The sequence below is a fragment of the Myodes glareolus genome, chromosome 3 (assembly GCF_982192425.1).
Source record: "Myodes glareolus chromosome 3, mMyoGla1.1, whole genome shotgun sequence".
Lineage (NCBI taxonomy): Eukaryota > Metazoa > Chordata > Mammalia > Rodentia > Cricetidae > Myodes > Myodes glareolus.
Window position 1 is genome coordinate 19644899 of NC_142028.1, and position 72089 is coordinate 19716987.

At 37.5% G+C, this 72089-nt stretch overlaps 5 protein-coding genes across 5 annotated transcripts in view; 4 read left to right on the forward strand and 1 right to left on the reverse strand.

Annotated features, from left to right (window-relative positions):
• Positions 1-693: 693 nt before the first annotated feature.
• On the forward strand, positions 694-4373 carry LOC125399413 (taste receptor type 2 member 124-like). The gene is made up of 2 exons (XM_048432848.3): positions 694-723; positions 3420-4373. The coding sequence occupies exons 1-2, from the start codon at positions 715-717 to the stop codon at positions 4371-4373; spliced, it is 963 nt and encodes a 320-aa protein (XP_048288805.3). The 5' UTR covers positions 694-714.
• A 10479-nt stretch (positions 4374-14852) lies between these two features.
• On the forward strand, positions 14853-37847 carry LOC125399412 (taste receptor type 2 member 102-like). Its single transcript, XM_087903919.1, is given in 2 exon segments — positions 14853-15831; positions 37741-37847. Coding segments are annotated over 2 exon segments (1080 nt in total). The 5' UTR covers positions 14853-14858.
• Positions 37848-43331: 5484 nt separating this feature from the next.
• Positions 43332-44255, reverse strand: LOC125399317 (taste receptor type 2 member 117-like). Its single transcript, XM_048432790.3, has one exon. The coding sequence runs from the start codon at positions 44253-44255 to the stop codon at positions 43332-43334; it is 924 nt and encodes a 307-aa protein (XP_048288747.3).
• Positions 44256-54382: 10127 nt separating this feature from the next.
• On the forward strand, positions 54383-55414 carry LOC148122556 (taste receptor type 2 member 136-like). Its single transcript, XM_087903920.1, is given in 3 exon segments — positions 54383-54468; positions 54500-54936; positions 54939-55414. Coding segments are annotated over 3 exon segments (999 nt in total).
• Positions 55415-71387: 15973 nt separating this feature from the next.
• The window catches only part of LOC148122557 (taste receptor type 2 member 124-like), a 930-nt gene continuing 228 nt past the window's right edge, over positions 71388-72089 (forward strand). Inside the window, exon 1 of the mRNA XM_087903855.1 lies at positions 71388-72089. This exon is cut by the window's right edge and continues 228 nt beyond it. Within this exon, the coding sequence (XP_087759981.1) occupies positions 71388-72089 (702 nt within the window).

Below are 72089 nucleotides of genomic sequence, written 5' to 3' on the forward strand. Positions count from 1 at the left end.
GCCTAACTGAGATTTTCCCATCAGGCAGAAGAAAGTCAGCCAGGGTCTCTGGACCCAGGTTGGAAGGAAGGCAGCCAGGGACCTGCATTGCACCTAAGAGGGCAGGTCATGTGGGCCTCCTCATTTTAAGTAAACAGTGAACAGAGGATTGAGAGAGTTAGAGAAGCAGAATGGTTCATATGTCATGGAAAGACACATAAAGGAATAAAGGTAGATGTAGAAGATTGGGCAGATGCTGCATGCCAGCTTGTCACCTGACTCCATGGTGATGGTGGTGAGTACTAGGCTAAGGAGGGAGGTCTTCTTGCCATCTTGGATCACGTTAATGTCTGGATAAGATATCTATCTACCAAGGGCCATGTGTGGACCTCCAGGCTTACAGTAGCTAGGGTCTGTTTATAACCATGATTCCTGTTGCTGTTGAGTGCCATGCTGACACCAGGGGCCTGGGCTGCCTCCTGGGGCTGAGATGAGGTTCAGAGCCATGCTGACACTGGGACTATACTAATCTGTGTGGCTTTTGCTGTCACTTAGGGCAAGAGTAACATCCGGGCCTAGGCTGCTGCAGGGGACCATGTCTATGCCTGTAGACCTAGTACAGCTGAGGTCTATATAGACACCTATGACCTCAAAGTATTACCAAAGGTCATATGAAGCCTGAGATCTGGGCCATATCCTGAAACATTGTTGATGTCCAGAGGCCGTGCTACCATCATGGGTGCCGTAGCTACCACTCAGACCAAGAATGTTGACCAGGCCAAACTGCTGCCTGAGGCCATGTCTGGGTCCATGATTCAGTGGCAGTTGGTGTTTGCATTGAACTCTGTGGTGCAGTTTATCACTAGGGCCCATAAGAATGTCCATGATATGGGCATGATTCTAAATCACAGCAGGGGTCACACAGATTGGTGGACTGTGCTACCACCCAGGAACAGGTTGCCATTCAGGCCCAGGCTGCTGCTGAGAACCATATCTGGATCTGGGGCCCTGTAATGGCCATACTCCGCATAGACATACTTGGCTCTAGTTGCCCCTAAGTGTCATGAAGTACCCCGGGGTCAAACTCTCATTTGCTCCTAGAATCAAAAGATATAAAGTAGTGTTTTTTCAGACCTGTGAGATTAAAATTAAAAACTCCAATGTAGTATATCTAATTATTCAGACATTATAAATACATAAAGCTAAAAAATGTTACTGTAGAATATTTATTTTGCCTGAGTGAATATAGAGCTATCATGAGGAGGATGTTGGGTTGAGAAGAGACAAAGGAAGGAGATATCCAAGCTCTCTGCTTTGCAGATACCACAGGAAATATGAATACCAATACAATAACATTCTCTGCCAGGAGTGGCATGGGTGGTTGATCCAGAGTTTACAAATGTCACTTGTAGGGAGCTACATTATATGCCTCCTATGCCTCTACAAAGTTTGTGACCTTCTGTAAGGAAAGATCCTGATTTAAAGAGGAACTCTTATTTTACAATCTAAAACAAACTGTTCTAATGCAAAAGGGAAGAGAAGACACAGCTGAAGATGAGATTAGGAAATGGTAAAAGTAATTGTCCTTTTTAATGAGATATGTGCTTATGAACCTAAACGGCTTCACACTTAGATGACTGGCTCAAAGGGTTCTACTGCAGTGCCTTCTTGCTTCCTCCTTTCTACACCAGAAGCAAGAAGATTACTAAAAAAGTAGACAACCACCTTGGTTTTTAGGTCAGGGAACCTAAGGTTAGGCGGAACTACATCTAGAACACCTTCCCCCAAAATGTGGTGGGGACAAGCAACAAAAATTAAATAAAAATAAGTAAAATTAAATTAATAAAGAGAAAATACATGTAGAAGATTCAACATGTGCCCAGCAGAAAGAACAACAAAAACATCTGTATTCTGCAACTGCCAATGTTTTCATTGAGGTGAGAATAAAGACTATGTATTCTGCTCTGGGGTGTGAGCCTAGCATGTAGAAACTTCTGTATCATTTCAGTCCAGTCAAGGAAACAAATAACGGACAGTTTTCCACAGCCGTCATTCTTGAGTGATGATCAGCTAAAGTCTGTTCCATTTTGGCTCAAATTTAAGCTTGCTTGAGATAGGAGACAGTTACCCCTGTTCACTACCACAACTTTTCATTTTAACTCTTGATAACTTGGCATACAAAAGGCATAAGAAGCGGAATTTATTGTCTTCATTTTGCTTATTAGGTTTTAGGATAGTTTATTGAATCCAAACACTCACCCAGTACTGTTTGGATTAAGTATTTGCAATCATTTTGAGGATTGCTTTTTGAAATGATAGCACCTGACACTTGCAGATATCGTTGAGAATCCCAGTTACTCCACTCACTGCCTAGATTATTTTCTGATGCCCTCTCTTTCCATCCCCTGCAGGTTATGGTTACTGACATCTGAAGCTTGCCTACTCAGCTAATCGAGTAACCACTTTCCTTTTCCAATCATTCCCTTTTGCGTCAGACTTTGAACTTCCTTGATAATGATATATAAGACTGAGAATGTGGAAAAGGAACTGTAAATGCTGGCATTGGGAACAATACAACTTCTTTAAGTTGTAAGTCAAATTTAAAAATTAATTGTAAATTTCCAAGTGTTCTGTATACCTCCTGAAAAAAATTGAGTGATTAATAAAATGCAAAGCTTTTCAATTCATAAATTGCTAATTTACTACATATTTTTTATCAGGTGGAATAACAATATTTTATATTAGTCAAGGTTAAGACAATGTTTAAAGTATTTTATTAACATGAATCTCAAATTAATCATCTTAGTCTATATTTTGAAATTCTGATTTCTTCTTTTCTTCTGGCAGAGAGATGTTGACTCCTTAAAACCATCCTCTCTTTCATTGTTTGAAGCAAGTTTCTGTTCTCAGATTGGAAAAAAATGGAGCTTGAGTTCCATTGGATCTGAAGTTTTATGAAAAAAAAAAACACATACCTGTCACCACAAGTCTTTTGGGTCTTCAGTGGCTTAAAAGAGGCTTGAGTACAAAACTTCTTTTCAACTTCATATTTCTTAAATCAGACTTTTGGAACTTTCGTACTTCAGAACTCAAGTTGGAACAACCAAATTTCGTAAATCAGAAAAAGACCAAAGATGCAAAAGAGGAGGAAAGAGTATTTCTTAATTTGCATATCAGCAAATGTGAGCTTGATTTTCACATCATCTGCTAAATATTATAGCCCACGGCAAATATATAAAAACATTAGTTAGGACTCATCAGAGAACTTCAGAAAAATACTTAACAAGAATATGTTCAAATTCAATGCCAAATGGAAGATGGCTGTCTTGCTTTAAAATAGGAGAATGGAGAATGAGCAGGACAAAGAGGAAGAAGAATTTAGCTGCACATTGAACCATTTGCGAGACATTTAAACAGCACATGACGAGCGGTGCTATTAGACTTTGAGTTTTCTGTATTTCAACATGGAACCTGTCCTGTACAGCATCTCCACTACAGTAGTAACTGCAGAGTTCATTTTGGGGAATTTGAGCAATGGATTGATAATGGTGAAAAACTGCATTGACTGGGTCAATAAAGGAGAGCTTTCTCCAATTGATCAAATCCTCATTATCTTGGCCATTTCCAGAATTACTCTCATCTGGGAAGTACTATTTATTTGGGTTAAAACTCGATCAATTTCATTTATTACCAAAGAAGAATTAAAAATAGTTATGTTCTGCTCTATACTATCTGGCCACTTCAATCTCTGGCTTGCCACAGCCCTTAGCATCTTTTATTTACTCAAAATAGCTAATTTCTCCTGGCAGATCTTTCTCTACTTGAAAAGGAGACTTAAACAACTGATTGTGGGGATACTGCTGGGAAGCTTGACCTTCTTGCTTGCAAATCTGATGCAAATGAGCATCACTCTTGAAGAAAGATTCCATCAATATGGAGGAAACACAACTGTGAATTCCACGGAGACAGAGTTTGTACTATTTTCAGAGCTGTTCTTATTCAACTCGGCTATGTTTTCTGTAACACCATTTTCATTGGCTTTGATCTCTTTTCTCTTGCTAATCCTCTCTTTGTGGAAACATTGCCAGAAAATGCAGCTCAATGCCAGAGGACACAGAGACCCCAATACAAAGGCACATACAAGTGCCATGAAAATTATAATCTCCTTCCTCCTGCTCTATGCTACTTACATTCTGTCCCTTCTGACATCATGGATTGCCGAGAAACATCATAGTGAACTGGTTCAAATTATTTGCATGATAACTGGGCTCATGTATCCTTCAGTCCATTCATTAATCCTCATTCTAGGAAATGCTAAATTAAAGCAGACTTCTCTTTTGATACTGAGGCATCTGGGATGTAGGCTGAAAGAACAGAAAATCCCAACTACATGAAGCATGTTGTACAGAAAAAAAAAAAATCTATGAGCAAGTAGTTCAAGAACTTTTTTCCTTTGCCATAAAATTTATTATTGTAAGCATATATTATTAACTCAGAAACAGAAAACATAGTTATTTTAATGCTTAATTTCAATTAAATCAAATCAGAAGTAATAGTGTGCTATTTTGCCCAGAACTCCTTTAATCCCAGCACTCAGAAGGAAGGTAGATCTCTGAGTTCAATGTCAGTATGGTCTGCAAGGTGGTTTTCAGGACAACAGTGGCTGCAAATTCAGTTCAACATGTTCAAATTGTGCAAGATCTTCTTTCATAAAATTATTTGAATTATATTTGAGAAATCATGGGCCAAGAGTCACTGGAATTTTATGCAAATCAAAAGGGCTCCACTATAACCATTCCACCTAGAGACAAATATATACTAAAAGGAAGTGAGTATTAATGGTAAGCAACTAAATCGGCTTGATGATAATACTGGGTAACAGGTATCTGTGAATCTACATTATGTATTCTTGATTCTGGTTGCTATAAATGCATCTTATTTTAAAGCCTGTAGCCCCTATTCAGCAAGTATATAGTCTGTAAAAGGATGTATGCAATACTCAAAATAGTAGAATTTGTTTATTTACCCATTTTACTTACTTTTCCTGTTGCTGTAATGAAATTTCTTAATTAAAATTAATTTATGAAAAAAGTGTTATTTCAGCCCACAGTTCAAAGTATTTTATTCCTTTTTTTCTAGAACCATGAAGATCACTGCAGTCTTTTCTCAAAGTATATATACAATTTAATCTTACCTAAAAATGTTAAATATTTATGATGAACATTTTTGTATTATATACAATTTGGAACCTTTTAGACAAAATTATGAATAGCTACTCTTACTATTTAGAAACAACTACAATTAGTTATTAATATTCTATTTTTGAACATCAAACCTGTTGGCTGCAAGTGACCCATTTTATATTATACATTGGGGAGGTACTTGATGTAATTATTTTATTAGATCATGAAACTATGTTTACTTGAATTAAGGATTTTGATTGAAGTTATTTAGTACTGAAATAGAGAAGTTTTGCTTATTACCTTTGCTCATAATTACAGTATATAAAATGATGTAAAAGTATGGAAATACTGTGTTAAAGTTAAACCTTTTCATTGATCAATCTTACCTCAGGGTTTTTAAATTATAGTAGTTACTTTACTGACCCTAATTCTTTGATCCAGATTAGCCCTGCAAATTGCAAACATGGCAATCATGGAGCCTATATGGGTCTGTGGAAATATGTTTTGGTTGTTGTTTCATGTTTTTGTAGAACTCCTAATAGTAGGAGAGGAGGTATCTCTGACCCGTTTGCTTGCTCTTGGTACTTTTTTCCTTCAACTGGGTTGTATCATCCAGAACTGATATAAGGGTTTGTGTCTAGGCTTATTGTAGCTTGTGATGCTTTGTTAAGCTGATATCTGTGGGAGGCCTGCTCTTTTCTGAAGGGAAACAGAGCAGAAGTGAATATGGGGGAAAGGGGACATGTATGTGGGAGTAGGTATTGGGAGGAATGGAGGGAGAGGAAACAGTAGTTGGATATTGTATGAGAGAAGAATTTAAAAAAACTTAAAAACGCTTATCCATATGTTACTTCCATCATTTATTGTGGCTATTTGTTTTTCCCACAGTTGCTTTCAACATGTTGGCTGCTTTCAGCAAATGTAAAAAGACTAACATAATTAATAATAATATAATAATACAAAACTATGGCCTTTCTATTGAACTATATTGTACATATGCATAAATGTGTAATTTAAACCAAGAACTTTAAAATGAGTATCATTAGCATACAAGGACTATAACAAAACAAAAAATTTTCTATAATTATATTATTGTGGTTCCTGGTTGGTCCTGGTAAGTAGTATTCCAGAACTGAAATGAATAGTACATTGTAGATAAGTCACTTTGCCTTCTGATGACCTATTCCAATCATTGGCTGTTATACATAAAACTTGTTGTTATTAACTGTCGTAGGTCAGATATTCTTCAGGTCTAATCTTCATTTTAATTTATTTAACATACATAAAGGAGTTATTTTTGCTGCTATTTCTTTCCTGAAGTGTCAATCTTTAAGAAGTGCATTGTGTTCATTTGATTCCGTCTAACTTCGCATGCCAATAGGCAAATAACTATCCTTGATATTGGCTAAAATCACTTATACGTGAATCTTTATCTATAAATTTAATTCAAACATTCTCAATATGGAATTGCTAGTTACATTATGGAGCTGATTCTTTCAATTTGGCTAAGTTTTAACTTAGTTCAGATAATCAAACACTATTTGATTTAGAGATATAAGCCCTTCCAATCCAAAAGAACTCTATGTTTCTAGAATCTCTGATAATTTTCCTAAACATACAGTTTCCTGATTCATTATTTTCTCAACCTAATTAAAAATAAATGCAATCAAAATACTACTAATATCATCCAAATGTAATATTTTCCTATGGTATGAGAAAATTCTTAAATATGTGGTATTCCTTGTGACAGTTTAGTAACTGTTTACTCTTCTTATTTTGTTTATTTTAAGTATTTTTTGGTTGCTGTTAAAGAAGGATTCAAATATTAATTCAATGTTTTATTAATATGTTATAATTATTTTATATTATCACTATCATACATTTTATTTAATTATATATTACAATTATTATGTATTTTATCTATAGGGCCAATAATTTATAGTTATTAATTCAATGTTTCAGCACCACATAGAGTAAACACTGAACAAAATGCTGATCAAATTAGTATATTAGACACTTGCTTCTAAATCAAAACCTCACACTCTTATTTTTCTTAAAGCATCGTGCTATTTCTGCTAATATAGTTTGCTGAAGAGTTCTGCTGAAATTACCGGGTGCGAGCCAGAATAGATCACAAAACACACAACAAAATCCAATTGAAGAATTTATTAAAGAGGAAGACATGTACACACAGGCCTGAGAAAGTTGGAGCAGGGAGAGTGTGGAGTGGACGTGTCCAGCTTTTAAAGGCCTAGTGTATGTACACAGGGACTTACATAGCTGGGTCATGCATAGGTGATGTGGCCATGTTGCATTCATGTCACATAGGGCCTGAGGATCCTGGGTGGCTATGTAATTTGCCTGAATGCTTGTTGGCACATACATGGCCCTGGAACTTGAAAGTGCCCATCCACACCACTGTGTGATTGGAAACATAAAACCTGTCATCACAGAAGGGTATATGTTCATGAAAAGTTTTTACATCTCAGTACCTCTCTACCGATGCAATAATCCAAATCAGACCAAATCAAACTGATTTTTTTTTAAAGAAAAAGCCCAGGTTTAATGCATGCCAGCACTCCTGGGTACCCTTTCAGACCCTCATTGAGGAGATGGGGAAGGATGACCAGAAACCTACATGTTTGTTCTCTGGGGAGCAGTTTAAATACCCTGTGGGAATGGTCTTGAATACCACTGAGGAGGGGCCACCTTTTGGTGGGCTTCTCGGGGGTGAAGGCTGAACTGAGGCAACTCCCAGGGGAGGAACTTGTGATGGGACTTTCCACCCAAACATTCCAGACTTTTTGGATATATGGATGCCAGAGGCTAAGGTGAAGCCTTAACCCAAACATTCCATACTCTTTGAGCATATGCATGTTGGCAGCTGGGGTGATGCTTTCAACCAAACATCCCATACTCTGTGGGTATAGGGGTGCCAGTTCAACTCTGGCTACTTTTTGCAGACATGGGGTGACATGGGAGAAGGGAGATGTGGGAGTTGGTGGGCTCATGCTTAGCAGGATGTATAGGTGGAGAGGCATCCTATTAACTGTCATCCTGGAGACCTCAGGCATGTTTCTTGAGGGAGATGAGAAGGCACATTGCTAGGAGAAAAAATATAGTTATTATCAGCCCGATGAATGGGGCTAGCCATTTGAAGGGTTTTTAACTGCCAGAAAGAATGGGACAGAGAAGTGCCCTAGTTGTACAGTAGAGGCATGGGTGAATAAGTGAGATACAAGAGCAGATATGCCCTTTTAAGCCAGATTTTGGGTGTTAGGTAAGTGTACATTTGAGCCAGCAGAGGTGGCACCCATAGTGAAGTTTCAAGAGCTAGTACAGGTGCTGGCATTGTCTAGAAGGCCCAATGTAAGTTGGTCTTGGCCTAGCAAGCAGGGGTGACCTTTAAAATATGCTTTATAATGGGTTGGGTTAAAATAGGCTCTGGAGACTCTAAGCTTTCACCAAACCAGATTTTTTGATAAAGCAGCAGAACTTTCCCCAGGAACCTGTAGGCTTCTGCAAGACAACTGGAACACATTTACATTGTGTTGTCATAGCAAAAGGCTATGACTTTAGGTTGAAAACGAATGAACATTTTAAAAGACAGTTAAAGGGAAATGGAAACTCTGAACCTCTGAAGATATACTTGAAACCTGTTAATCCCAGACTATGAAGCCTGCGAAAGAGGTACACCTGTCTGTATTTTTAGCAGGAAACTTAACAAATGAAGTAATGAATTACCAGTACCTTAAGCCATCAAATGCCAACAGGCAGATATGAGAGGGATAAATGAGGAGAAATGAGACAGCACTTTTAGGAACAAAGGCAATCCCCAGTCTCTCCATAGTCTTTGGTGAACACCAGTTTCAGAAATGGCACTTGCCTTTAGGTGCTGAGCCCAGAAGGCCTGAAGATTTCATGGGGAAGGGGTGGGGTTCAGTCTACTTGTCTTGGCAGGATGAGATGATTGATCTCCTGGTGTACAGTCCACAAAACTGATGTGGTAGAAGGCTACTTTTTTGCTGTGTGAATGGTTTTGCCATATCCAAAGGCAAGGCTCCAGGTAGAAGATCTTTCGCAACCATGCATCTTCTTGGAGGAGCTATAGGATGCTGCAAAATTTGGCATGACTCTCTGTCATAAGAAGCTCTTTTGTTAAATGTCATACTCTTAGATCTGTAAAAGCACTTGAGAGTCAGTGTACCATTATCTGATTGGTATATCTAAATTGGACATAAGTTAAATTTAGATATATAGTTTATCCAATTCGATGCAGCTTACCAATGCTAGTAGAAACAAGAAGATTAGAAGTAATAGAAACAAGAAGATTAGAAGGAATATTTCAGTAAGTTAAAGAATTTTGGAGATTGAATGTCTCCTTTTTAGAATCAGCCCACATGGGTACTCTTACCAAAGATAATATTGTGGTCAAAAATGGCAGCTACATATATGTTTGTATTTTTCCAAAAGTGTAGTAATCTGGAGTTACAAGTTTTTACAGATTTTAAAACAAGCACACATGCACACAGATGCATAAGTCAAGCATACTTTGGAAACCTACACACACACGCACACACACACAGACATAAAACAAGGGTATTGTGGCCACATCATTTCACTTTAACTACCTTTTTTTTTTGGAACCTGTGTCAGATAACCAACTTAAAATGCTGGTGTAGGCTGCAGAATCCAGGAAACCACAAAGGTGATTCATTAAAGATGAGATTGGCAGATGTTATAAGGGAGAACAGAAACATAAGGTCAGAACACCTATGCAGTTTTAGAGTGGAAGGACAGGGGAAATGGATCCATTGTAGAGAGAATCCCAGCATGGCCTGATTTATGCCAGGAATCAGGAATGCAGACAAACAGTAAACAGCTAGAGAAAGAGAGTCCGGGTTTGGGGAGGAAGATCAGGAGGGAGATTGGGAAAGGGAGCATAGGATCCAGAAACCATGGACATATGAGGGCATTGTTTACATGCTGACAAAATTTAGTTTAGGCATTAAGGGATGTAAAGTGTCAGATAGCCCCAATTAAAAAAAATTATACAAGGAAGCCCAATGGTGTTTTTTTAGCTGTTTTCAAGACAAAATTTTTCACAAAGAAGAGGTGTACAAAGTCATTAGACATTTAATTATTCGGGAAATTCACACAGGAAATGCTTTCAATAATCCTCTGTGGTCTTTAGTGGTTCCAGTTTTATTTAAATAAGTACAACAATTCACAATGAAAGGATATCTCATGGAAGTCAAGAATGTGGAAAAGCATTAAGTTGTTCCAATAACTTAGAGCAAATGAAAGGGGTTACTTTCGCAGGAAATTCTGTGATGAACCTCCTCTGAAAGTCATTTCAAAATCTTGCATGTGCATGAAAGATTTCACATAAAAATGAAAGATCTGTACAAATGTGGTCAATGCTGGAAAGTATTTATGTGTTACAACATCTTTAAATTTATGAAAGAATTCAGGAATCTTACTTTACAAATTTTTGAAAACCTCTATTCATATACTTTTCTAGAACACATGATGATAAATAGTAGTATAAAAACAAAGAGACATGTTAAACACAGAGAATATCAGTGCCTTTTATTGTCCCTACATTAATTTCAAGCCAGAAAAAAATCACAATAGAGATTATAAAAGCAGGGGGATATGAAAAATATGCCAAGGACTCTACAATAACTTGTTAGAGTACACAGAGAGTGATGTTGGTGCAGTTCCATGGTGGAGAGTTTACACAGCAGGCACAAGGTCGATGACTGAAGCTCTAACAAAGAAACAAAATCAATATACTGGAGTAGGAGTTTAGAAGTTAAAAGTACTTGCTGCCCTTGCAGAGGATCCAGGTTCAATTCTCTGTTCCACATTGTGGATCCATTGACCGCTTTTGACTGCTTTCGGCAACAGGAATGTATGTGGCACACATACATACATTCAGGCAAAACTTTCATACCCATAAATTAAAATAAGTAAATCTAAACAATTTTAACTACACAACACTGTACATGTCAAAACCAATTTTATAGAATTTTTTTTACTTTATTTTCATTTATTTATTTAAAACGTTTATTTTTGAAAGTGTCATATATTTATTCTATGTATACCAATCATATTAGTCCACACTATTTCCCTCCAAATTTCATATTCTAATCATACAATTTTGTTATTAATAATTTCCAATACCCAATTAGTGGTACCCATATCCAAATGAATAGACTGTAGTCTGATAAGGCATGGATAATCTTCTAAAGCCCATGTCTTCAAAGGAAACTGACTCTACCTACTTGGATGGGCATCAACTTTCAAAACTCTTTCAGTATAGATGGGACTTCAGGTTGCTCTCCCACCTCTGCTGAGATTTTTTTTTTTGAAAGTAATTTTATTAAATTATAAAAGTTTCCATTTCTGCCCCTCTTTCCAACCCCCTCCCACTCCCCCCACTCCCTCTCCTCCTCCCTCTTTGTCACTTAGGGTAGTCAGGGTTTCCTGCCCTGTGGGAAGTTCAAGTTCCTCCCCCCTCCCTCCAGGTCCAGGAAGGTGAGTATCCAAACAGACTGGATCCCCAAAATACAGTATATGCAGAGGAAACAAGTCCCAGTGTCATAGTCAATGACTTTTCAGAAAGACTTCGGGCCAGCCACATTCAGAGAATCCGGCCAAATTCCGAGAATCTGGTTAGATCACGTCCTCGTTCAGTCCCAGTCCAGCTGGCCTTGGTAAACTCTCATTAGATCCGTCCCCTTGTATCAGTGGGTGATAGCATCCCTCGCAGTCCTTATTTCCTTTTTCATTTTCTTCGTCCTTCTGCTCCTCATTTGAACCTTGGGGTGCTCAGTCCGGTGCTCCAATGTGGGTCTCCGTCTGTATCGCCATCCATCGCCAGATGAAGGATCTATGGTGATAAGCAAAATATTCATCAGTATGGTTATGGGCCAAGGCAGGTTCAGGCACCCTCTCCTCTGTCCAGAGAACAATCTGGGGATCTCTCCTTGGACCTGGGATCCCATATATAATCAAGTCTCCTGTAAACCCTAAAATGACTCCCTTAGTTGAAATATATTCTTCCCTGATACCATATTCATCCTTCCTCCCTCCCCCCTATCCCGGTCCACAAAGCTTTTCCCATTCCTCCCCTTCTCTCTAACCCTCTCCCCTTCCAACAACCCTCCCACAACCCCCCCCCCATGCACCCAAGGTTACCTGGGACTCTTGTCTCTTTCCTACCTCCTGGCGGATAGGTAAATAATCTTTATCAGGTTCATCTTCTTATTTAGCTTCTCTAGGATCACGAATAATAGGCTCAAAGACCTTTAATTATGGTTAGAATCCATTTATGAGTGAATACATACCGTGTTCCTCTTTTTGGGTCTGGCTTACCTCACTCAGTAAAGCGTTTTCTATTTCCATCCATTTGCATGCAAAATTCAAGATGTCATTGTTTTTTTACCGCTGAGTAAAACTCTAATGTGTATGTTCCACACCTTTTTTAACCATTCTTCTATTGAGGGGCACCTAGGCTGTTTCCAGGTTCTGGCTATTACAAATAGTGCTGCTATGAACATAGTTGAACAAATGCTTTTGTAGTATGTTCGGGAATCTCCAGGGTATATTTCCAAGAGAGGAATTGCTGGGTCCTGAGGGAGGTTGACTCCCAGTTTCCTGAGAAACCGCCACACTGATTTCCACAGTGGTTGCACAAGTTTGCATTCCCACCAACAATGGATGAGTGTTCCCCTCATTCCACATCCTCTCCAGCATAGGCTATCATTGGTGTTTTTGACTTTAGCTATTCTGACAGGTGTAAGATAGTATCTCAAAGTGGTTTTGATTTGCATTTCCCTGATCGCTAAGGAGGTTGAGCATGACCTTAAGTGTCTTCTGGCCATTCGAAGTTCATCTGTTGTGAATTCTCTGTTCAGATCAGTACCCCATTTTTTAATTGGGTTAATTAGAGTTTTAGTGTCTAGTTTCTTGAGTTCTTTGTATATTCTGGAGATCAAACCTTTGTCTGATGAGGGGTGGGTGAAGATCTTCTCCCAGTCAGAAGGCAGCCTTTTTGTCTTACTGACAGTGTCCTTTGCTTTACAGAAGCTTCTCAGTTTCAGCAGGTCCCATTTATTCATTGTTTCTCTTATTGTCTGTGCTACTGGGGTCCTACTTAGGAAGTGGCCTCCTGTGCCTATATCTTGTAGACTACTTCCCACTTTCTCTTCTATCAGTTTCAAAGTGGACAGATTGATGTTGATGTCTTTAATCCATTTGGACTTGAGTTTTGTGCATGGTAATAGATATGGATCTATTTTCATTCTTCTACAGGTTGACATCCAGTTATGCTAGCACCATTTGTTAAAGACGCTTTCCTTCTTCCATTGTATACCTTTAGCTCCCTTGTCAAAAATTAGGTGTTCATAGGTTTGAGGGTTAGTATCTGGGTCTTCTATTCGATTCCATAGGTCAACTTCTCTGTTCTTATGCCAATACCAAGCTGTTTTCAATACTGTAGCTCTGCAATAGAGTTTGAAGTCAGGGATAGTAATGCCTCCAGCAGTTCCTTTAATGTATAAGATTGTTTTGGCTATCCTGGGTTTTTGATCATGCACAGATCTGGTACAGGCCACTATAGCTACTGTGACTTGATGCCTACACCATCCGTATCATGTCGAGATATTGCCATCTCACAGTTTTCTCCTCATCCATCCCTCTCTAATGAAGTTTCTGGAGCTTTGAGTAGTAGGAGGTTGATATTTATGACCCATTTAGAGATGTATAATCATTCTACCCAGCTACTCAGAATATCTTTTCTATCTCCCCAACTGCAAATAACTAGTTCTGTGTATGAATTTTAAATTCCTTGATGTATATGAATAAAACCATGGAAAAGAGATAGCAAAGATGATGTAATTTTAGTAGTGGTAAATATCTTCATGCTCTGAAAATCACCTGATCAACTGTATATGACTAATAAAATACAAGACCTTTTAAAATCACAAATCATGTATTTATGAGATAAAATATTTTTCTCATAAAACAGTAAAGGTATACTTATTTGTAGTCAAAATAAAGTAGTATTGCAAGTATTTTGTTGACACAAATATCAAATTAGTCATTTTCCTAAGTCTGTACATTTTCTGCATTTTGCTGCTGAGAGAGAGAGAGAGAGAGAGAGAGAGAGAGGACAGAGTTGTAATGATTTTTCACATGAATCTTTCTTTGTTTTGTTTCCATCTTCTACTCTCAGTGTTAGAAGGATAAAGCCTGAACTCTGGGGAAAACTGAATTCTTATGCAAACTCATCTCTGTGTTACCCCTAAGTCTACTGTGGCAATTTAACTCATGACGTTAGAACTTAAGGAGCCCAACCAAATTCCCTTAATTTTAAATATGATGAAAATGCAAAACAGAATATATCTTGATTTGCATATCAGCAAATGTGAATTTGTTTTCTTTTCTAAATCATCCGCTGAACATTTCAGCCCATGTGTGAACAAACATGTTAGCAAGGACTGTAGCAAGAATTGCTGAAAAAAATTAACAAGAAAATGTGCAGATTAAATGTCAATCAGGAAATGTTCAGCTTGCTGTATGGAAAGTGAAGACAGAAGGATCTGGAACAAAGGGAAGAAAGAATTTAATCTCACATATGGACCACCCATGGGGCACATGGCCAGCACATGATAACTTTCTCTGATCATGGAACCTTTTCTGCATAGCTTTGCCACTATAATAATAGTTGCAGAGCTCATTTTTGGGAATCTGAGCAATGGGTTCATAGTGCTGTCAAACTTCTTGGACTGCATCACTAAACAAAAGCTTTCTTTAATGGATAAAATCCTTCTTACATTGGCGATTTCAAGAATTACTCTCATCTGGGAAATGTATATTTGGTTCAACACTATATGTGATCCAGCATTATTTGTGATTGGAACAGAAGTACAGATTCTTTATTTTAGCTGGATGCTTTCTAGCCACTTCAATCTCTGGCTTGCCACAGCCCTTAGCATCTTTTATTTACTCAGAATAGCTAATTTCTCCTGGAAGATCTTTCTCTACTTAAAATGGAGACTTAAACAACTGATTGTGGGGGTACTGCTGGGAAGCTTGGCCTTCTTGCTTGCAAATCTGATAAAAACGAGCATCACTCTTGAAGAGAAGATCCATCAATATGGAAGAAATAGCACTGTGAATTCCATGGGTATGGGACTTTCCTTGTTTTCAGAGCTGATGTTATTCAACATGAATATGTTCTCTGTAACACCATTTTCACTGGCTTTGATCTCTTTTCTCCTGTTAATCTTCTCTTTGTGGAAACATCGACAGAATATGCAGCTCACTTCCAGAGGACACAAAGATTTCAATACCAAGGCACACACAAATGCCCTGAAAATTATAATCTCCTTCCTCCTGCTCTATGCTACTTACATTCTGTCCCTTCTGATAGCATGGATTGCTGAAAAACATCACAGTGAACTGGTTCACATTATTTGTATGATAATTGGATTCACATATCCTTCAACCCACTCATTAATCCTGGTTCTAGGAAACTCTAAGTTAAAGCAAAATTCTCTTTTGATATTGAGGCATCTGGGACGTAGGCTGAAGGAATAGAATATACCAATTGCCCAAGGCATCCAGACAACATACAGTCATGTTTTCTATATAAAAAGTAATCTATGGGGGCTGAAGAGATGGCTCAGAGGTTAAGAGCATTGCCTGTTCTTCCAAAGGCCCTGAGTTCAATTCCCAGCAACCACATGATAGCTCAAACCATCTGTAAAGGGGACTGGTGCCCTCTTCTGGCCTGCAGGCATACACACAGGCAGACTATTGTACACATAATAAATAAATAAATATTTTAAAAAAAGTAATCTATGAGGAGGTAGTTCGAGGACATTTTATTTCTCCCTTCTGTTTTTTGCATTATGTTATAATTTTTCAAAGAATGTATACCATTTTCTTTTACCTAAAAACATTAAGTATTCAAGATTAATATTATTACTATGTATAATATGTATTATTGATGTTTTGAAATTCTTTGAAGAAATTATTAATAGATGTAATCCTCCTTTACTACTATTAAGAACTAATTTTTAAAAAATGTAAACACACAATTAGCTACTTAGATTCTAACAACAAAACTCTAATATTAGGCTCTTAGTGATCAATTTTAAACTTTTCATTTGGATGGGCATTTGATGGGATCACTTGATTATATCATGAACCCATTCTTACTTGGTGAATGAAGGATATCTATAGCAGTTATTTAGTACTAAAATAGGAAACTCTTTATTTAAAAAAAATTTACTGATAAGGACGCTTTGTGAGCAGTAACTAAAAAGGATAATATATTTAACTACCATATAAAACCATGACTTTTCTTTTGAATTATACTGTATGTGTATAGAAATGGCTATTGTACTCCATGGGGTTTTAAGTAAAGAGTAAGTCATAATATTTAGCAAAAGCTAATTTATATATATTTATTTAGAATTTTGATTATTAATAAACTGACCTCAGGAAGCCTAATAGCAGTGTCTTCTGGAGTGCATCATCTTAGCAACACTCTTCTCATCCAAATACTTGTCTGTTTTTAATAGTTATGCAGAGTCCTTTGGTTTCTATAATTTTGTGCATGTTTACTAACAGAGATTATGATTTGTAATGGTTTTCAGACTCTGTACTGTGCTTTAAGTTTTAGTAAATTTGTTGAATAGTTTATGCTTCAATTGTTTTTTGTGTTGTGGTGTTGTTTCTCTGTTGTATTGGTGAATAGAATTCCTGACTACTACACTGTATATTGCTTTTAATAGAATCATTTGGCCAGTTAATGAACTATGATTGGCTCCCAATTTCTGGCACTGCTATAAATATTTGTGTAGGTATAATTTTATCATTCAGGGTTTATGATTTTACATTTTATTAATCTAACTTTTATTTAATTTAGCCTATTTATTTGTCTGAATTATCTAATATGAACTTCTTTGATTTGAGATTCCCCTCCTTATGCTGTGATTATGTTTTATTACCATTGGTTAATAAAGAAACTTCTTTGGCCTATGGAAGGGCAGAATATATCTAGGTTGGAAAACAAATCTGAATTCAGGGAGAAAGAAGGCAGAGTTAGGCAGACACCATGTAGCTGTCAAGGAGAAAGATGCCAGAACCTTACTGGTAAGCCACACCCTAGTGGCAATACACAGATTAATAGAAATAGGTTAACATAGTTTTTGTGTGATTATTTGGGTCTGGGTTTAGTGGGAAACAATGGCTTATTTCATTTCCTGTTCAGTTGGAGTGGTGAGCTCCAATTAGCTCAGATAAACTGTTTCAGTGGGTGTCCCTATCATGGTCTTGACCTCTTTGCTCATAGTCTCACTCCTCCCACTCTTCAACTTGACTGTGGGAGGTCAGTCCAGTGCCCTGCTGCAGGTCTCTACATCTGTTTCCATCAGTTGCTTAATGAACGCTCCGTGGTTCCATTTAAGATAGTCATCAATATGACTACAGGGAAAGGTCAGTTCAGGCACCCTCTCCTCTATTGCTTAGGGTCTTAGCTGCGGTCATTCTTGTGAATTTGTTGGGAATTTTCCTAGGCCAGGTTTCTTGCTAGCCCTGTAATGGTTTCCTCAATCAAAATATCTCTCTCCTTGTTCTCTGTCTCTGTCCTTCCTCCATCTCAACAATCCCATTTCTTCAAGTTCTCCTCCCCCTCCACTTCTCCCTTTCTCCTCCCCAGCTGCCCTTCTTTCTCCCCCCATCTCCATGATCCCAATTTTTTCATGAGATCTCATCTATTTTCCCTTCCTAGGAGGATGTGTGTGTGTGTGTGTGTGTGTGTGTGTGTGTGTGTATTAGTGTTCACCTTGTTACTAGTCTCTAGGGTCGTGGACTACAGGCTTATTATAGTTAGTATCCACTTATGAGTAAGACATGCCAAGTTAATCTTTATGGGTCTTCGTTACCTAACTCAGGATGTTTTGTTTCTAATTTCATCCATTTCCTTGACAATTGTAGAATGTCATTGTTTTTACCACTGAGTAGTACTCTATTGTATAAATATACCACATTTTCTTTATCCATTCTTCAGTTGAGGGCCTTCTAGGTTGTTTCAAGTTTCTGGGTAATACAAATAATGATAGTATGAACATAAGTGAACAAATGTCCTTATATAAAGGAACAGTTTTTAAAAAGTGAAGCAAAGTCTTTAAAGAGACAGTAAAAGTAACATAAAAAGCCACATAAAGATGGAGAATACACAGAATCTGGATTATTTATACTACTGTGTTTTCTTTGAATTTTTTGACTGTTAATGAGCTAACTCCAGAGAGACATTTGACTGTAAGGACTCCTAAGCTAAACCAATATAAATGTATCTTGTCTTCAAAATTTGAGTCTAAGGGTATGTTACTTTGGAAATGAGGTTCTGTTTTTGTTTCCACAGAGGATTGGAACCTGCAAATTCCTTCCAGGCTAATGTGGTGGTTTGATGGAACAAGACTCCCTGAGAGATCTCTCTGAACCCTAAAAATAATTTGGCTAATAAAAATAGGAAGCAGTTTGAATAAAATTACACCCAAATTCCCAAAATGCTTGTTTATATATGTCTATTTTCATTTTAAAAGGGTTACTTATAAATGGGTGATGATCACGCTCAATTTCTTAAAAAAAAATAAAAGGAACATCTCCTTGGACACCTGGGAACCCCTCTAGAGTCCAGTCTCTTGCCAATCCTAAAATGGTCACCTTAATCAAGATCTATACTTCCCTGCTCCCATATTCACTCTTCCTCCATCCCAAACATCCCATTCCCCCAAGTTCTCCCCATCCTCCCCTTCTCACTTCTCTCTACCTGTCTCCCCTTATCCCCACCCCCCACCCCCAAGGCTCTCAATTTTTGACTAGTGCTGCAGGAGTACCTTCCGCTCCTTCAGCCAATAGCCGCTGAAATACCAGCCCACTGGGGCATGGTATATTTCTCTTTGAAAAAGAGCGGCAAGTCTCGACTTGGCCTCTTGGTTCCAGTGCTTGGTTCTGGCTCCTGCTCCAGTGACTAGGCTCCTTTCCTGACGGTTTGTGTGTATGTAGTTTTACCCCCCAAAATAAATACCCCCTTTAAAACCTAACTGGTGTGGGATTGTTTCGCCATTAGACTAGTAATCTTGTCTACTTCCAATATCCAGGAGGATAACAACATGTTTTTCTTTGGATTCACCTTCCTATTTAGCTTCTCAAGGATCACGAATTATAGGCTCAATATTCTTTATTAATGTCTAGAATCCACTAATAAGTGAGTACATACCATATTCATCTTTTTGGGTCTGGGTTACCTCACTCAGGATAGTGTTTTCTATTTCCATTCATTTGCATGCAAAATTTAAGATGTCATTGTTTTTTACCGCTTAGTAGTACTCTAATGCATATATATTCCACACTTTCTTTATCCATTCTTCCATTGAGGGGCATCTAGGTTGTTTCCAGGTTCTGGCTATTACAAATAATGCTGCTATGAACATAGTTGAACAAATGCTTTTAGCTTGTTCCTTGAGCATCTGAGGAGAGGGCACCTGAACTGGCCCTATCCTATAGCCACAGTGATCAATATCTTGCATATCACCATAGAACCCTCATCTGGTGATGGATGGAGATAGAGACAGAGAGCCACATTGGAGAATTGGACAGAGCTCCCCAGGTCCTTATGAGGATCAGAAGGAGAGAGAACATAAGCAAAGAAGTAAGGACCACGAGGGGTGTGCCCACCTGTAGTGACTAGGCGAGCAGGCTTGCTTTTTGTCCTACCCGACTCCTGCATGACTGCTTTACACCTGATATAACAACACACAAATTGTATTCATTTAAACAGTGCCTGACCCATTATCTCCAGTCCCTTATTGGCTAACTATCACATATTGATCTAACCTATTTCTGATATCTGTGTAGCACCACAAACTGGTGGCTAACCGGGAAGATTCTAACCCACGTCCATCTTGTGCCAGTGCTTCATGGTGGTTCTGCCTCTGCTTTCTTTCTCCCATAATTCTGTTCTGTCTTCCCTGCCTACCTATGTTCTGACCGATCAGGCCAAGCAGTTTTCTTTATTTATTAACCAATGAAAGCAACAGATAGATAGAAGACCCTTCTACATCATTTCCCCTTTTTCCGTTTAAACAAAAAGGATGGCTTTAACATAGCAAAATTACATATAACAAAACAGTTATCAAGCAAGAATTATAGTTACAATATCTATATCTATTTTATCTTTTATAATAACTAAGGAAAACTATAACTATAACTAACCATTTTTCAACTCCATCAAAGACTTCAGAAGGATATACTATTACCTAACTAAACAAGAAATAAGCAACTTCCAAACTCTATAAATGACAGTGACATCTCGCTGCCTCGACAGTCACCCAAAGTTCCTCTGTACCATTGTGGCATCCATCCTCAGCCTTCAGGCCCATAGTATCCAGCAGACATTTCCATGAAGCAGGAAATTTCAAAGGCAGTTCAGTCACTTTCTTCTGTGTCCTGCAGAATGTCTCGCAGACTCTTTCATGAATCAGGAACCCCGAAAGACCATATTACCTTTAGGCAAGTTCAGCAGTCCTCTCTCTGCAGGTTCCAGTGTCCAGTCTATGCATCAGTCCAGGCAAAAGCAGTTTCTTGCCCAAATGGCTATCAAACTCCATAAGGATCCTCTTTAATGTCTATCTTCCTCTTGAAGTAGATTGGTGCTGCCAGGAGCAGACATGTCTCATTGTCATGAAAAACCCTAAGTTACTAAAACATTAAAAGCCATATTCTGTAGTCTTTGAAAGATATGGAGAATGCCTATCTGAAATATATCTATGCACATCTAGAAAATCTAAAATGTCTACAAGCTTGACTATTATTGATGATTATCCATTAACAACCTATATTTCCTAAATATACATTACATTTTTAAATGAACTACACAATCACAATACCTTAATCAAGATCAGAAATACATATACATATAACAAAATTGACCTTAAAATCCATACCAATGCAAATTATTCATATCTATATCATATCCCCCTTTAAATGTAAAAGAACATTTATAAACAATATCTGAAAATATGGATGTAGTTATTTCTCTCCAAACTTCTTCGTGCTTTACAGGGGTACTGTTAATCAGATCTTTCATGGTGTATCCTATGTGTCAGGTTCATCTCAGTAGGAAGATGAGTGAAGTGTAGTATGAGGGCCGGCTTGTTGGGGTATCTGTCCCGCCCAGTACCCCACAGCAGGCAGGCCCCAAAGAAAATCACACACAAGACTCCATAAAGTTATAAACTGATTGGCCCATTAGGTCAGGCTTCTTGTTAACTCTTATAACTTATATTAACCCATTATTCTCATCTATGTTAGCCATAATGGCTCCGTACCTTTCTCAGCTGGGAAAGTTACATGCTGCCTCTTCGGTGGTCTGCGCAGGAGTGGCTGAGGGCTTCCTCTGTCCCAGAATACTCCCAGTCTCTTTGCTCCACCCCTACGTCCTGTCTGGCTTTCCCGCCTATACTGCCTGCCTGACCAATCAGCGTCTTATTAAAATATGATTGACAGAATACAGACAATTCTCCCGCACCAGTGAAGTAATTTTCTGAAGGTGTTCTTTCAGGAGGGTGTGGTCTATCATACCATATTGGGAGAGAAGCAATCCACAGGGTCTCATCCTCTGTGATAACAAAAGAAGAACCTCCTTTCCAAAGCATCATGTTCTTAGATCCAAATTCTGAAGTCAAGATAGCTTTATAATATATGTCCTGGTTTATCTTAGCAGCCCACACAATGAGATGTGTCTCTGTACTTGGCTCCTTCACAGTAAAAAATTTCACAGTGTACATAATCCAGACTCTCTGTGAATTTTCCATTTTTACGTGGCTTATTTTTATTTATTTTTTTAATCTATAACTATCTGTACTCTGTCTCTTTAAAGACTTTACCCTTTATTTTTAAGGCATTAACTTTATTCTCTATATTCCTTTTCTTCTCTCTTCCAAGCCTACGTACACTCATCCAACACTGTGACCCATTTAGAGGTCTTTTATGTCTGAATCTGTCCTATTGTGAATGTGTAATTTTTTAGTATCTAGAAGCATTTTTGCTTTGCAGTTTTAAATCACTAAGCACGTCAGAATCTAAGCTGTGACATTCCTAGGTCAAAAACAGGTACTGCCTGCTTGCCCAACCTAGCCCAACACGGTGGAGCTGCTCGTGCCTCTGAGCCTTGCACATTGCACTGCTAACATGGCAGAGGTGCTTGTACCTGTGAACTACAGAACACAATGACCCCCTTTTAGGCACACAGCGAGTCTAGCTGCCATCAAACAAATCATAGCATTTTACTCCAAATGCTCCATTCAAAAGCTCTGTCTCCTGCAGGAGCCAGACAGAGATTGCGATGGCGGCACAGTCCAGAAATGGGTATTTCAAAATCGCCACTTTCTAGTAGATCTGATCACGCTGCCTATTCAGGCAGGAATTGCCGAGCCATGGGCATGGTCTCAGCTACTTTATTCCCGACCCTGAGTGGGCACAAAAATGTCCAGGCCCAGAAATTCTCTGTAACTGGAGTTTGCACTGGCAGCAGTGCCCAGGAAGCCCTGTTTAAAAATGGTTCAGCTTCTTTTTTTCTGCCGCTATTCTCATTGCTGAAACAGGAAATCTCTCTACTGCACATCCTAGTAAACAGCAAAAAGCTATGTTAAACTCTCTTTCCCTTTTTATTTTTAAAGCCCTCTCGGGTTTTTAAGTGGATTTAGTTACCATGTTGGGCGCCAATCTGTTGCAAGGGGAATGGTGGGCAGCATTTCCGCCTGGATCCGGGCTTACTTACGCCCGAAATAATTACTTGGAAACTGTATTCATTTAAACACTGCCTAGCTCATTATCTCCAGTCCCTTATTTGCTAACTCTCACATATTGATCTAACCCATTTCTAATATCTGTGTAGCACCACAAACTGGTGGCTTACCTGGAAGATTCTAACCCACGTCCATCTCAGGCCAGAGCTTCATGGTGGTTCCACTTCTGCTTTCTTTCTCCTACAATTCTGTTCTGTCTTCCCCACATACCTATGTTCTGACCTATCAGGCTAAGCCGTTTTCTTTATTAATTAACCAATGAAAGCAACAGATAAATAGAAGACACTTCTACATCACCCACCCACTGTGATGGTGGGGCTAATCTAATGGGAACTCACCAAGGCCAGCAAGACTGGGACTGAAGGAGCATGTGATCAAACCGGACTCTCTGAATGTGACTGACAAGGAGGGCTGACTGAGAAGCCAAGAAAAATGACACTGGGTTTTGATTCTACTGCATGTACTGGCTTTGTGGGAACCTAGTCTGTTTGGATGCTCACCTTCCTAGAACTGGATGGGGGGGGAGGATCTTGGACTTCCCACAGGGTAGGGAATACTGACTGCTCTTTGGACTGGAGAGGGAGGGGGAGGGGGAATGGAGAGAGGGGGAAGAAAATGGGAGGAGGTGAAATTTTTAATAATAATAATAATAATAATAAAACTTGAAAAACAAGATATTGAGGGAAAGAACAATGACAACAACAACAAAGAAAAAAATTTGGGGAAAATCAATAAATCTCTTGAAGAAAAACAAAACAAAAAATTAAAGGGATGTGATACAGAGATGAATACTTTGTATTGGTATGAATTTTTGTCTACTGATACAAATTTAAGGTCGATTTTGTTACACTGTATATATGTATTTCTGCTCTTATTCAATGTATAGTGTTTGTGCAGTTCATTTAAAAAGTAATGTATAGTTAAGAAACACAGATTAATAGACAGTCATCTATAATAATCAAACTTTTAAAGACATTAATTAGGTTTTCTAGATATACAGAGATATATTTTAGTAAGATAGGTAATTTTCAACACTTCAAAGGTCTACAGAATATGGCATTACAAGGTTTAAGAGCTTAGACTTTTCTTGACTTTGAGACATGTCTGCTTCTGGCAGCACCAATCTCCTTCAAGAGGATAATGGGCACCGAAGAGGCTACTTTGGGAGTTTGTTAGCCTTCCCTGGACTACTGTATGACAGTTTACTTTGTAAACGTGAAGGATCCGGAAAAAAAAAATATTACTGCTGAACTTGCCTAAAGAAGTTGAGACAGTCATTCAGGTTTTATGCTTCTTGAAAGAGTCTTCCAGAAATTCTGTGGGACACAGAAGAAATTGACTGACAAACTGCCAATATAGGTGAAACAGTCTTTCAAGTTTTCTAATTCATGAAAATGTCTGCTGGATACAAAGATGGATGCCCCAACATTACAAAAGAACTTTCCATGACTTTTCAGGCAGCAAGATGTCTTTTTCAATTGTGGAATTTTGGAAGTTACTTTCAATGCACTTCTTGTATACTTAGGTAATATTGTACTCTTCTGGTGTCTTTGATAGAGTGGTAAACAAATATTTATAGTTATACCTTCCTTAGTTATGACTAGACCACCATATAGGATAACACTGAAATCCAGATAATGGTGGGTCAGTGTTGGATAGGCTGCCTCTTGACTGGGCCTTCGTAGATGTGCCCATCTGTTACTTAGGGTTGCTATTCTATTGCTGCAATGGAATACCATCACCGAAGAAACCTGAGGAGGAATGGGCTTATTTCTTTCCACTACCATAGCACTGTTTATCATCAAAGGAAGTCAGAATAGGAACTCAGTCAGGGCAGGAATCTGGGGGTAGTAGGTGACGCAGAGGCCATGGAGATGTGTTCCTTACTGACCTGCTCAGCCTGCCTTGTTTTCTTATAGAACACAGGATGACCCGTACCACAATGGGATGGGTCCTAAGGGGCTTTGAAAAAGCAATCCCCATAGGGAGTGGTACTATTAGGAGGTGTGACTTTGTTGGAAGAGGTGTGGTCATGTTGGAGGAAATGTGTCACTGTGGGGGTGAGAGTTGAGGTCTCGTTTGCTCAAGCTATACTCAGTGAAGTATAGAGTTCAGTTACTGTTGCCTGTGAGTCAAAATGTAGAACCTTCAGCTTCTTTTCAGTACCGTATCTACCTGTATTCCACTATTCCTCTGTGCTTTCTACCATGAAGCTAATGGACCAAACGTATAAAACTGTAAGCCAGACCCAATTAAATGTTCTCCTTTATAAAAAGTTAGAAAAAAAGATAAATTTAGATATAAAACTTTAGACTCACAATGATAAAATAGACAATAAAATATTTTCTTTAATTTTGCCAAATACAAATAGATTAAGTATTATAATTGTAATTCTTGCTTGATACCTGCTTTGTTATACGTAATTTTCCTATGTTAAAATTAAATCTTTACTTTTATTTACACAGACAAGGGGAGATGATGTGGGATTCCCTTCTGTATGCTATGAATAGTTTTTATTTCCACTGGTTAATAAAGAAGCTTCTTTGACCTGTGGCACGGGCAGAAAAAGCTAGATTGGAAAACTAACCTGAATGCAGGGAGAAGGAAGGGAGAATCAGGCAGACATCATGTACACAGTTTTATACAAACTTTCTTATTGGCACCATGCTAGAGTGTAGTAAAAAAGAAATTAGAAGATATATGAAGACTTGCTCAGTGTCCTGTGGTTAAAAACTAAAAATAATTGAATTGTTAGCATAGCCAATCAGATTCCCAATCCTGTGTTCCTATTTTATAAATGCGTATGCACTCGGACAGTTTATGTATGCACATCCTCTCCTACATTTCAAATAATCACCTACATGTGATAGAAAATTCAGTTGCATATCATGACAACATTAGTAGTTACCATGCTGCAGTGTTCAGGGAGCAATGATGGGAACACTTCAAATATGCCCAGTGATAATGAAATTAAATTATCTCTGCTACTTTTTATTTGCAGCTGTTTTAATGTGCAGATAAAGGATCAACTGATAGAGATGGCCCAACTGTAGCAATTAAGGAAGAATCAATTGACATAGAAAACTAAGAGGGAAAACTGTGAGAGAAAAACTAAAACATTCCACATAAAGTTAAACACACACGCACACAGACACACAAACACACAGACACACATATACAAAAGACTACAGATAATATTTGAAATATCATAATAGCACAGAGTAAAAAAATAGAAGTATATAAGAACAGGCTTTTAAAAATGAAACTAGAAATACCAGGTAGACTATGCTTGGCAGGCAGTATAGGCAGCTTCTATACTCAATACTTCCTGGGATGTGTTGGACCATGGCACCCAAATGTCAGTTGCTTTTGCAAACAACTCCTCAAATAGCTTGATATGTTATTCACCCATGTCAAGAAGTCAGTGTGTGAGCGGCTGACTCTATATGTAGTGGGGAATCAGCCATCAGATCAGTACTGTGGATTTCCAGCAGTTTGTGGTGTGTAGGCTGGGTAGGCCCTGATATGTGGTCTTCACAAGAGTCTTGTCATTAAATTGGGATTTGTGTGTGTGTGTGTGCGTGTGTGTGTGTGTGTGTGTGTGTGGCACATGTGTATGTGTAGGTTTTTTTGTTGGCACCCTTTCTTAGACTCACACGTAAAGTTTATTTGTTTGTTTATTTATTTATTTTTGTTTTTCAAGACAGGGTTTCTCTGTAGATTTATAACCTGTGCTGGAACTAGTTCTTGTAGACCAGGCTGGCCTTGAACTCACAGAGATTGCCTGCCTCTGCCTCCTGAGTGCTGAGATTATAGGCATGTGCCACCACCACCCACTTGCTTGTTTATTTTTTATGTATACTGTATCTTCATACTATTGTCATCTTTGTTGCCTTCTAATCACTTCACTTTTTACCCTTCTATTAACCTTGGCCAGCAGGTCATGTTTTAGTGACAGGGTCCTAAGAGGAAGGGTAAAAAGTGATAAGAGAATGAATATTAGAAAGCTGGGGTCAAGAATTCTTGTACAAACTATGTCTTATGCCAAGCAAGTTTATTGAGAAGCATGACATCTTTCCAGAATGGAAAATGGGACAAGTTGGCAAAAACTATTATGCAATAGGTCAAGTCAGCAGGAGTCAATCAAAGAATATTTCACAAGGGAGCACAGAATCTCTCAAGGGTGGCAGAGGTCAAGCACACAGCAGCCTTGGACCAAGCACAGTTCCTCAGAGTAAGAAGATCTGGGTTCTCAAGAACCAAAGCTGCAGGTTCCTCGAGGTTCGGGCCCAAAGCCATTACTGACTCTGCCAAGCATATATTTGACTTTAGAAAAGGGGTTGAGTTCTTTCTCCATTCACCAGGATTTCAGGGAAAGTTTTGGATTTGTCTAACACTTAGCACTTTGTTATATCCAAAAATTCTTAATGTTAAGCGTTTTCTGATCAAATTTCAGTGTAATTTGTTTTCTGGTTTATTGAGACCTTTAATGATTTTAATAGCTTGGATAAATATTGCCCTGAGTTAAATATAAGTGTTATATAACACATGATCAATAAGAATTCTAAACAAACATAGGAATACTGTGCTTAATGATGAACTATAAAATCTTTCATACAAATATCAGAATAAAGAGAGCTTTGTAGTAAAGCTATATATAATAGCAAAATAGACAGTGATAAACAGAAAATTAATAATAAGATTTACTTTGTGTTCATAATGTTTTGCCTAACTAGTAATACAATGTCATCCACAAAAATGATTAGTTGATTAGAAAACATACTGAGAATGTCCAGCAACATTGTCAAAAATATTAAAATATAGCTATTTATCATCACAACTATTAAGAACATGAAATTTTCAAGATTCTTTGCAATATTAGCAGGAGAAATTATATGTATATTTATTTTTCATACTTATAAAACTATATTTCACATCAGTAAATGAATATCTGAACAAATAGAAACATAAATGTTGTTACTGAGGAGATAGATTCAGTTTCTTAGGAAGGATATTTGATTTTAGACCCTGTATCGAAAGCTAGTCCAGTGAAATTTACAGTGAGTTCAGAAATGTCTACAAAATTCCTGAGATTACAATTAAACAACAAATGTGAAAGTATTCTGTCAGGAAGGAAGCCTTTGTATAAAAGCAATGTATGGGTGACATGTTTGATAAATCTCACAGAATGTGAGCTTTCACTGGGTGAAGGTACCGTCTGGTTTTGATGACTCTTTTCTCATTTGGAAAATTACAAGGTATGATACTTCATGCTTTAGTTTATTATTTATTACATTATTTATAATATAATCAACTAATGCATATTAGTTTACTATTACTTATAATTACACCAGAAGCAAAGAAAATGGGTGAGAGAAGATGAAAGAGATAGTGTCTGTCTATGTCAATGTCTTGCAAATAAAAAAGTTTTCAGTATTAATTTTTAGCACTCAGGTTTATTAATTTCATAAGGGGAGTGAGAAGCTTAATAAAAGCAAAAAATATGGAACTGACTTTAAATTTTTGTAAGTTAATTTTTGTAAGTTAATTTTTGTTCACTTATATTCTTTGAACATAGTCTCAGGTTACTTCAGGTTTGTTACTTTCAAGTGTATCATCTCAAAATAATTAATTTCCATTATTCAGTTTCCGACATGATTCAATTACTAGGATTTAAAATTTTACTAACTGATTTCTCTACTTGAATATTCAAATAATGTGGTGTGGGAGAAGACAAATATTCGCAAAACCTTGAAAGAGAATATGCCTTCATTTTCATGCTAGTAAATGAGAGTTGAGGTCCTACTCCAATATCTGCAAGCAAATTTTGCAGTCTATGGCCAGATGATGAAATAAAGGAATATGTGTAAATTCATCTGTTATCTGATTATAGGGCCTTATTTCTTGATATTAGCTACAGAATTAAAAAGAAAAGGGGCTAAAATGGTTACAAAGGACAGAAAAAGTCGTTGGTAGAAGTTTAGGTAAGGGAAGTAAGGGCTTCCAACTAAAAATATTTCACTTCCCATTTTTGCCGGTGACATGCTAAGCATCCTATATAGCGCTTCGGTGTCAAGCGGTTTCACCAGAAGTCTTCCTCATACCTCTGAGGCAGTCATGGGATGTACAGCTTTGTTAGAACACCAAAGATCTTGGAGGCTGAATTTACTTGGTTGTGACCATTGCCCCAGTCGGTTAAATTTGGGGAAGTAAGTGCACTGGTATTCAACTGTGGTTAAAAATGAGACACATAATGGACAAGTGAGAATAAGTTATCAAAATTACTGGCAATGCTCAAGCTGTTTGCCATTTTTCTGGCTTGCTATGACATTTTACTTTTTTCTTTTTTTCTTTACTTTTTGATCAAAGAAGTTAATACCTTTAACCATACTTCTACCAAACAAAAATAGATCAGCATGTAACATTGTTGTGAACATTTTTTCCTTGCCGTTTTTATCATGAAGCAGTGGCAAGCACAACTAAGAAAATAGAGATGTAAGAACATTAGAAATGTACTAACAAGAACCAGGATGTGGAACATTGTACACTTTTCAAAGATGACTACACTCTATGGAGTTATCTTCATAAAGCATATGAGATCCATGGCATAATTTTGTTTTGCTAAGTAAATATCCCAGGAAGATGAGACTTCATGGTGAATTTCCCAAAGACTCCAGCAAACTCTAGTAGCCTTTTTGGTAACAATGGTCATATACTTTTCTATGTGGTTCTGTAAGGGTGGCGTGTTAATAAGGTAATCGCTGTACTTATTTTTTGCTAAAAGACAAAACTGGACTACACTGTCCTTTAAAGCATTCATTAGTTATAACTTAGGAAAGAATTTGGAATAGACCTTTGTGTTGGTTCTATGGCAAGTGAGGTCCCAACTATCAGTACAAAAACTCACCCCTAAAAATCAGCAAGAGGGACATCATATAACTTGAAGAAGTGAATAATGTGGTCTGTCATTTGTGCTTTCTATTCCTTTTTAGGGTGTGATTAGCTAAGTAATTTCTAAATACAGCCTCAAAAGATCTTTACCTATACCTCTTAGACAAAGTGATGTAACAATACACACACACACACACACACACATATAAAGGAAAGTCTGCCCATCACCTCTCTTTTTAAGAATACATCAGTAATAATAATGTAACCTTCAGAATTGTTACGTCTTATTGTTTCACCTGAATATATCACTTATCCTCATTTGATGTATTTATGATTTCTGTATATACATTATGCAGAACTCTTATAGTAGTTCGGAAAAGCAATTCCATTCTCCATTTTAATTAGAGCTACACATTTTATTACATTGTATTAGATTTCACTACCTAAATATAAAACATTTTTATAGCACGAACACTAAATTCCAAATCCCATAATAAGGACATATATATCCGGTAGATCTTGTTTTATCGTAAAGATTTACTTAAATTTTAGTAAAGGGTTACAGTGGTTATGTTAATGTATGCATAAGGTAGAATTCAAGAATTGCAACTATATTTAAATTAAATTCAGTGCATAAGTAACAATCTAAACCAGGCTACAGAGATATAGAAGGCTAATTTTAAAGGCATTTACAACTGATACAGCACTTAATTAAATTCACAAAATTTTAAAATTCTCAATTTTGGTGGGGTTTTCATAAAAGACACTGCATCTTTATCACTCCTGCATTTTTCTTCCCCTCTAATTTCATTTAACTTTGGAAGGGTTGACCACTTTGGATTAGAAAACCTATGTAGGAATTTGTACCTAGAGGCATCTGAGGTCCCCTCTCTTGGTGGCCATTCATTGCCTGGAGGGTTTCACTTAGGAGTGGGATCAGAAGGAGTTTCTTCTGTTTGCACTAGCATGTCAACATGCGTTGTCATTATGCTGGTCTTATTCAAGCAATAAGATAGTTAAGAACCCATTAGAACATTTTTCTTGTCACATCTAGAAAATATGATATGACAACAGGTGTCCTGGGCCTCTGGCTCTTACAAGACTTCCACCATCTTTTGTGTGATTTTCCCTTGGGTTGTGTTGTAGATATATTGACTGGGTTTGGGATACTCACTGCCATGTATTCTATGTCTGTTGAGTAGTTGTGGATCTCCGTAATAATCTCCATCTGTTGAGAAAGAAGCTTCTTTGATGAAGGGTGAATATTATGCCTCTCTGAGGGTATAAGGATAGATACTAAGAAAAGAAAAGTAATATTAGCTTAGGAAACTGGCAATTGTATGTTATCCCCTACGTCTATAACTACTTCACTCATGGATAGTTGACTAGATTTAAAATCTAATATAGTATTTTATAAGCAGAAATGTTTACTATTGATTGATAGGTGTTTATCAATTTTCTAGATTGTTATTTTGAATATAACAATGTCATTTATAATTTTTAAATTTACTTGATGAGCAGTTTCTTTCCTTAAAGTTATTCAACTATCAAACTTTAATGCCTTTACTTAAAAAATACTTTATAGCTAATGGTGAACTTATAGAAAAGTGAACAAATAGTATTTGTGCAAATCACAGAATATAAAAACCTAGAGGTCCTGAAATGAGAGCCAGTGTTCAGGATCAACTTCATGACATTTCTTTGTAAAAACAAAGCTAATAGAGATAATGAGAGGACAGATAAACATAGAGATAAGGGAAGATGTGAAAGATGAAATAGTTCGATGTGATGAGAATTCTTTTAGTGACCGCCTTCAGAGTGAGTGATCCGACAGGAAGTATGCTCCTCAGGTCTCTTTTAGGAGTATCCAATTGGACATAAATCTAGTATTACTCTTGGGAAAATAGAAAAAAGCTACCAATTGTTCTTGAAAGCCCTCTCTGTCTTGTATTTCTTTTTGACCATGATTATAGTTTGACGTAGAACACACATTTCTGTCTTTCTACCTTAAACCACTCAGATGACAAGTGGCCAATGAAGAAAACGATGTGTGAAGCTCATGATGTGGATCCTTTATGCCATTCTTGAGGAATAATCATGGTCACACAAAGCAGTGAATAAAAGAAGAGACAGAATAATGTAAATTGATTCCTGTGTCAGTCATATATACTTCTGCCTTCCTATACTGGCTGACTTCATGAGATATTACTTGTTCATCTTGTGACTACAAAGATCCTAAGTCTGTTGTAATGCTTTGTCCTTGTTTTATTTATCACACATGCTATACTCCACCATTTTAAAGGCTTGAAGTAATTCAGTAACTTTCTCTCCTTCTTTATATTCTTCTAGAGACAGGCACAGTATATCCAACCAAACTAGACTCACTTTGTCCACTGTATAGTAAGATGCTAACTGAAACAATAAATTTGCCAAAAAGAAAGTATTAACTCAAATGATTTCAGTTATAGTTTTAATATAAGGTGGCCTCCATGTGCACATGTGTTTGTACACTTGGTCTCCAGTTGATGAAAGTGGGTGGGCAGATTGTGGAACCTTCTGGATGTAAAAATACAGCTATCATGCAAAGGGTCATATAGTAGTGTAAAGGATGATCAGCCAGCTCTACTATGGTACCAACATTTTTCAAAGCTTTTCCTTAAGTCTTTTTGGTGATAAAACTGACAAAATAGCTAACAGAGAAAATGACACTACAAAGAAATGTCATTACTATGATAAACTCAATCATGTAATCACTAGGTGTCTGTAAATTGTTTGTAGAAGGAATGTGAAAGAGCTTGGTATGAAGGCTAGATAAACTTGAGACTGATGTTCGTAGAGATTAGTGGGTAATTCTGGTGGATTTTCAGAAGACCAGAATGCCAAGAGAAACATGGATATACTACAGACTACACTCATGAGGTAACAAGAAAGAATAAAGATCCTATTATAAACTTGGTTAGAATCTATTTTTGTAAAGAATTTGTCTACTTTTTTTTTCTCATGCTCTTAGAATGTGAGGGGAGCTGAATGAAAAAGCAATGTACATAAAGTCTTACCAACAAAACTGCCTAAACATAAGGTTTAAACATAAGTATGATACCAATAAGCATGTCAAAGTAAATACGAAATGTACCATGAGACTTCAACTCTACACAAAAAATATAGTCAACTAGAGGAGTGTTCAGAGTGAGAGAAATAGTCTTTTCCAAGAAATATATCAATTGGATCTCCAATACAGCACTGAAAACATACGTACAATTATACAGACTGAGCATGCTGTATGTAGGAAATATATATGCTTATATTCATGTAGCATATGTGCATACATGTGTTTATGTTCATGTAACAGCAATAAATGAAAACAGATAACATGAATTTGGAACTATATCAAGGGGATGATATAGAATTGTTTGGAGGTAAGAAAATGAGAAATGATATAATTTTATTAAAATCTCAAAAATAAAATTTGAAAAGTAATGGATTACTTTGTTGGTTGGAAGAAATTTTAAGTCAGCATAACATTCAGGTGGTTGCATGGCCATTTATCTCTCTCTCTCTCTCTCTCTCTCTCTCTCTCTCTCTCACACACACACACACACACACACACACAAACACACACATTGTTAGTTTTACAGGAAAGAGAGGAGAATATAATGTAGAATAAAATAAATATGAAAATGTGTTTCTTAATTAAAGAAGTAAAGGCATGCTTACATTTGAATACAGAGATGTAACAACAGCTACAGACCAAGCCATGGTAATTATAATGGAGACCAGCTCAACTGAAAAGAAACTGACCATATTATATTTGGGCAATAAGTACGGAGTCTTGATGGCAAGATTTCACTCACTGAAGACAATGGGGTAAAACACTGAAAACCCTTTTGAAAATATTTCCTTTAGAGGAATGGACCTGAGTAAAAAGGCCCTGCAATCACTCAGGTAATTTCATGCTGCAGAGTTCATAGGTCCCAGAGTGCTGGGATTCAGCTTGAGCAGGGAGCAGAACTTGGTATTATCTACATGGTGTTGATTTTGGAGACAGAGATTACAGGATTAAGTTGAGTACCAATACAGATGCAAGGGTCAGATTCCCTGACGGAGTTCTTCAGTGGGTTGTGTGAAAAGTTGCAAGATGAAACTGAAGTGTACAACCTTAAATAATGAAAGTTTCTGGAGAAATGACTGCTAAACTTGCCTAAAGGTGAGACGATCCCTCAGGGTTCCTGCTTCAAGAAAGAGTCTGCCAGACATTCTCCAAGATATAAAAGAAAGTAACTGGCTAACTGCCAATATAGACAGAATTATCTTTGAAATTTCCTCTTTTGTGGAAATGTCTGCTGGATATTATAGGCCTGTAGGCTGAAGATGGATGCCCAATGATACAGAAAACTTGGGTGACTGTCCAGGTAGCAAGATGTCTCTGTCAATTCTAGAGTTTTGGAAGTTGCTTACAATGTACTTCTTGTTTAGTTAGGTAATATTAGAAAGTTATATCCTTCTGGAGTCTTTGATATAGTTGAAGAATTTATAATATAGTTATAGTTTTTCTTAGTTATGATGAAAGATAAAGTAGATATAAATATTGTTACTGTAATTCTTGCTTGATACCTATTTTGTTATATGTTATTTTACTATGTTAGAGATAAAGGCTTCCTTTTTGTTTAAACTGAAAAGGGGAAATGGTATAAGAGATTTTTCTGTCTATGTGTTGCTTTTATTGATTAATGAATAAAGAACTGACTTGTCCTATAGCATAGGAAGAAAAGAGCAGACTCAGAGAGACCTGATGGAGCTGCCAGAGACAGATGCTGGAAATATTACCCCATAAGCCACAACCTCATAAATAAAATAGCTCTGGAGATGTGCAAGGCATTGAATTTAATCAGCTGAAATATTTTATCTCTTAATCAAGGTAAGAAAGGACACCAGTACAGTGACGACATTAGAAAAATTTCCTGAAACAAATTCTCCTATTTCTCTCACTTGGATGAGAATCGTGCTTACTAATAAACAAGTTTTGGGGCAGTGTGTGTGTGTGTGCATATGTGTATGTGAGAGAGAGAGAGAAATCTCCATAGCTACAATTTCTTATTCTACAAACCAGGAATTCAATTAACATTGGAAATTTTTATGTGTATTGAAGTTTCAGGTTCCTTGTACTGCTTTGAACAGCATAATGCAGGAAAGTACACAGTATTTTTTAGAGATATCAATGGTTTGTATGGAACACACTGTCTCAAAAGCATCTCAGAAGCCCTGTTCACTGACTGCATGTCCTAGCCACTATAGACTAGAATTTTCCACAGTAGATACTCGTGGAAAAGCTCATTTCTCATTTGCTCACTTGTAAATGTAGACATATTATCTTTCATAGTTTCTATTTCCATTTTCATACTTTCCATTTTTACCATTGTGTAGCATCTACTACATTTGAGTTGATCAAGTATAGATGTCAGCTAATATTTAAAATTCAAAGAATGGAGCAGGAAAAAATGTCTAAATTACTAGATGGAAACCTAATCTGCCACTGATTTGAGTAGTTTATTATTATCAAGGAATAATGTTTTAGAAATCTTTGCATTCATGTAGAGTATTAAGAGAAAAGACCTGCAGAGTTTTCCTATTAATTTCTTCCTTCTTTTTTTCTCAAAATTCCCAGAAAATTATATTTTCCGTAATATGGATAATAAGCACAAATAAACACACCACTGCTGCCTACAATCTCCCACAGTTTCTTTCTGGCTTCCTATAAGTTCTAAGGAAATAAAGGCATGAAGTTTATTCCATACTTTCCAAAGTATACCTCAAAGTGAGTGGCAACCCCCTCAACCGTTTATGTGTACTCATACTCCTTACCCTGTAATTCACATCAACAGCATCGCTCAGGCTAACAGTACTAGAAAACTTTTTTCTAGCGATTAATTAAAGTTTAACTCTTAACCCAGAAGACATATTTTGACGCCCCTTTTAGATTTTAGTAGTAAGGAATGAGTTTGTCATTACAGAGTTTCACATGCCATGTTCTAAATTGTCTTGACTAAAGAATAACTTAGATTATATTTGAAAGTATTGCTTGACTTCTTTTATTTGATTAATGCACTCTCTATCTCTCTTTGTCTGTTAAGGAGAGTGCCACATAGGTAATGGAAATCATTCAAGAGAAATGTTGTAGGAAGCAAAGGGTTACAGTCATGGAAACTTATAGGAATTAAAGTACCAATCACTGAACCTTCTGTAGCATTTTGTATTTTTCCAAAATTTAACACTTACTTTGTTCAAAAGCCTCCATTTCTCTCTTTCAGAATTAAAATTTTTATTATGTGCCACAGTAATTTGAAAGTATATAGTTGGTTTTTTAATTTTACATGACAACAATTAAGAAACTACCTAGAGTCTCAGTAAGCAATTTAGATTTTTAAAACAGCAATGAAAATATTAAAGATGATAGGGTTTGGGGATGTTAAACTAAATGCATTTTTGCATTACTATAAGGCCGTGAACCTATGGAATGTAGTAAGAGGAATGTGGAGGTTTTAATAAAAAATATTCTTCATAGGCTCAGCTATTTGAACAGTTAACCCCCATCAGTAGCATTTTTAAGAGATGGGGTGTAGCTTCGCTGAAGAAATATATCACAGGGAGTAGACTTTGAAAGTTCCTAGTTACATCTTACTTCTAGTTTGCATTCTCTACTTTGTTTGCAGCTGCAAATGTGATATCTCATTTCCCTGCTCCCTCTGTCAATGGTCATATCACCATCATCCTGTGCCCTCCGCCCCCCCCCCCCCCCCCCCCCCCCCCCCCCCGTCTGCGCTCTATGTGCTAGAATCCAGTTTTGCGAGCTTCGGGCAAGGGGCTGGAGGCTGAAGAAACACATACAGGGACAGACGAACACACAGACCACCAATCACTGGCACAAAGACCCTCTTTAATAGCACCATGGAGGCTTAAATACCCTGCAGTCAATGGCCAACAGGTGAAAACCCTATCCTCTGATCCTCTAGGCAAAGTACAGCTTTTAGTAACTTCAATTAGAAGGCTCTAGTAGGGAAGAACACCTGAAGGCCAGGAAGCCAATTGGTCCCAACATCTCCCCTCTAAATTTTGTATAAAACAGAAGACCCTCTTGTCTTAGGTCACCTCAGAAGAGTAAACCTTTACACATCTTTGGGAGGCCCCTTCCCTGTCTTAGGCAGGTCCTCTTCTGTAGAAGTTGCCTGTCTATAGAGGAGTCTTCATTGTTCGTTCAGTATTTGTAACCAAACCTACAGTAAGTTCAAGTTACTGGCCAACGGGCTCAGAAGGACTTGCTAAGTGACCATATGCTGCATTCTCATGGGTTGTCTGATCTTACATAGCATTCAGATATGAATGCCCATGGCAACAGGCGTTAAGATTGCCAGCAATAGGCTCCCCAATCACCACTGAACCCAGCCTCCCATTTGGGCTATAGTGTTCTACCAACACTTTAGCTAAAAACAGTTACAATCTGGTGTTCTAATTGTAACATTTCAGGGGATATTCAAGTAACCATTGAGTTGTTACACCACATAAGAGGCATTAACAACACTAACAGACGTCATACAAATGGAACGATAAAAGTGTGAACAAGACATCTGTTGCACCAGCCACAAGTCCACCTGCTCCTACAATAGGGCAGTCTCTTGATTTAAATTCGAAAGTTCAAATTTAATGTGGACATTCAGGACATTCTGAGTCTGGAGAGCATCGTTGACTTGTTTTGCCAGTTTATCCATGGTGTCCGATACCAACTATGTTTGTGCCATTGTCAGTCCGGCAACCATGGCTGCAGCAGCAGACACCGCAACGACAGCAACCACTGCAGCTATCTCCCCAAAATCTCGCTTCACTCAATACAGCGTCATCTCAGTCTGCTTAGCCTTTTTGGTAATCGGCAGTTACGGTATGATGGCTGATACCTGAATCAAGAAGGCAGCACTGGAGTGGTCATCCCAGCAGTCGCTCAGGCCACAGTTTCTGAAACAACAACCAAGAATATCTTTTCCCCCAAAGGTGCTATTCCATACTACAAAAAGGAAAAGAAAAAAGAAAGAAAACTAAAACAAACACAGGATTTGATAGTGCCTGGGCTTTCAGATAAATAGTCCAAAAAAGAAAGATAAGAACTACACTCACTTGTATAGGATTCCTTTAAAATAATTTTCATAGCCCCCCAAAATGTAACAAAGCATAAAGCATTCACAAAGGAAAAGGTTTGATTAATAGAAGCCTGTTCTAGTGCCATATTGCTTAAAAGTAGTTCCAGCTGTATAGTTTGAGGAATAGAAAGATGATTACAAAGAACTAGCTTGGCTCACTGGTCAATACAAGAGGGTTCTTTACCAGGCTTCACACAGTGCTTTCTGCTTGATTGGGATTCACAGGAGGCTCAAGAGAATGACAGGTGTCATTCTCAGGCTCATCACAGGATCCTTTCTCATCATTTTCTACAGCCTGACCATATCACTCTGGTGCCCCAAATGGGCTTGTCCATTCCTGGAGGAAAAACACAAACAGCTCCTCTCAGCCTAGTCAACAGGCTAGCCATCCATAGCTTTCATCACCAAGGTGGCTTTCCGGGGGGGGGGGGGGGGGGGGGGGGGGGGGGGGCTTTGTAGGTTGTTTTTAAGATTGTCCCCATCTTTTAAGAGATCACATCCCCATAGATTGACAGCCAGACTAGGAAGAACATAAGTCTGGAAAACACCCTCATGTCCTTCTTCATCATGCCATTTCAATACCTTTGAACTTTTTTGAGGAGTTGTTTGACCTATTCCCTGCCGCCGCACAGTACCTTCTTCCAAAGGCCATGCCTTTGGCCAATATTTTAAGGACAAAACTGATACATCTGCCCAAGAATCTAATATACCATCAAAGCCCTTTCACTCTATAGTTGGGGCCGTTCATTTAACTGTGCAACCCAGAAAGCAGCCATTCCAGGGGATCCAAATCCTTGATTGCCTCGGGCTTGTTTATTATTGATAACCTTGTTGGGAATCAACACTAATTGTGCTATCCGCTCGCCTTGAGGAAGTACCACCACTCCCTGTTGGACAGATGTCATGACCTTAATCTACTCTTTACAGTCTGCATCTACTATCCCAGTATGTATTCGGATCCCCGTTAAAAGGGTACTGCTTCTGCCTAATATAAGTCCCATGGTACCTGGTGGTAAGGGCTCATATACTCCTGTAGGGAGTGCTTGCACTCCCATTTGTGGAGTTAAGACTGTTCTGGAGGAGGCACAGAGGTCCAATCCTGAGATCCCTGGTGTGGCTCCAACAAGGTCTGCAACGCAAAAGGATTTCTCTGCGGAAGGAACTGGGCATGGCATCTGCTGGGGAACCATCCCTGCGAACCCATGGTCATTGCTCCATACACTGAGGTTTTGGAGCCCTGGAGCAGGGCCCTCTGCCAGTTTCCCTGCTGTTGATTAATGGTATGTGGCAGAGGTTTGCTACCTATATCCGCTTTAGAGAAGCAATCTTTAGCCCAATGTGCTCCCCTTCTGCTTGTAGGGCACATTCCAGGTTTCCTCCTTCCCTTCATTATCAACTGTGGGCATTCCTTTCAAAAATGAACAGGAGTTCCGCAGTTAAAACAATTACGACCTCCGGCCCTCTCTCCCAGTCCTCTTACGTTTCTCCAAGGTTGAATAGCTGCTGCTATAACCTGGCCTTGAATGAAATTCCCATCTCCCATCTGTATCTCTGCATATCCTGATAAAGTCATATAAACTCTTTGTTTTGTGAGGGCATAATGCTTCTTTACAATATCTATTGGCATTTTCAAATACAAGTTGCTTTATTATAGGCATGGCTGTTGTCTCATCTCCAAACAATCTACCTGCTACTTGTAACTATCCTCATAAACTTGGAATGGTTCAGATGGTCCTTGTAAAACTTTTGATCATTGATCCCCAGCTGCTTTGTTAGGTAGGGCCTTCCAAGCTTTAGTGGCAGCTGCAGCTATTTGGGTGAATACTCCGGGATTATACAGAATTTGTTGCTGCAAATCAGCATCAGTCCCAGCCCCAGTTAACATATCTAAATTACGTTGAGCTTGAACCACTAGAGCATTTAACTGGGCTGTTTGCTTACAATTTTCCTGATATTCCCCTCACCATAGGAGATAATCTCCCCCAGATAACAGCATGACATAATTGCTGCCAATCACTTGGTGTTAAATTCAAAACGGAGAAAGAGTCTACCATGGCCAATGTGAATGGTGCTTGAGCCCCATATGCAGCTCCAGCTTCCTTTACTTACATTATTTCTTTAAATTGTATTGCAAAATGTTGGCGAATGATTTGCCTTGGGTTGTTGGTGTCTTGCACCTCCATCACTGGTGCAACCATGTGTACAGGACAAAAGCAAACTCCCTTGTTTCATTCAGTGTTAGAGCCCTCACCTAACTGAGACCACCAACATTCATCATTATAAGCTGGTGGGGCCGAGGGAGTTGGATGTGAATCTTTTTTTACTTTACATTTTTTTCAGTTTTCTACGGAGATTTCTTATTTCCCTACGTGTAATTTACTCCTCATCTTCCGATGATTCCTCACTATTCTCTACAAACTCTAAATCATCAAATTCCTCCATAACGACTGACTGTTTTCTGAACAAGGCAGAAAAGATACTGCCAACAGATCCCATTTTAACTCCTCTATATGTCCCAGTTGGCCAGGAACAATGCCTGGAACGACCCTGTTCTCTTACCTCTCTCTTGCCAGGGCTGACACCCAGGGAAGGACTTCAGGATTAACATATACCACAATCCACCCTCACCTTCCCAGGGCCACCTCTCAGCATTCCCTAGTTCCCAGTATCTGAGGGGACGTCCAATTGCCATGCACAGCGCCCCCATCTGCGTTTTATGCACTAGAATCCAGTTTGCCAGGTTCGGGCAAGGAGCCTGAACCTGTTGTTGAGGAAACACCCGCAGGGACAGACCAACACACAGACCACAAATCACTGGTACAAAGGCCCTCTTTAATAGCACCATGGAAGCTTAAATACCCTGCAGTCAATTGCCAACAGGTGAAAATCCGATCCTCTGATCCTCTAGGCAAAACACAGCTTTTTAGTAACTACAATTAGAAGGCTCCAGTAGGGAAGAACAGCTGAAGGCCAGGAACCCAATTGGTCCAAACAATAATCATCTCTTTTTCCGTAATATTGTCATAATGTTTTATTACAGCATCAAAAAATTAACAAATATAGATTCATGTATGATAACACAAATGATCACAAGTAAAAAATTCCCTTAACATCATTTAAAACACTTATACACATATACATAACTAGCATTGTGTTATATTATTAAATTCAAAAAGATTTTATCTTATAGTCATAATATTATCATATCAGACACAAAGGGAATACATTGAATTACTACGAAGAGAATTAAAGATAGATCAAAATAATTTGAATTACAACATTCCAACCCTTCACTATCATGAAGTCATCGTTCAAATTCTACTCTATTAATCAGTAAGTTTTCCTTTAAGAAATTTAACAAAGATGTGTCTAGTTTTAGTAACTATACCCCACAAATTGAAATGCACAGAATTCAGTTGACAAGAATCTCAAATTTCTCGTGTTGTATATTTTAATTCATAATTTTATCGAAAATACAGGGAAAGTTCTTAAAATTTCCCTTTCCTACAGATGCTAAATAGAAATTAAATTCCATATTCTTTATTGAATGACATTGATTGGTACATCACAAACACTCTGATATTTACACGGAGTGTGTGTGACTTCATGGTCTTATTTGAAAACTGTATTGCCTTTGGTAGACAAATTAATTAGATATCAAATTTCAAGAGAAAATGGAGAATACTTGCTTTAAGTACCAAAACTACACATTCTCTGCCATGTTTTTCTGCCACCAAATGTTATTCGGAATGTCTTCTTGTGTTTTATATGAATTTGTGTCAGTTTTCCTTCTATTGAAGGTTGTTACTTTCACCTTCCCCTAGATCCTCATGTCCTGGAACAGTCAATGGAAAGTACCATTAACAATGTGTGAAAAGACAGAGGTTATGAAGGCAAAGACACTATAGTAACTGTTGGGGATGTACCTTAATACTAAAGAGCTTCTCTACTGTACATAAGGCCAGAGTTTTCATCTCCAAGACTGGGAAGTACAAGAGGTTCTTATCTTGGAAACTGCTTGGAAGTGAGATTCACTTCCTTTGTTCCAGAACGTCTGTTTCTCTTTAAAATTTATTCAAATGGTGCAATGAATAGATGTCAACCATATACATTTTTTTCAATGAATGGGTATATTTTTGAGAGCATGGAAAAGTGTATCATAAACATGATGCAGAAACTTTGAAATAGTTATTTATGAAAATACATCTGAACAAATAGTAAGATTCAGAGTCACATCATATTAAAGATTTAACTGCATAAAACGCTTGGCCTCTGACCAGGCTTCACTGTCTATATGTATATTGTAAAACTTTCTAAAATTATTTCACAAATTCGTTTAATTATATAGTTTTTTTTCAATTCTGCCATACAATAAATAGTAAGAAGATGTAAATATAAGATCAACTATTGTGTATGGGTCATCAATAAAATATTACAAATTATAATCATGTGGATGTATAATAGAACAAAATATAAAAACCCAACAATTTCAAAGTAATGGTTTTAGAAGTTGTATGAATTTTTATTTCATTTAATTGTGCATTCTATTAAAATAATACAGAAAAAATACAGTGTACCTAGAAATGTAAATTACATAGTCTTAATAATCAGAAAATTATTTTAAAATGATTAATAATGAAACCAATAGTATAGACATAATAATTCAATACAATAGTCGCATAATTCTAAAGAAAGACCAAAATAATTCCAAATTGAGCTCTATATTTAATAAAATATCTTTATTTCCAGTGATTTATAAGTCTATATGATAGTATGCATTTTTTTCTAAACTTGTATCCACATATTCTATATTATATTTATATTGTTTCAATCGCATGCTTTTATTACAGTTGATATGGATATTAAAACACATAAAGTATAGAAAATAACTCAAAATCTCAGTGGTTAATAATTGTTACAAAGTCTATATAATTTTGATATATTTATGTTTTAGTAGTTAAAATCACATCCTTGTTTGGATGTGAGTATTTAGAATAACTTCGTAAACAACTTACTAATTCAGTAATATTAGGTATTGATTTATTACAAACAAAACATAATGTTTATGCAAAGTCAAAGAGTATTTAAAATGTGAAAATGAAAAATACAGAAGAAATTTTTATTTGTTAATCTTTTCCAAGAATATGCAACATGATCTCTAGTGTTTTGAATATCTGGGGTTTCCATATTTTTGAGCCTGCTTTTCAGGCACTACAGCACAGAGAAAGAGAGACTTGTCTCAGCTTATTATCACCCAGAATCAGGACACATGAATGGAATGAAGGAAAAGCTATATATACAACCTGACAGAATAAAATGAAAAGTTTTTCCTTCGTCAACTCATATTTCCAAATTTGTATTAACAGAGATAAGATAAAAATGGTGTATAGCAGGAGAAAGACAATCACAGTTTGCAAGGCTTTGATGTGGGCTGTAGTTCTGGCATCTCTGGATCCTTGGGCATGTTGCTGCATCTTCTGGTGATGTGTCCATAGGGAGAAGATGAGCAGGAGGAAAGAAGACAGACACACACCAAAGGGGACAGACAGGAAAGTAGTGTGAATAATTAACACATGCTTGTGACACTGTACCTGGTAATGAGAACCAAAACTGTAGGATACATTTCTTTGATATTCACTTATACACACATTAAATTCCAAGTTGATAAGTAAAAAATTAAAAAACAACAGAACCAGAGATGCCAGCAATATTACTGAAACTGCCTTTTTAACTCTCCACTTTAAATAAAGAAAAAGAGAGTTAGAAAAATTGCCTATCTTGAGAAAATAAAAGACACCAAGGCATGTAGCAAGCCAGATGCTGAAATGATTGACTATCATCCATGAATTATTAAGGGCTTGGGTCATCCCTGAAGTCCTTATTGATTCTGGATACATTGAAGAAATTAATAAAGTTTTGAACAATAGCAAGAACATACAAATTCTAGAGGTTGCCAAAGCAGTGAGGATTTGATTTACAAATGAGATCCTCTTTCTCTTCACCCAGTTCATGCAGTTGACCAGTACTAAGAATCCATTTCCTAAATTTCCAATTATTAATTCCATGATTAAAATGATCATAAATGTGTTCCAGAAGATATCACTTATTGATTGCAGAAAATGCTCCATTTTTAAAATATGTTTGAAGATTTGTTTACATACTCACTTCAAATGCTATATTTAAATTATTTTTGAGAATTTCTGAGTTGATTCTCATAACATATTTACTCTTAACTCTCCCACATATACTAACAAAGGAGTAAACATGGAGGCTTGCCAATAACCAAGTCTGAAGCTCTTTCCACAAAAATATGTCTCCTCACATAGCTCAGACGAGGCAGACCAGATTCTTCTCTGTACACACACAGCTCCCACAGTGTTTTCTAGTCATTGATAAAGTTTGGAAGCTTACATGTTCCTGTTCAAATGAAAACATATTACTTTCATTACCTAGATGTTTGCTTCAATTCAGGTATTTTGATATGACTATTTGAGTTCTATGAAAAATGCCTTTGAAATTCTCAAGCATATAAAAAATGACAAAAAAGTAAACAGGTTATGGAACTTTCTGAGATATATGGCTTTATTGGTGCTTTAAAATTACCAATATGTCCAAAGTCATGGCCATACAATATCTATAGATCTCACATTCTTAACTATGTAATAATGTCGTTTTGTTCTGTATTTTTCTAATATTAAGTAGTAAAAATAATATTTCTTTATTTTGCATGCATAGATATATCTGTACAAATGTTTATTCATAAATACATATTTATTGTAATTTAGATACTTTTAGGATTTTCAATGTGTCCATATTTATTTTGCATCTAGACCATGTTTAGTATTGTACAAGTTGGTCAAGTCATGCTTATGATATACGTTCCATTTTAACTGGTGCATTAGGTCTACTTTACATGCATATAAGGTGTGAAATTCTTTTTTATTGATTTTTATTGAGCTCTACATTTTTCTCTGCTCCTCTCCCTGTCTCCCCCTCCTCCCTTCAACCCTCTCCCAAGATCCCCATGTTCCCAATTTATTCAGAATATTTTTTCTTTTTCTACTTTCTACTTCCCTTGTAGATTAGATCTCTGTAAGTCTCTCTTAGTGTCCTCATTGTTGTCTAAGTTCTCTGGAAATTCTTTTTATGTTGTGAATATTCAATGGGAAGAATCAGCTCACCCATAGGCTAAGACCCTTTCTCATTCCCAGTCTCTTCTTTGATTGGTAGAGCTGATTCTTCCACTAGCAACAAAGACCATCAAACTGTATTTACCTCCCTTTAACAGCCTTCAGTATCTGCTTTTAAACATCATCGATTGTCACCAAAGCAGAGGAATGATGTCAAAAATGCTGGGAGATATAAACAATGAGAATTTTTATATTGTCATAATTTAGTAATTAATGAGGAATACTGGATATAATTAAATAAAGTCAGTAATGATTTCCAAATACAATATAGATGGCAGAGAATGCCAGGCAGTAATTTAATGTCTAGGTCTGATAGTACTTTCAATCACTGAATCAAAGAAATTGAACCTGATTCATTTGAAAACCCATACTTATCCATAATTTGGTGGTAAGGCAGATGGAGAAAGCATAACAGGCTACTTTGGGATATATTAGGGAAAGTATCTAAGGATGGAAAAGCACACATACCTTCAGTGTAGTGGCAGGAAGGTCTCTGTAGTGAGGTTTCTTCCAGGGAGCAAATGAGCTCGAGGAAGAGAAACAGATAGAACTAGGACAAAGGGGTGGAGCTGTGTGGAATGGGTGCTGATAGTGAGACTTCATAGGCTTTCAGAAAAGAAACAGGACCTGAATCTACAGTGAGGATTACACTCACTTGCAAAAAGCTCTTTCATTCTGTATTAGGATCATCTCAGGATAGCATACAGAATTGCATTTACATTTTGGTTGCAAAAGAAAATTAAAAATTGACATGTATTTTTCTTTCTTGCTTTTTTTTGGATTTTTCAAAACCCAGAGAAATGTGCATTGAAAAGACTATATTTTTCTATTTGTTAAATATTTATCAATAAACCAGCAAGTAAGTGCCTCAAAGAAGAGAGGTGCCTATGCCCATTACAAAGTCAGTATTCTATGCCTGTTTCATCTAGAATTTATTGTGTATTATTTTAATTTTCATTTACACTAGTCAGTATACTGATTAAACCAAATTAAGCATTCATAAAGAATGTAATCAACTACAATTTTATTTATTCCTTCATGCCTAAAGAAGTATTCCTGGGGTGATAATTCCAGATACATATTTCTATCAATAGTATTTTATGATATTTGAAGATTCTCTGATAAGCTGAGCTGCTTGCATGAGTTATAGGTCAACCTAGCCACCTGGAAAGGACACTCTCTAACTTGTTGAGCTGGCTTCAGGTTACCCAGTGCACTCCAGGTTTTTATCTTTTCTGAGCTGTCACCCATGCTGGGGTGAACTATTGATGACATAGCTGTCTTTGAGTCACTTATGTTCCTATACCCTTCATCTACATTCCCATTAGTTATCCAAAACAAAACTCATTGGTCCAGCAAGTTGGTATTTATCTCTACTTTGATCTGCCACCAGTTCCATAAATAAGGTGAGTGGATGCTTGTTCACACTGACCCCCCTTCCCCAGGAATAGTATCATATAACAGGATTAAAATTCAGCTGGAAAGTTGTTGGTTACACCAAGGAATGTGTAATAGACTCTATAGGTTTAAGGAAAAACAATGACACAAACTTAGATAGACATGAAAAGGAATAGATCTGGGAGGACTTGAGGGAAATGGATAAATAGGATCAAAATATATGAAATTCTCAAAAAATTAAAAATAATTTTTAAGCATGGATTCTCAGTGACAGTGGATCATTCAAGTGTTGCCAGAATGATTATGTTCCTTCTGCAAATTTAATTTTTTCTATCATGGCCTAGGTACTGAGTTTCATAATTTTACTAGTTGATATGATGAACCCCAAAATCATGCATAACTTTAAAAAAATGCATCAATACAATGCAAGACAGTATTCCTCACTTGCTTGCTAGTAAATGAGACTCTAACTTCTACTGAAATATCAAACTAGAAAAAAAAAGAGCTCAAGGAGCAAAACTTCAGTTCATGAATAGGTGCTTATTTTGTCTCTTTTAGGAATAATAAACCACCCTTAAAATTATGCTTTATCATAGTGTTGTCCCTTTCTGTTTGGTGTTAGTGAAATAATTAAGGAAAGGAAGTTTTGTACATGTCTAGTAACCAAATGTGATAAAATCTTAGGTTATCAGATTAAATATTCACAACCAGAGACATCAGGCATGGCTTCTACCTTCTCCAATAACTAATGGCTTTACAAGGGAGTACTGCAACAGGGGAGTCAAGCAACTATCACATGAAGCCTCTGAAACCATTAGCCCAGAAAAAATCTTTCCACTTTCTTGGCAGATTGCCTCTGATTATTTTGTCACAGAATCAATGTTGTATGAATCTAGCAGAATCTCTGAATTAGGCAGATATTAGAATGAACAGCTGTTTTTTAGAAACTGTGACTTTGAGAAATCCTTATGAAAAACAGTGGTTGTTATGCTGAAGGACATTGCAGGTATCCCATGACTTTGTGATGCTGTAAAATCATCCCACATCAATTCAGAATTAGGATAATAAAAGAGTTATTTATTTAAGGGAAAAACTTACAGATCACCATCCTAAACAATAGTCCTCTGAGCACAAACTGGAAGAGAGGAAGGGGAACCGGTTCCTCTGCTTTTTAAACTGTAAGTGACCATGCCCAAATGGGCTGGTATCTTAAAGTCTATTGGCTGAAGGAGTAGAATGTGCTCCCACAGCAGCTTTGGTCACAAGGCACCTTTGACACACATGAAGTTCTTGTATTATTGAGTATTGCAACCAGACATAATAAAAGGCTAGAGTCATGGGGGGCTTGTGATACTCTCCTTTAGTAAGACATGTAATTTAGATTAGGGACCTTGGTATGAGGATTCAGTTCTTGAGAAGAGGCGGGACCTTCCTGCTGCCACATAGGCCTTAAAATTCCATCTTAGACTGCCTTCTTTTTTCAAGTGTCCTGTGCTCTTATTTGCAAATATAGTTTTTAAAGACTCCTCATTCTGGAAATTCATTGTGATGCTCTGCAAGTAAGCATTAGCTTTATAGACAAAAAATAGTTAAGAAAAACAAGGATTCATTAATAAAAATGAAAAACCCAGAGATTAATCACTAATAATTTGATCAGTAATTGATTTAAAAACAAAACTGTTCATTTCAAATATTTTTTAAAAGTAAAATTTGAAGGATGTTTTATTTTAAAAATCTTGTTTTCTGAAGCCGTCCAGTTAGAGGGATTTCTGATTTTGCTCCTCCTCCTCTTCTTTTCTCTCTTTTATCTTCTGTCTGCCCTACTGCTCATTTTAACAGCTCTGTTTGGTGTTATAATGTATAAATAAAGCAAGAGTAATTTCTTTTATTTGATCTGTTGATGATAGTGTAAGAGATCAGACCAAACCAGGACAAAGTAGTAGCATCTGTTGTTTTGCTATCTCTTTAAGGTTGAAAGAGCTCTCTTGGAGAGACAGGATAGACTCCTAATACCAGGGAAGTACATCCTGACAAGGTCCAGAATGTTCCTGGTATTCACAAAACTAAAGTCTTCTCTCTGAGGTTAATTAAGCAATAACAATCACTGGGGAGGAGGAGATTTTCTTACTGATGAGCTACCAGCAAATCTAGCACCTTTCCTAAGTCCTGACTTGAGCTAGGATAGACTGCGCATGGGTGTGGCACTCAGGTACATATAAGTAATCTCTGGCCCATCTTCCAAAAAGCAATCCAAAGAAATTCACTGGTTCACTAAGCTGGATGTAGATGAAATCATTTCTTTGGTCTGTCATTTGTCTTTTATCTAGGCTGAATGTCTCTGCTGGATTACATCCTTCTATACATGTTATTTACTATTGACATACTAAATTGTGAAAGTTAATTATTCTGGTAGGTGGATTATATTCTACCTACTTAGGTATGATGTGTCAAGCTTTCAAATTCAGAAATGCAAAATTTTGTTGAACTTCATAATTGCATCTTCACATAGATCCATTATTTTCACAATAACAAAACTTTCCTTAATAACATCATTATTTTCCTCCATCGTTGTTACTCCATAGAATAGAGTATAAAAATAATCACTATCAATCTTTGCAATATGAAAAAGTAAAAAAGGAAAACAGAAAATGTAGTAAAGTTATGTAATTTATAATAATTTCCAAATGGATGAAACAGGATCACGTGTGCTAAAGATATTATTTATAAGTTCTGGGCCAAGTTGGAAAGCCCAGATCTCTATAGTTGATGAAGAATTTTAACGCTTTTAATAAAGTTAAGCAGTTAGTGTAATAGTTAGTGTAGAGGAGACTCTGACCCTAAACTCTGTCCTCAGTTCCTTCAGACCAATATGTTTGTGGGTGTTAGCAAATAGTCTCTGCACAAAACAGTAAAATAACTATATGTGGCCTTATAGTTCAATGAACTGATCTTGAAAACTATATTTTAACATTCCATTTTACTTTGTTATTAACAAACATGTTTTGTTTACTGTTTAGTATTGACTTAAGGTCATAAATAAGAATGCAAAAATTAATTTAAGATAATTCCCACAAAAATAATCATTGTTATATATTGGATTTTGTTTTGTTTTGTTTTGAAACAAATTCTGTCTATGTAGCTTTGGTTGGAGTGGGAGTCACTGGACAATAACGCTGGTCTTGAAGTTATTTCTTACCTATGCCTTTCAAATGCTGGGATACAACATGCCCAATTACACCTGATAATATTGTTTCAAGATTCTTATTTGGTTTACTTGAGTAAACACATTTATATTTGTATGTTTTATGTGGGAATAATAATACTCTATTTGTAGTAAACATAGTTAAGACGTTTTGAAATTTAAGGTTTGCAACACCAAACCTTATAAAATAAAATATGTCAGCCAGAAGAACATGAACTCCATCCCCAAAACAAACATACCAAATATGCTTAATCTGTGGGAAAATAATTATTGTTGGATGAATCTTTATTTTTTTCTAATAGAAAAATATACTCAACAAGAGGTTTCTATTCAAAATATTTCAATATTTTATTAGTTTTCAAATTGGGAGGTGATTGTCACTGTTGTTGATAATGAAGGTGGTATTATTTTACTTGTATTTTACTCATAAATGTAATGAAGTAGCAAGTAGTTGTAAAATGTTCATATAAAAACCATGAGTAGTCAGGAATGGTAATGCCTCCAGAATTTCCTTTATTGTATAAGATTGTTTTTGATATTTTGGGTTTTTGTTTTTTCATATAAAGTTGATTATTGTTCTCTCAAGGTCTGTGAAGAATTTTCATGGAATATTAATAGGGAATTGCATTGAATCTATAGATTGTTTTTGGTAGAACTGCCATTTTTACTATGTTGATCCTCCCAATCCATGAGCAAGGGAGATCCTTCCATTTTCTGGTATCCCCTTCAATTTCTTTCTTCAAAGACTTAAAGTTCTTGTCAAATCGGTCTTTCACTTCCTTGGTTGGAGTTACCCAAAGATATTTTATGCTATTTCTAGCTATCGTGAAAGATGATGCTTCTCTGATTTCCCTCTCTGCTTCTTTATCCTTTGTGTATAGGAGGGCAATGGATTTTTTGGAGTTGATCTTGTACCCTGCCACATTAATAAAGGTGTTTATCAGCAGTAGAAGTTCTGTGGTAGAGTTTTTGGGGTCGCTTATGCACTCTATCATATCATCTGCAATTGAAAACAGCTTGGTACTGCCATAAAAGCAGAGAAGTCGACCTATGGAATCGAATAGAAGACCTGGATATTAACCCACAAACCTATGAACACCTGATTTTTGACAAGGGAGCTAAAAGTATACAATGAAAGAAAGAAAGCATCTTTAACAAATGGTGCTGGCATAACTGGATGTCAACTTGTAGAAGAATGAAATTAGATCCATATCTATCACCACGCACAAAACTCAAGTCCAAATGGATTAAAGACCTCAATATTAATCTGACCACATTGAACCTGATAGAAGAGAAAGTGGGAAGTAGTCTACAAGACATGGACACAGGACACTACTTCCTAGGTAGAACCCCAGTAGCACAGACAATAAGAGAAACGATGGATAAATGGGATCTCCTGAAACTGAGAAGCTTCTGCAAAGCGAAGGATACTGTCACTAAGACAAAAAGGCTACCTTCTGACTGGGAGAAGATCTTCACCAACCCCTCATCAGACAAAGGTCTGATCTCCAAAATATACAAAGAACTCAAGAAACTAGACAATGAAACTCTAATTAACCCAATTAAAAAGTTCTCTGAACTGAACAGAGAATTCTCAACAGAAGAACTTTGAATGGCCAAAAGACACTTAAGATCATGCTCATGCTCAACATCCTTAGCAATCAGGGAAATGTAAATCAAAACAACTTTGAGAGACCATCTTACACCTGTCAGACTAGCTAAAATCAAAAACACCAATGATAACCTATGCTGGAGAGGATGTGGACTAAGGGGAACACTCATCCATTGTTGCAATTTTGGGCAGCCACTTTGGAAATTAATGGGGCGGTTTCTCAGGAAACTGGGAGTCAACCTACCTCAGGACTCAGCAATTCCACTCTTGGAAATATACCCAAGAGATGCCCTATCATACCACAAAAGCATTTGTTCAACTATGTTCATAGCAGCACTATTTGTAATAGCCAGTACCTGGAAACAACCTAGAACCCCTCAATAGAAGAATGGTTAAAGAAGGTGTGGAACATATACACATTAGAGTTTTACTCAGCGGTAAAAAACAATGGCATCTTGAATTTTGCAGGCAAATGAATGGAAATAGAAAACGCTTTACTGAGTGAGGTAACAGAGACCCAAAAAGAGGAATATGGTATGTACTCACTCATAAGTGGATTCTAGCCATAATTAAAGGTCTTTGAGCCTATAATTTGTGATCCTAGATAAGCTAAATAAGAAGGTGAACCTGAAGAAAACCATATAGTTATCCTCCTGGATATTGGAAGTAGACAGGATTGCCAGGCAAAACTTGGGTGCACAGGGGTAGGGGTAGGAGTATCGATATAAGGGGAGATGGGTAGAGAGAAGGGAGAAGGGGACGATTCGGGAAAGCTTGGGGGAATGGGATGGGTGGGATGGAGGAAGGATGGATATGGGAGCAGGGAAGTAAATATCTTAATTAAGGGAGCCATTTTAGGGTTTTCAAGAGACTTGATTCTAGAGGGGTTTCCAGGTCCAAGGAGAGGTCCCCAGATTGTTTCTTGGGCAGCAGAGGAGAGGATGACTGAACTGGCCTTGTCCCATAGCCATACTGATGAATATCTTGCTATCACCATAGAACCTTCATCTGGCGATGAGATAGAGAAAGAGACCCACATTGGACCACTGTACTTAGCTCCCTAGGTCCAAATGATGAGCAGTAGGAGGGAGAAAGTGAGCAAGGAAGTCAGGATAATGAGGGGTGTGTCCACCCACTGAGACAGTGGTTACTGATTTAATGTGAGCTCACCAAGGACAGCTGGACTGGGAGTGATGGAGCATGTGATCAAAATGGACACTCTGAACGTGGCTGGCAATGAAGGCTGACTGAGAAGCCAAGGACAATGGCACTGGGTTCTTATTCTACTGCATGGACTGACTTTGTGTGAGCCTGGTTTGTTTGGATGCTTACCTTTATAGACCTGGATGGAGGGGGGAGGACCTTGGACATCCCACGGGTCAGGGAAACCTGACTGCTCTTAAGACTAGAGAGAGAAGAGGAGATGGGGAGGGGAGGGAAAGGGAGGCGGGGAAGAAGTGGAAATTATCAATAAAAAAATAAATTAATTAAAATTTAAAGAAAATAAAAACAAAAGCAAAAAAAAAAAAAAACATGGGAAGCCAAGTGCCTGATTTTCCTTCTTTGTAATGGGACTTCAACCAGGCTTCTTTAAAACTAATTATATAGTAAAAATTGAAAATAATTAGAACTCATAGATTGAGTACTTTGACTTTTAATAATATTAAAAATGAAACCAAGAAAATAAATTACATAAAACCACATATTTCTATATAAATCCTTAACTCCACTGTAATGAACACAGGTTCTTTTGAGAAATTGTTGGAAACTTTGGGGCCAGAGAATTAGTTCACTGGCGAAGAGCGCTTGTTCTTGAAAAGGACCTGGATTTGATTCCCAGCAACCACAGGGAGGCTTTTACCCTGCAGACACTGGGAATGTATGTGGTATACTAACATACATGGAGGCAAAAGACACAAAATATTAAAATAAAATTTAAAGAAAAGATTGACAAAGAATTATTTAAAAATACTGCTGGTATTTGAATCAAATGATATTTAAATGCAAATGATATTAGCAATCCCTAAGAGGATAATTATATAAATATATAACGATGGTACATATGTAGGAAAATATTTATATGTTATGGATATTTAATGTGGAACAAATGGCTTGAAGTACAGCAAATGACTACTTTAAACTTACACAGTATCTTTGACAGTAGACTTTAACTTAGGAGACAATAGTACAATGATTCTTCAACCTATGAGACAGCCATGAGAGGGCGCATGTGTGAGCACATGCAAGTACTGTGCACACAAGCTTTTGTCAGCTTTTCAAGAAAAGTCATACATAGGTGATAGGTGTTTTCATTAGACTATAAGAAGTATTAGCCTTCCTAGTGCCCCTTATCAATTTGGTTAGGAAATCTTGGGTTTTAAAAAATATATGAATGTGTCATTAAACAATCAGTAATAATTCTATATATAAACATTATGGAGCAAGGGATTTACAAACTCATTGCATACCCTTTGACTGAGTTTTAAAATTTTAATAGCAAATCAGTAATATGGATGAATACAAATTATGGTGAGCTTAAGCAGGAGGAAACTGTTTTAAACCAAATCCACAGATTTGTTTATTTGTCTGCTTGCAAATGAGACTGTAGCTGTAGCTTCCCTCTAAACTCAGCTCTGAAACTCACCAATCTTAGAAGGGTGTATGAATAAAATCCATCTGAACTGTTTTGCAAACATTCTTGTTTCTATAAAAAAAAAAGCAACAACAACAAAAAACAAAAACAGCCCCAAATAGATTCACTAGCACACAGCTCTTCTTTTGCTCTAGAAATGAGCCATTGAATTTAAACACAGCACGATCTTCACTGACTATAAATGCAGAACCCAGGCGTTAATGTGTTCACATAAATCACAGCCCCAGACAGGAGAGCTAAATTTAGTTTTTCCTCTTTTAAAAACTATTTGTTCAGATGCGATGAGTTTTTTTTTGCTTTTTTTTTGTTTTTTTTTTTTTTCTGATCATTGCAACCTTCGCAATGATGGCAGAGATTTTACTTGGAAGCTTGGCCAGTGTCTTCATTGTTCTGGTGAACTTTACTGGCTGCATCAAGAGAAGCAAAATCTCCTTAGCTGATAGAATTCTGACTGTTCTGGACATCTTCAGGTTTGGTTTGCTTTGCATAATATTAATGAATTGGCGCTCAACTGTGTTTAATCCAGCTTTATTAACTATGCAAGTAAAATTTTTTATTTGTTATGCCTGGGCTATAACCAACCATTTTAATACCTGGCTGGCAACTATACTCAGCATACTGTATTTGCTGAAGATAGGCAATTTCTCAAACCTTATTTTTCTTGGTCTGAAGGAAAAAATTAAGAGTGTCATTGTAGTTGTACTTTTGGGGAGTTTGGTGTTTTTGTTTCCTAATCTTCTGATGATGAACACATGTGCAAAGTCCAAATGAATGATTACAGTGGCAACTTGACTGGGAATACCAAACTGGTTTATGTCTTAAACCGTACAGTTATGATGACATTCACTCTAAACAATGTCGTTCCCTTCACCATATCGATGATCTGTTTCCAGCTGTTAATCTATTCTCTGTGTAAACACCTTAAGACAATGAAGCTTTACAGAAGAGGATGCCAGGATCCAAGCACTATGGCCCACATTAAGGCTTTGCAAGCTGTGATCTCCTTTCTGCTGTTATTTTTCATGTTCTTTCTAACTCTAATCATATCTGGTCATAGTTATATGAAGCCTCTAGATGAGCTAGTCCACCTGATTTGCCAGGTTATTGGAAAATTATATCCTTCAAGCCATTCCTACATACTGATATGGGGAAACAGGAAGTTCAAACAGGCCTTAGTGTTGACAATGGTACAGGTGAAAACAAGCCTCTGGCTGAAAAAACCAAAAACTTAAAGTCCTTCAATCAATATCAGAGATGTGGTGTGACTAGCAGCTTCCTATTGCTTTTGAAAAATGGACTATGTTTAAATTATTTCTAAAGAAATTTCTAGAAAGTATATCTGTGCATACCACATTAGCAATATTTTGGGTTTGTTAACATGTACAGAATATAAAAGAAAACCTGTCTATAGCATTTCCTTAATACTGCTTTAATAAAAACTATGCCATTATTCAGAATATGTTTCTCTTCCTTTTTCAGAATTATGGAGCTAGGTATAACCAATAAAATTCTTATCCTCGATACAGTAAGTTTAAAACTATTTTTTATATTATGTTAAATTCTTAGCTTGTTTCAAGAAATCATTGCTGTTTACATTGTTCTTTGTACCACATGCATATACCAAAGATTTTCAGATTTCTGTTAGGTTATCTATTCCCTGTTTACCCTAAATATGGGTGTGTACAAGCAAAACTAGACTTAGTAGATTTTTTTTGTTTTGTGTGTTTGTGTGTGTGTATGTATGATGCTAATTATAGCAAAAAAAGGCCTTGATTTTAAGTGGAATTGGTGGTAGGAGATAGGGCAGAAGGAGGATGAAACTGATACAAATACAGTACCTTATCCATGAAATTCTTAAAAACAACATTTGATTATTTTTAAAAATGTTTTTATATTCTGGAATAAAGTTGCAAATTTAAATACATCTGTATTAGAAGAAAATTCAGCATTATTTTATCAATGAAAATAAGAATTGTAGTTAAATTTTGTTGATATATTCATCTGTTACACAATTTTATGACAGTTTTTCATTGATACTATCTCAATACTCTAAGGAAATTGTAATAGCTGTGATTAGAATTCATCAGCTCTATTATACTCTTCCCTCTCCTTATTGCCTCCCCCACACCAATGATTCTTTCCTCTTTAGCAGATCACACTGAATATGAGAGTACAGGAAGGGAATAAGCGGGGAGGGGAGAGAAACACCTCTGCAGGTAGAGGGTAAGTAGATGAAAAGTAAGAGTAAGAGAGTTGTGTAACCAAAACTAAGAGTATGTAGATTTCAATGATGAGTCACCGTCTCTTTTGGACATCTAGTATACTCAATTCTAAATCACATATTGAAGATTTGTTTGAGGTAGATTTTAGTTTCAAGAATTGTGGAGTGGTTGTTGGTCACTCCTTTAAGTCGAGGATTCAGGAGGTAGAGGTAAGCAGAACTCTTTGAGTTTGAAGTCAGCCTGGTCTACAGAGCAAGTTTCAGGACAGTCAGGGCAACACAGAAAAACCCTGTCTCATAAAAACAAAAATTAAAAACAAACAAACAAAAAGCAGGAATTTGGAGGGCTGTGAACATGAGAGAAAAAAAGCAACAGCTCCATGCCATGTTTTGCACCTGGGGCAGGCAGGGCATAACCAGGTGTCGACCGGGTAACCCCAGGCATGCTGATCCTAGTGGCCTAACCTGATACCTGGAACCATGGTGACATCCAAGTCTTCTATTTAGGGCTGGATGCCCATGGTGTAGGTTCCAACGTGTGTCCATGTAGATATCTGAGTTCTGTGTTGCCACCAGGGTCCTGAAAGGGGACTCCGCTTTCTCTTAGAGCCATGGTGCCATCTGGGCTAGGATTTCTGCCCATGGCCAAGTCTGCCTACAACATCCAGGGTCTGAGTTGATGTTCATAGCTCCTGTTACCACCAAGGGCCATGCAGATGACTAGAGTTGTGTTATCCACCTGAGACCATGTGTGAGGTTCACATTGAAATCTCTCGTCCCTTTCTTGGTGCTGGTTTCACCTTTGAAGACACAATCTTGCTTAACAGGTGCCACTCAAGTTTTGTCTTCTCTGGGGACCAAGGTTCCACCTCTTTACCATAAGCCCATGAATTGATTCATTGTTTTTATTTCCCTATTTACCCTCTTTTTTACCTTTGCTATCTGAAAGGAGGCAAGTGAAAAAGACATTTCTTTCATGGCACTGAAATTGTGATTTTCACCTTGCAAAATCTTCATAAACCATTCATCTGCTGAAACATATAGGTTGTTTCTATTTGCTAGCTATTGTGAATGAACTGGCATTGAACATGACTTACCAAGTCTGTTGTGTAGAAGGTGTGAAGAACTGGTACAGCCAGGTCTTATAATCAATTTATTTTAGCTTTTTGAGAAGTCACCATTCTGATTTTCATAGTGGCTAAAACTAAAAAAGAAAGGAAAGAAATTCAGATTTTCTTCTATTTTCAGTTTTCTTAACATTGGGACATGCTGTCTTATTTCTCTTTTCTGCATATCTCTACTGTAGCTGGAATCATCTGTGAAAATTTTACTGTACATTTCCTTCACTTTTACTTAGTACTGTAAGACATGGAGACTGTATAAGACAGTAACAATAAGGTATCTTATTCTTTGTGCGTTTCTTGAAAGTCAAGATATATTTTTCTATATCTTTCTTAGCATTATGATGTGGGAGTTCCCTCTGTGTGCTGTCATTACCATTATTGAATAAAGAAACTGCCTTGTCCTGTTTATAGGGCAGAAGTTAGGTAGGCAGGGAAAACAGAACTGAATGCTGGGAGAAAGAAGGCAGAGTCAGGGAGAGACACCATGGATCTGCAAGAGTTAGGCATGCTGAATCTTTGTTGGTAAGCCACTGTGATGTGGCAATATAGATTAAAAGAAATGAATTAATTTACCTACTTTTCCAATAGGAAGCTAGAGCTAATGGGACAAGCAGTGTTTTAATTAATATAGTTTCTGTGTGGCTATTTTGGTCCTGGCTAGCCAGGATGAATAAGCATGCTCTCCTCCTACAGATTTAATAAGTTTGGGTAGAAACCTTTTTATGTATAGTAAGTGATATGCAAAATGTAAAGTAAAATGATAAATCAATATTATATTCAGTGCCAGGGTTTTTAGGAGTATTACCCTTTTTACATTTATTATGAAGATTCTATAAGATGGACTCATTGACTAGAACTTTTTGATTGTGGAGAGTTATAATGTTGCAGATCCAAAATGAAATTATCTTTGGCAATCTCTAGTCTCCTTAGTAGCAATCTGTTGTCCAATTGTGTGTCTGATCCCCTATTCTTTCAGTTATGAGTAAAAACTTTTGGAGTATACTAAAAGATCACTCACATCTACTAACTTCAAAAGCTAAGAATATCTTCAGATCATACACAAAAGCTTCAACAGAGTTTTACCTGCTTTTCCACAATCCACTTACCAGCTGTTCATAGCCTTGCATCTCATGTGAGAAACACCACGTTTTACGATTTTCTTTTATCTGTAACTAGAAGAAGTACATGAAAACCTTTCCATGTTGATTTTTTTTCTTGGACAACCTGAATTAGTGATACTGGGCTATGCTCACAAATGTTTGTTTCAGAATAAACTCATATTTTCTGAGGTGAAACATTTGCTTTGCATTTACCTCTCTGAGAGACAATTCACTTAGAAAACTCCAACCTTACACATAAGGATGTTTAAACAGAATCTGTGTACATACCCTGGAATTTTTTATGAACCCATCTTTGTTTCTTAGGAAGTTCTTTGCTTTTGTTTTCTGTAATTTACTAGAGTTTTTTTGTATTCGTTGCCCCAGGCTTATTTTGATAGACTAAAATATGAATTTAAGACAAAAGAAGCATCGTAGAGGAGAAAAGCATGGTCAGAATGAAAAAAGAAAAAGAAAGAAAAAACTTAAAAATCATGCAAATTGGCTTTTTGCATATCATTACATGAAAATTGAGTATTTACTCCAGCATTGGTCAACTGTATAACTGCAGACTGCTTTGTTCAGAACATCCTGCATTTGTTCCAAGCAACTCAGTGTATGAAAAAAATTACAGTGTCATGGAGACCTTCTTGTTTCTTGGCATAGCATTGTACAATCCATTATTAAAGGTCCAATATTTTGTAATATTCAATAAATATTCCTGTCAATTGAAATTATTTCATTAAGGAACTTAAAGAGTTGTATTAGACCTCTTGCATGATTTATGGATGATGGGTGCTCTCCTGCAGAGCCTCTTTGGGGTCATTCTCTTCACAGAATTCATACTTGGAATCTCAACAAATGGATTCATAGCAGCGGTGAACATCATGAACTTGCTCAAGAGAAGAAAGATCTCTTCAGTGGATCAGATTCTCACTGCTCTGGCCATCTGCAGGTTCACTGAATTCTGGTTTGTATTTATACTTGTCACTCAATATAATGTCTGGTCAGATTTGTTGATTAGTGAGAAAAGGATAAAGATAAATACTGTTTTATTGACAGTATCCAATCATTTCAATATCTGGCTTGCAACATGTCTCAGCATCTTTTATTTTCTCAAAATAGGTAATTTTTTCAACTCTATCTTTCTTCAACTAAAGTGGAGAGTTAAAAAGGTAGTCTCAGTAACACTGCTGGCATCTCTGGTTCTTTTATTTTCCAACATCATAGTTACATACATACAACTTGATGCCTGGTTTCATGGATTTAAAAGTAACATGTCTGATATTTCTATCTTGGATAATTCTGTTCAACTTACCAAAATTATTTTATTTACCATGTACATATTCTCATTCATGCCCTTAACTGTGTCCTTAATGATATTTCTCCTGCTCATCACTTCTCTGTGGAGACATCTGAAGATTATGCAGCTCAGTGTAAGAGAATCCAGACATGCAAGTACCACAGCCCACATCAGAGCTCTGGAAACTGTAACTACATTTCTCTTACTGTATGCCATTGTCCTTCTGTCATTTTTTGTTCTAATTTCAAGATTTTAAATCCTGGAGAAAAGCATGCTGCTTTTTTATCACCAGATTATTGGATATGCACATTCTTCAGTCCACTCTTGTGTTTTGATCCTGGCAGACAATAAGCTGAGACAAGCATCACTTAAGGTACTGTGGTGGCTGAGGGGCAAACCCCCAAACAGTCAGCCCCTTGGTTCCTAAAACACATGCTCCTATTCCTGGGGAATGCCAGGCCACACAAGACATTTGCATGCTGGAAATGTATGAATTTCTATTCATTTCTTTGGAGCATAAGATTTTTGCAACCTGAAATTGTATGGTTGGAATGAACTCTAATTCAACACACTGAATTCATAAAAATATACTTATAAAAATATACGTTACTGTATTTATATTCAGGGATGTATTAATATAAAATGTTTAGCTATAAGACATCTTTCTATTAATAAATATACATATTGTCACCATGAGGCTTTCTGAATATTTAAAATGAAAACAAAATTCTATGCTATAAACAGGTGCATATGAGAAATAAATACTATGGAGAGGACACTATAGTCTTATTCTAACAAAGTAACTTTTAATGCTACAAATGTCCTAAACATTTAAAATTAGAGGTAAAGATTAAAATATGTGTTGGAATTCAGATATTTGCATGCCTGAATTCAAATGAAGATTCCAAGAAGCATTTTTTAAATTCCTCAACAGTATAATGTCACATCATCCTAATTATCTTATTAGAGTCTTTGTTTCAAATTAAGATATGTTGAAATACATTATTCTGAGGTACAACTGTGGCCCTTAGGAGGTACTCATTTTGTGATGCAGTCATCAGGAATGTACCAAAACATTTGAAATTTAATTTGTAAAAGATGAAATTATGACTGATAGCAGTCTTCTAACTGAGTATCCTTCTAGGACAGTGTATGTCCTTAGTTCATTGCCTCATATACGTATGAGGTGAGAAGTAACTGGATTTTCCTTGGAATAAAAATGTAAAGAAGCCTATGGGACACAGTCATATGATGAACAGGAAAATGATCTTATTTGACAGAAACGAAAATAAAGTAAACAGAATTGGTAATCAGTTCAGTTAGGTTCAAGAGTTGAAATAGAGGAGCTAACAATGATCATGTGTGCTGTATTTTCTCTGCTAAATCTTCATTAAGTTATCAACCTACTCATTTCAAGAAATGGATCATTCATTTCTAATTTCTGCAAAAAAGATGCTTTAAAGTGTAGCGTTCTGGTTTGTGATTAGTTTTCTTGTTCTCTTTTTGTTGTTCACTACTTTTTTCATTCATTCGATCATTGAAAAGTCTTATATCAAATATTGTATGATGATATCCATTGTGATATATTGGTATTTCTATTTGCAGATGTAGAATGTCATTGATGTAAAAATAAATATGCTACTTGCATTTTTGAGAAATTTCGATGAAAAGTAATGAACTAAATAATTGCCAGGGACAAAAAAATGTGAGTCAGTTCCACCTTGACTAAAGATTGGAGAGTTTGAGTTTTTTTTTTTTCCTCAAAGTTGTTGAAAATAGATGTGGCTACAAAGAAGATATCCTGATCTAAGGTGTGAGTAATTAACATTTTTAGTTAAGAGGTTGATCTGCTCCACCTTGACCAAGCATCAAAGAATCCAGTTCAACTCCTACTCCTTCAAGGAGATCAGCAGGAGGTGCTAGGGAGTGGCCCCCTGCAGGACCTTTGGACTAAAAGTTTGGTAGTTACATGTCCTGTCCAAAAACCAAAATACTAGACTGAAGATGCTCTCTTTATTCCTTATGTCATGTTAATGAAGTCTGTTGCCTGCCCTTCTGCTTTTGCAGGTATATAAGCATGTGGAAAATAAACACAGGTGATGTCAGTATTCATTGAATTTCCCTTCTGGTACTGTTTTATGTTTCTGCATTTTATTTCTTTCATTTCGCTGTTCCATTTGCTTATAACTCTAATCCTTACACTCCTACCAAGGCGGAACCATGACAGGCAACATGTGGACATGGAGCCAACACTGGCCTATGGTGGGACCACTGAGACTTCTGGGAGCTGCTGGCACAGCTGCAGTCAATCTCTGGTCTGTGGTGGGACCACTGAGCTGCAGAGTGCAGTTGTATGCCATGTAGGTCAACAGAATATTGCATGCTGAGGACCCAGGTTCCCTGCAGGAAGGCCAAGAGGCAGAGAATGCAGCTAGCTGTCCTAGCCTAGCAAACAGATGTGGACCACAGCATGGCTCTGCCCATCCAAGTAAGCATCTGTGAGAATGAAGATGAGCAAGTTGCTACCTGCCAGCTAGTGATATTGTAGCTTGGATTAGAAAGAGAGCTTAGAATCTTCAAATGATTCCAGAAAATATATGGGAGATATCCAAAGGCTATTTTCCTATTTATTGTTGTTTACAAGGGATCTTGAGTCGCTTGGTGAGGTTACAATGGGGAATAATAATTCTAATTCCACCAGGCAGCTGACAGAAGCTGATAAGCAAATTACTGGTTCTATAAATCATACAATTAATGTGTCCATAGAGCTCTAAATATACAACTTTAAAAAATGCTTTATACCCTTAGTCTACTATGAAAAGACCCAATCCTATTTTAATATGGGGTCGAGGGTATATTTGTGCTTTTTTTTTTACAAGAAGAAACTGTCTGCAAAATAGAGGAGTGCCAGTCCCAAAAATATTGTAGCACTGGTAGCCCCATAGACACAATGGAATAAGAACCTGTGTTCCTGACCTTGTTATCTCACCATGCTGCAGTCCGAGACAGGAAGAAAGATCATAGTGATGATTGGTGATTCCTAGTTTCTTGGTGAACCTACTGAACAAATTTCTAGACCTCAGTGTGTCTTGTTTACTTTGGAGCTTACCCTAGAATGCTGACAGAATATTTGGCAGTTCATCCTTACCATAACGTGGGACTATATTTTTCTCCTCGTGGGAAATAAAAGACTCATTATGGAGACAAAAGTATACTGGAGTCCCTCCTTAGAAATTAGGAGAAGTAGCCAAAAGGTTTTTCCTGCTGCTCAGAGAGTTGTACAGTTCAAACTTATCTTTGAAACTTAGAAGCAGCAATGCAAATGGACTATAGGAGAGAAAAAAGCACTCATAGCTCCCCCATTACAGAAACCTTTTCTTGTCTTCTGATTAGACTGGATTTAAAAGAACTGTGATTTGGAAAATTGTGTGTATATTGTTTATTTCTATGCTAGAATTATAGAATTGACCTGTTAATGTTTGTAACTGCTTTAGTTCATTATGAAAATGTTACTAATTTTAAAATGGTTAGGGCTTGTCTGAAAGAATCTTGACATTGCCAATATATCCTTAGATTTGATATGCTTAAAAGGACAAATTTGGATTTTGAAGACATCCTAGAATATTTAAAAAGGCAATTCTACCTCTGGAAAGACACATAAAGAAAGAAAGCAGCTTGTCACCTGGATCCATGGTGATGGTGGTGAAGAGTAGGCTAAGGAGAAAGATCTGCCCGCCACCTGGGATCACGTTAATGTCTGGATAAGATATCTATCTACCTAGGGCCTACAGTAGTTAGGGTCTGTGTTTATATCTGTGATTCCTGTTGCTGTTGAGTGCCATGCTGACTCCAGGGGGCTGGGCTGCCTCCTTGGGCTGAGATGAGGTTCAGAGCCATGCTGCCACTGGGACTATACTGATCTGGGTGGCTTTTGCTGTCACTTAGGACAAGAATAACATCCAGGCCTAGGCTGCTGTAGGGGACCATGTCTGTTCCTGTGGACCTAGTGCAGCTGAGGTCTATATAGGTACCATGTCCCCAAGAAACTACCAAAGGCCATATGAAGCCTGAGGTCTGGGCCACATCCTGAGGCATTGTTGATATACAGAGGCCGTGCTGCCATCATGAGTGCCATAGCTACCACTCAGACCAAGGATGTTGACCAGGCCAAACTGCTGTATGTCTGGGTTCATGGTCCAGTGGGAGTTGGGGTCTGCATTAAACTCTGTGGCACAATTTATCACCAGGGCCCATAATGATGTCAATGATATGGGCAGGAGCCAAAATCACAGCAGGGGTCATACAGATTGGTGGACTGTGCTACCACCCAGGACCAGGTTGCCATTCAGGCCCAGGCTGCTGCCGACTGTCATGTTTGGATCTGGAGCCCTATAATGGCCAGAGTCTGATTGACATACGTGGCTCAGGTTGCCCCTAAGTATCATGAAGAACACCAGGGTCAAACCAGCAACCCGAGTCTGGATTCGTGACTGAGGATGCATTCATATCTGAGTGTCTGCCCTGCTACTCCATTTGGGCCCGAGTTGCAGCTGAGGATCATGTCAGAGTACGTGGCCCTACTTTAGCCAGACTCTGTGCTGATGGCCAATGCTTCTACCACCATCGAAGGTCTTTCAGACACCAAAGATCAAGGTCCAAGTTAATGTCTTGGGACCATGCTGCTGCTGGGAGAAATGGTGATGTCTAGATCTAGCTGCTGCTATGGACCATGTTGGGTGCCATGGTTTGACTGCAGCTGGGGGTTTGACCAGATGTCTGGTTCCTGCACTGTCACTAATGGTTACATAGAGTCACAGGGCAGGGACTGCAATCTGAGGCCTTGGTAGTGTTCAGTGCTCACACACCTGCCATAACCATTACCACCCGAGTAATCTTTTCCTCCATCTAGAGCCACGATGTCATCAGGGCCTGAGCTATGACCAGGGTCAAAGTAAGGGTCCATGTTGCAGTCAAACCTGGGGTCTATGTTGACATGTGTGGCCTTTGGCACCTAGGAGGCCTTCGGAATCATACAAGATGAAATAAGAGGCCTATACTGAGACAGTCCCACCCTTCATTACTCTGAGAAAACTGGCTTTACTTCTCACCGACCACTACAGCAAGAGAGCCGGCTCATTCACTTGGAGAGGGAATTCCCCTATCTTCACCACAGGCAAGGGTAAACCTACACTGAGGGCATGCGTGTTGGGGAGCTGACTCTGCCACCACACTTGAGGTGAGTGACCCCAGTGGCTGGATCTGACCTGACTAGCTAATGCCCAGACCAAAAACTGGGCCTTGGATTGAATCACCCTAGCATCTACTCCATATGACACCTGTAAGATTTCTAAGACACAAGATACCTTAGAAGCAACTCAGTGAAGATCCAGTGAGGATGGTGTACCATCCACCAGAGGCCTTGAGCTAGACCTATGACTCCTTGCAATAAACAGTTGCCAGTCAAATGATGGGACAAATGGGCATACTGAACGACACATTGAAGTCTCCAATGTCATCAGAATGGATGAAGAGATGATGGAGAGGCAGGAGGAAAGGAGAAGCAGAGATTTTGCTATTTCGGATGTGGGGTTTTTGTTTGTTTGTTTGTTTGTCTGTTCTGTGTTGGTTTAATGGTTTCTCTCTCTCTCTCTCTCTCTCTCTCTCTCTCTCTCTCTCTCTATCTCTCTTTCTCTCTGTTTTGTTCTTGCTTTTGCTTGCTTGTTTACTTTGTTTTGTTTTGTTTTCTTTCTTGGGGGAGAATGCAGCAGAGATGAGGTTGTTTTGTTTTCTTTTGGAAGGGATGCAGTAGAGATGAGGGGAGAATATGGAGGAATCAGGAGAAGAAACTTCCAAAGATTCAATAAAGAAATAAAATAAATAAAAATTTAAAAGAAAGTGCTAGAAATAGATGTTTACATTGTATCTTATACATAGATAGCTGACATTATTGACTTGTAAATATTGCCATGTTTAATCCCAGGAACAGTAGCACATTTTTTATGCTTAAAGAAGAAGAGATCATGATTCTTTTTCAAGGATTCACAGATGCAAAGTGAAATACTTGAAACCTCATTATACAGACGAGTAGCTCCCAGCTTTTTCATGGTCATGAAGACTTGCACTATGACCTGTGAGAACTGGATTCATCTCTCTCTGTATATATCAGAATTTGTGAATACTTCAGTGCCTTGGATTGAATTTTCATATTTCATAATATATATAGCCTGTGCTATATTTTAGGTGACCAGTGTTTCTAGATTTTTTAGTGCCATTGAGCTCTAGGGACTATCACTACTTTTTTTTTTTTTAGATATACTAGAAAACTCTCATTTGCTCCTGGAATCAAAAGATATAATGTAGTGTTTTTCAGACCTGTGAGATTAAAATTAAAAACTCCAATACAGGAGGAGTCCTTCCCAGAGAGGTGAGTGGGTGCTCGCCTGGGCAGCCTGCCTGTCCAGGAAGAGAGCACAGCCCCCCCCCCCAGCTTCTGCAGCAGGGTCTTAGGTGTTCCAAGGGACCCCTCCCCTCCCCCCACTGCTGCGGGCCCTTTGTCTCCCGGGTCCTGGGAAGACCAGTTAGCCCTGTTGCACTGCTGAGGAGTTCTTCCCAGAGAGGTGGGTGGGTGCTCGCCTGGGCAGCCTGCCTGTCCAGGAAGAGAGCACAGCCCCCCCTCAGCTTCTGCAGCAGGGTCTTAGGTGTTCCAAGGGACCCCTCCCCTCCCCCCACTGCTGCGGGCCTTTTGTCTCCCGGGTCCTGGGAAGACCAACTAGCCCTTTTGCACTGCTGAGGAGCTCTTCCCAGAGAGTTTCTGTGGCAGGGTTCTCGGTGTTCCAAGGGACCCCTCCCCTCCCCCCACTGCTGCAGGTCCTTTGCCTCCCGGGTCCTGGGAAGACCAGCTAGCCCTGTTGCACTGCTGAGGAGCTCTTCCCAGAGAGGGCTGAGGAGCTCTATCCAGAGAGTGCTGTGAAGTCCTACCCAGAGAGTGTTGAGGAGTTCTATCCAGAAAGTGCTAAGGAGTTTCATCCAGAGTGGAGGAGATGGGCAGGCGCCAATGCAAGAATTCCTCCAACAACCTGAAAGGCAACATGACATCGCCAGAATCCAGGGAGCTCGAAACTAGAAGAATTGAACACCCTACTCCAGAAGAAATAGAAGAAATAGACTCTAAGCGCTTCTTTATGAAAATAATAGAGGAACTTAAACAGGAGGTGAAAATCTGCCGTAAAGAAATGGAAGATAAGTATAACAAAAAGATTGAGGAAATGAGTAAAGAAATGGAAGAGAAATATACCAAAAAGTTTGAAGAAATGAGTAAATCCGTAAATGAAATTCTGGGAAACCAAGAAAAAACAATCAAACAGGTAATAGAAACAGTTCAAGATTTGAAAACTGAAATGGAGTCAATGAAGAAATCACAAACCATGGGCCGACTGGCTATGGAAAATCTAGGTAAACCAACAGAGACTTCAGAAACAAACATAACCAATAGAATACAAGAGATAGAAGAAAGAATCTCAGACTCTGAGGACACCATAGAGAAATTAAACACTCTGACCAAAGAAAACAGCAAATCCAACAAATTCTCATCACAAAACATTCAGGAACTGTGGAACACAATAAAAAACCAAATCTAAGAATAATAGGAGTAGAAGAAGGAGAAGAATTGCATTTCAAAGGTCCAGAAAATATACTCAACAAAATTATAGAAGAAAACTTTCCCATCCTAAAGAACAATATTCTTATGAAGGTTCAAGAAGCATACAGAACACCGAATAGACTGGATCAGAAAAAAAATCCCCTCGTCATATAATAATCAAAACACAAAGCATTCAGACTAAAGAAAGGATATTGAGAGCTGCAAAGGAAAAAGGTCAAGTAACTTATAAAGGTAAACCTATCAGACTTACACCAGACTTCTCTATGGAAACCATGAAAGCCAGAAGGTCCTGGATAGAGGTACTGCAAAACTAAGAGACCATGGATGCAAGCCCAGACTACTTTACCCAGCCAAGCAATTGTTCACTATGAACGGAGAAAACAAAATATTCCAGGATAAAAACAAATTTAAACAATACGTAGCTACTAATCCAGCCTTACAGAGAATATTAGAAGGAAAATCACAACCCAAGGAATCCAACATTCCCAACACTGCCTACATTAACTCAGACATCTAGCGACCCTTCACAAGCACAACTCAAAGAAGGAAAACACATACACTCTACTACCCAAAAAAATGACCGGAGACATCAATCACTGGTCATTAATATCACTTAATATCAATGGACTCAACTCACCTATAAAGAGGCACAGACTTAGAGATTGGATACGAAAACAGGATCCAACATTCTGCTGTTTACAAGAAACACACCTCAACCACAAAGACAGACACCTACTCAGAGTAAAGGGTTGGGAAAAGGTTTTCCAAGCAAATGGACCTAAGAAACAAGCGGGTGTGGCCATTCTAATATCTAACAAAATCGACTTCAAACTAAAATCAATCAGAAGAGATGGAGATGGACATTTCATACTCATAAGAGGAACAATTCATCAGGAAGAAGTCTCAATCTTGAATATCTATGCCCCTAATATAAAGGCACCCACATATGTAAAAGAAACTCTTCTAGAACTCAAGGCAGTCATCAAACCACACACACTAATAGCAGGAGACTTCAACACTCCTCTCTCACCAATGGACAGGTCAATCAGACAGAAACCTAACAGAGAAATAAGAGATTTATTGGAGGTACTGAATCAAATGGACTTAACAGACATCTATAGAACATTCCACCCAAATAGGAAAGAATATACCTTCTTCTCTGCAGCTCATGGAACCTTCTCGAAAATTGACCAAATACTTGGTAACAAAGCAAACTTCTGCAGATACAAAAAAATATTAGTAACCACCTGTGTCTTGTCAGATCACCATGGATTAAAATTAGAATTCAAAAGCAATGGTATCCCCAGGAAGCCAACAAACTCATGGAAGTTGAACAGTCAACTACTAAATCACCCCTGTGTCAAGGAAAAAATAAAGAAAGAAATTAAAGTCTTCCTTGAATATAATGAAAACAAAGACACAACGTATTCAAACCTATGGGTCACAATGAAAGCAGTGCTAAGAGGAAAGTTCATAGCACTAAGTGCCCACTTAAAGAAAACGGAGAAAGCACACATTGGAGACTTAACAGCACACTTGAAAGCTCTAGAAAAAAAAGAAGCTGATTTACCCAGGAGGAGTAGAAGACTGGAAATAATCAAACTGAGGGCTGAAATCAACAAAATAGAAACACAGAAAACAATCCAAAGAATCAATGAAGCAAAAAGCTGGTTCTTGGAGAAAATTAACAAGATTGACAAACCCCTATACAAACTAATCAAACGGCAGAGAGAGAACTTGCAAATTAATAGGATCAGAAATGAAAAGGGGAACATAACCACAGACACAGAGGAAATTCAGAGAATCATTAGATCTTACTACGAAAGTTTATATGCCACAAAGTTGGAAAATGTAAAAGAAATGGACATTTTTCTAGATAAGTACCATATACCAAAGTTGAACCAAGACCAAGTGAACAATCTAAACAGACCTGTTAGTCATGAAGAATTAGAAGCTGTTATCAAAAATCTCCCTACCAAAAAAAGCCCAGGACCAGATGGTTTCAATGCAGAATCCTACCAGAACTTCCAGGAAGAGCTAATACCTATACTCCTTAATGTATTCCACAATATAGAAAAAGAAGAGTCACTGCCAAACTCCTTTTATGAAGCTACAGTCACCCTAATACCAAAACCACACAAAGACACAACCAAGAAAGAGAATTACAGGCCAATCTCACTCATGAACATCGATGCGAAAATTCTCAATAAAATACTGGCAAACCAAATCCAAGAACACATTAGAAAAATTATCCATTATGATCAAGTAGGCTTCATCCCAGAGATGCAGGGATGTTTCAACATACACAAATCTATCAATGTAATGCATCATATAAATAAACTGAAAGAAAAAAACCATATGATCATTTCATTGGATGCTGAAAAAGCGTTTGACAAAATTCAACACCCATTTATGATAAAGGTGTTGGAGAGACTGGGGATACAGGGATCATACCTAAATATAATAAAAGCAATATACAGCAAGCCGACAGCTAACATCAAATTGAATGGAGAGAAACTGAAAGCCTTTCCACTAAAATCAGGAACACGACAAGGCTGTCCACCCTCTCCATACCTCTTCAATATAGTGCTTGAAGTTCTAGCAATAGCAATAAGACAACATAAGGAGGTCAAGGGGATTCGAATTGGAAAGGATGAAGTTAAACTTTTGGTATAATAGCACCTGACACTTGCAGATATCTTTGAGAATCCCAGTTACTCCACTCACTGCCTAGATTCTTTTCTGATGCCCTCTCTTTTCATCTCTCTGCTGCTCATGGCTGCTGACATCTGAAGCTGACCTACTCAGCCCTTTCCTTTCTCAATCATTCCCTGCTGCGTCCGACTTTGAACTTCCTTGATAATGATATGTAAGGTTGAGAATGTGGAAAAGGAACTTTAAACGCTGGCATTGGGAACAATACAACTTCTTTAAGTTGTAAATCAATTTAAAATTAATTGTAAATGTCCAAGTGATCTGTATACCACCTGAAAAATATGAGTGATTAATAAAATGCAAAGCTTTTCAATTCATAAATTGCTAATTTACTACATAATTTTTTATCAGGTGAAATAATAATATTTTATATTAGTTAAGGTTAAGACAATATGTATTTTATTAACATGAATTTCAAATTAGTAATCTTAGTCTGTATTTTCAAATTCTGATTTCTTCTTTTCTTCTGGCAGAGAGATGTTGACTCTTTAAAATGAATCTCTCTTTCACTGTTTGAAGCAAGTTTCTGCTCTCAGAGTAAAAAAAGTGGAGCTCGAGTTCTGCTGGAATTTGAAGTTTTGTGAAAAAACACATACCTCTCACCACAAGTCTTTTGGGACTTCAGTGGCATAAAAGACTCTTGAGTACAAAACGTCTTTCCAACTTCATATTTGTTGAATCAGACTTTTGGAACTCTTGTACTTTAGAACTCAAGTTGACGCAACCAAATTTCCTAAATCTGAAAAAGGTCAAAGATGCAAAAGAGTGGGAAAGAGTATTTCTTAATTTGTATATCAGCAACTGTGAGCTCTGCTTCCACATCATCTGCTAAATATTATAGCCCACGGCAAACATATAAAAACATTAGTTAGGACTCATCAGAGAACTGCAGAAAAATACTTAACAAGAATACGTTCAAATTCAATGCCAAATGGGAGATGATTCTCTTGCTTTAAAATAGGAGATTGGAGAAAGAGCAGGACAAAGAGGAAGAAGAATTTAGCTGCACATTGAACCATATGCCAGACATTTACTCAGCACATGACAAGCAGTGTGATTAGACTTTGAGTTTTCTGTGTTTCAACATGGGACCTGTCCTGCACAGCATCTCCATTACTGTAGTAGTTGCAGAGTTCATTTTGGGGAATTTGAGCAATGGATGGACAATGGTGAAAAACTGCATTGACTGGGTCAATAAAAGAGAGCTTTCTCTAATTGATCAAATCCTCATTATCTTGGCCATTTCCAGAATTACTCTCATCTGGGAAGTACTGTTTATGTGGGTTAAAACTCAACCAATTTTATTTATTACCAAAGAAGAATTAAAAATAGTTATGTTCTGCTCTATACTATCTGGCCACTTCAATCTCTGGCTTGCTACAGCCCTTAGCATCTTTTATTTACTCAGAATAGCTAATTTCACCTGGCAGATCTTTCACTACTTGAAAAGGAGACTTAAACAACTGATTGTGGGGGTACTGCTGGGAAGCTTGGCCTTCTTGCTTGCAAATCTGATGCAAATGAGTGTTATTCTTGAAGAGAGATTCCATCAATATGGGGGAAACACAACTGTGAATTCCATGGAGACAGAGTTTGCACTATTTTCAGAGCTGTTCTTATTCAACATGGCTGTGTTTTCTATAACACTATTTTCATTGGCTTTGATCTCTTTTCTCTTGCTAATCTTCTCTCTGTGGAAACATTGCCAGAAAATGCAGCTCAATGTCAGAGGATACAGAGACCCCAACGCCAAGGCACACACAAATGCCACAAAAATTATAGTCTCC

What these genes read in the sequence shown, in the direction of transcription:
- LOC125399317 (XM_048432790.3), bottom strand. Translation starts at nt 44,255, where the DNA reads ATGGAGCATTTTCTGCAATCAATAAGTGATATCTTCTGGAACACATTT.